The sequence below is a fragment of the Nicotiana tabacum genome, chromosome 20 (assembly GCF_000715075.1).
Source record: "Nicotiana tabacum cultivar K326 chromosome 20, ASM71507v2, whole genome shotgun sequence".
Lineage (NCBI taxonomy): Eukaryota > Viridiplantae > Streptophyta > Magnoliopsida > Solanales > Solanaceae > Nicotiana > Nicotiana tabacum.
This window is the reverse complement of record NC_134099.1, coordinates 127,680,987-127,753,075: the sequence shown is the minus strand read 5'-3', so window position 1 is coordinate 127,753,075 and position 72,089 is coordinate 127,680,987. Positions and strand designations below refer to the sequence as shown.

General features: G+C 40.1%; 1 protein-coding gene across 1 annotated transcript; it reads left to right on the top strand.

Moving 5' to 3' along the window:
• The first annotated feature begins 39,514 nt into the window (after positions 1-39,514).
• Positions 39,515-47,826, top strand: LOC107817572 (uncharacterized). Its single transcript, XM_016643419.2, has 2 exons — positions 39,515-46,912; positions 47,349-47,826. The coding sequence occupies exon 1, from the start codon at positions 44,202-44,204 to the stop codon at positions 46,749-46,751; it is 2,550 nt and encodes an 849-aa protein (XP_016498905.1). The 5' UTR covers positions 39,515-44,201; the 3' UTR covers positions 46,752-46,912; positions 47,349-47,826.
• The last annotated feature ends 24,263 nt before the right edge of the window (positions 47,827-72,089 follow it).

Sequence of the window (72,089 nt, the reverse complement as noted above, 5' to 3'; positions counted from 1 at the left end):
ACAATTGGCCATGACACACTGCTGCCAATCTTTTTTCATCAATCAAACTCAATTGCTCTAGACGGGTTTTGACCCACTCATTGTCATCAATTTTGGCTTCAGCAATGATCCGAAGGGATGGGATTTCGACTTCTGCGGGTATCACTGCTTCAGTGCCATATACCAATAAATAAGGAGTTACACCTACTGAAGTGCGAACAGTCATGCGATAACCCAATAACGCAAAGGGCAACTTCTCATGCGATTGCCTAGAACCTTGCACCATTTTCTGAAGTATCTTCTTTATGTTCTTGTTGGCTGCCTCGACTGTTCCATTCGCCTTGGGGCGATATGGGGTGGAATTGTGATGTGTAATTTTAACCTGTTGACACACTTCCTTCATCAAATGACTATTAAGATTAGCACCATTATCTGTGATGATCACCTTTGGGATTCCAAACCGACAAATGATATTTGAATAAACAAAATCGACCACTGCCTTTTTGATCACCGACTTGAAAGTTTTAGCCTCAACCCACTTAGTGAAATAGTCAATGGCTACCAGAATGAACCTGTGCCCATTGGATGCTGCTGGCTCAATTGGTCCGATGACATCCATACCCCAAGCAACAAAGAGCCATGGTGTGGACATCGTGTGCAATTCAGACAGCGGGGAATGAATCAAATCTCCATGTACCTGACATTGAGACACTTGCGCATAACACTGATGCAATCTTGCTACATGGTGAACCAATAATAACCTGCTCGGAGAATCTTCTTTGCCAGAACATACCCACTCATATGCAGCCCGCAGACTCCGGAATGCACTTCGATCATGATAGTAGTGGCTTGCCTTGCATCGATGCACCTCAACAATCCAAGATCTGGAGTTCTTTTGTACAAAACTCCTCTACTGTAGAAAAATCTACTTGCCAGACGTCGAATCGTTCTCTTTTGATAACCTGTGGCTTGTACTGGATACACCCCCATCCTGATATACTCCTTGATGTCATGGAACCATGGTTCACCATCAAGTTCCTCCTCAATCATATTGCAATAAGCATGCTAATCAAGGACCTGAATATGTAAAGGGTCAACATAAGCCTTATCTGGATGATGTAACATTGACGCCAAGGTAGCCAAAGCATCGGCAACCTCATTGTGGATCCTTGGAATGTGCCTGAATTCTATTGATCGAAACCGTTGACAAAGATCTTGTAGACATTGTCGATACGGTATAAGCTTTAAATCCTGTGTCTCCCATTCTCCTTGAATCTGGTGCACCAAAGGTTTCGAGTCTCCCAAGACCAAGACTTCCTGGATTCCCATATCTATAGCTAGCCTTAAACCCAAAATGCATGCCTCGTACTCAGCCATGTTGTTGGTGCAATAGAAACGAAGCTGAGCCGTAACAGGGTAGTAATGCCCCATTTCAGAAATGAGTACAGCTCCTATCCCAATACCTTTCATGTTAGCAGCCCCATCAAAGAAGAGTTTCCAACCTGGTTTTTCAACCGGCTCCACCTCGTCTTTCAACCGGCTCCACCTCGTCAATATGCATCACCTCATCATCGGGAAATTAAGTTCTCAATGGTTCATATTCCTCGTCGACCGGGTTCTTGGCCAAATGGTCGGCCAATGTTTGGGCTTTCATCGTTGTCCGAGTCACATATACGAAGTCAAACTCTGTGAGTAAGATCTGCCACTTTGCGAGCCTCCCTATCGGCATGGGCTTCTAAAAGATATACTTCAAAGGATCCAGACGAGAGATGAGGTAAGTAGTGTAGGATGACAAATAATGCTTCAACTTCTGTGCTACCCAAGTCAGGGCACAACATGTCCTTTCAAGGGGAGTATACTTAATATCATAAGGTGTGAAGATAACAGATGGCTTGCTCTTTTCTGCCGATGATGTCATGCTGACCCAACACACAACCAAATGAGTTATCCAAGACTGCCAAATAAAGAATCAAAGGTCTTCCAGGTTCCGGCGGGACCAACACGGGTGGGTTTGACAATTACCCATTTATCTTATCAAATGCTTCCTGGAACTCATTAATCCACTTGATCGCAGCATCCTTCTTCAGCAACTTAAAGATATGCTCACAAGTTGTCGTGAGTTGAGTAATAAACCTGCTGATGTAGTTCAGCCTCCCTAACAGATTCATCACCTCGGTCTTGTTACTTGGCGGTGGTAATTCCTAGATAGCCTTGATCTTTGATAGATCCAATTCAATACCCCGCCGGCTGACTATGAATCCCAATAGCTTCCCCGATGGAACACCAAATGCACACTTTGCAGGATTGAGCTTAAGATTGTACCTGTGGAGCCTCTGGAAAAACTTTCTCAAATCTTTGACGTGGTCAGACTGCTTCCTGGACTTTATGATCACATCATCCACGTAAACCTCGATATCATTGTGTATCATGTCGTGGAATATGGTTATCATCGCCCTCATGTAAGTTGCCCCAGTATTTTTCAAACCAAAAGGCATGACCCGGTAACAATATGTTCCCCATGGCGTGATGAATGTTGTCTTTTCCGCATCTTCCTCGTCCATTAAGATCTGATGATAGCCCGCATAACAATCCACAAAAGACCCAATCTCATGCTTGGCACAATTATCAATCATAATGTGGAAATTTGGCAGTGGGAAGTTGTCCTTTGGACTTTCCTTGTTGAGATCACGGTAATCAACACACACTCTGGTCTTACCATCCTTCTTTGGCACAGGCACAACATTGTCTAACCAAGTGGCATACCATGTGACTCGAATGACCTTTGCATCAAGCTGCTTTGTGACCTCTTCTTTAATCTTCACACTCATGTCGGTTTTGAACTTTCTCAACTTCTGCTTAACGGGAGGAAATGCTGGATCGATTGGCAATTTGTGGACCACCAAATCGGTACTCAAGCCTGGCACGTCAGCATATGACTATGCAAAAATATCTTTATACTCAAACAATGCTTTAATTATTTCTTCCTTGATTTGTGGTTCAAGATGGACACTTATCTTAGTTTCTCTGACATTATTTGGGTCTCCTAAATTGATTGCTTCTGTATCGTTCAGGTTAGGCTTGGGTTTTTCTTCAAAATGACTTAGTTCCTTACTAATCTCTTCAAAGGCCTCACCCTCATCATATTCTGATTCATCATAACACTCTATTACTTGGATTATTATTTCAGAATTAGATTGACTTTTAAGACTGGGCCGAAGATTTCTCATGCATGTCATGTCATTGAAACTAGCATAAAAAGAACTGTACAGAGAAGAAAAAGAAAACAAAACAAAACAATCAGGAATTATGGAAAAGGGAAATTGCATTTCATTGAAAATAAAGGATAACAGGGTTTGTACATCAACAAGCGAAAAATAAAAATCTAGGTCACAACCCTGGAATGACCCAGATAGAAAGGAAAACAAAACATACTACCAAGACTCCTTCCTGGTAGGGAGAAGAGTATCCTTCCGCTTTGCTAGAACCTTCTCCAACTTCCACTATGTTCACATCATCAAACAACCTCTGGAACCTTTCAATTAACTCCTCATCAATGTCAACCACAGAACTTGGAACTGTCATCACTGGGTGTTTCCTGGCACCGGGCTTGACAAAAGACCTGGAGAGACGCGAAATAGGCTTTGGAAGTACCCATGCCTTCTATTTCAACCTTTTAGCCCTTTTCACATCTGTCGTTGTAGGTTTGAATCCAAGACCGAACGTTCCTAAATTCTTAGGGAGGGATATCGGTTGTATGATACCCTGCAGAGATGCACCCAGACCTTTGCCGGGCACAAAGCCATTTTTCTGCATTTTAAAGGCCACCATGACTGATGTGGAGGTTATCTTCGGGGTTGGAACACATTTCCCTTTGGGAACCTTCTCTACCGACACTGTTTCAAAAACTTGATAAACACAAGGCCCTTTGTCATCTTCAACCTCAATGAACAGGACAGAGGCATCACTGTGAGCACACAAATTATCTTTGCCATGCACGACGATCTCCTACTTATCCCATTCGAACTTGACCATCTGGTGCAGAGTGGACGGGACTGCTTTAGTGGCATGAATCCAAGGGCGACCTAACAGCAAATTGTAGGAGACGGCCACGTCCAGCACCTGGAACTCCATGGTGAAATCCACCGGTCCTATTGTCAACTCAAGCACTATATCACCGACCGAGTCTTTTCCTCCACCATCAAAACCTCGGACGCATATGTTGTTTTTGTGAATCCTCTCATCATCAACTTTCAACTTGTTCAGAGCAAAGAGTGGGCATATGTTTGCACTAGACCATTGTCAACTAATACCCTGGTAACCACAGAATCTTCACAATTTACCGTAAGATAGAGAGCTCTATTGTGTTCAGTACCTTCCACAGGCAACTCATCATCAGAGAAGGTGACCATGTTCACCTCAAATATTTTGTTGGCAATCTTTTCCAGATGGTTCACTGAAATTTTGTCGGGAACGTGTGCCTCGTTCAGAATTTTCATCAGGTCCCGACGATGCTCATCTGAGTGAATTAACAATGACAACAATGAAATCGAGCAGGCGTCTTTCTCAACTGCTCCATGATTGAATAATCTTGTACCTTCATTTTTCTCAAAAACTCCTCCGCCTCTTCTTCAGTCACTTCTTTCTTCACTATAACTGGGTTATCTCTGGATGTTTTAGCTTTCCTTAACTCCTCCGGGGCAAAGCATCTCCCCGAACGAGTTAGTCCTTGGGCCTCATTGACTTCTTCTTTCACTTCCTTTCCCTTATAGTTCACTATCACTCGTTCATAGTTACATGGGATGACCTTGGTGCTGATTACCGGCAACTAGGTTATAGGCTTGATGATGATAGAATCTGTACGGTCACCCTCTACAATTATGATCGGATTGTTTGCTACTCCTGGCACAACCACTTTGTACTTTTCTTGCTTTGCCGCAATATCACTTGGGGATCCTTTCTTGACAACCACAGATGGCTCACCGTTTGTCATGCTTAACTTGTTCACTAATCCTTCAACTATTGGAGCTTTAACTATCTTGACCTCACTGGATCGGATCATCATGATGGTCTGTAAAGGCTTATTGGGCTCCCCTCCCTTTTGTACTATCTCAATCATGTTAGTTTCTTGATGGGTTGGTAATGGGTTCTGGTTGATGTTGGGTGCCTCTAGAGTTTGGCTTCAATCTGGTTTGTGTCAATGAGCTCCTAGATGGCATTTTTTAGGTGCCAGCACTTCTTCGTATCATGACCCGGAGTACCAGAACAATATTCATAGCTCACGGAGTAATCAAGATTCTTTGGAGGAGGGTTTGGCAATTTCGACTCAATTGACCTCAGCATATCCAACTGCCTCAATCTATGGAATAAACTGGTATATAATTCTCCCAATGGGATGAAGGTTTTCTTTTGTTGCAACCTCTCGTTTTTGAATGCTGGATTGGGTCGAAAACCAAGACCAGCAGGATTTTGGTAGGCTCGTGGGGGTGGGTAAGAATTTTGTGGAGCTTGGTAGGTGTTTTGTGGGGCTGGGGCACGCCATTGTGCGTAGGTAGGAGATTGAGTATATGTATGGGCGTGGTGGACAGAAATATGAGGGTCTGGTGACGGGAAGTATGAGATTTGAGTGTAGGTTTGATGGTTGGGTTGAAGTTGGGTATATTGGTGTGACGGGCCCCTGGGTACGAACCATGGTCCTGAATCAATTGTTGCCACATCTTCCTTCTTCTTCTTCTTTCCAATCACTCCCCCAGTATCGTTCTGAATGGCTTAGGTAGTTTCCTTGATAACCGAGTAACTCATGATTTTACTTGATTTAAGCCCTTCTTCCACCATGCCACCCATCTTCACTACCTTGTTGAACTATTTGCCTATGGCCGATATCAGATGGACAAAGTAAGTGGGCTCTAGAGCCTGTAGAAAGTACTCCACCATTTCGTTCTCCTCCATCGGGGGTTAACTCTTGCCGCTCGTTCTCTCTAGCGAAAACCATATTCTCTAAAACTTTCACTAGGCTTCTTCTCAATATTAGTCAAAGACAAACAATCGGAACATTCTCGATGTTGTACTGGAAATGATGAGCGAATGCTTGGGCCAAATCATCCCAGGTATACCATCTGTTGTGATCCTGACGAGTGTAACACTCCAATGCCGAACCACTCAAACTCTGGATAAAGTATGCCATCAATATCTCATCTTTTCCATTGGTTCCTCTTATTTTATTGCAAAATCCCCTCAAATGGGCCACCAGGCCTCCGTGCCCGTCATATAAAGCAAACTTCGGCATCTTGAATCCCACAGGCAATTGAACATCGGGAAATAGACACAAATCCTTGTAGGCTATGCTCCCCTGGCCTCCCAATCCCTACATGTTTCTGAATGACTGCTTCAGACTTCTAACCTTCCTGAACATCTCCCCCTGCTCTGGGTTCTTAGGTGGTTTCTTAGTCTCGACAGGGAGGTCAAAACGAGGAGTATAGGAGTAAGGCTCTAGGGCCTAGAAAGTAGGCTCCGGGGGGTAGTATTGGTTATCCTGGGTCTGGAATAAGGGCTCACTGGAGGATCGATGGAGTGTAGTAGGTGGGGTACCACGAAAACAGGGGTGGCTGGTGGAGGAGGGTATGGGACTGGTTTGGGTGGGGGTGCTTGTGGTGTTTGGGAAGTGGTACCCTGGTAGTGGTGGTAAATAGGGAAGCCTGGAGATGAATCAATAGTGGGTGGTTCTTGGGATTAAGCCAGCGGCGGGACGAAGTAGGGTTGGTGGAGTGGGATGGTGGTGGATGCCCTTTTACCCATGTCTGGTACATTTCTGCCATCTGGTGTTTTAGCTTATACAACTCCTCTTTCAGATTAACATCAGACTCTTCCCCCTCTCTTGATGGACCAATAACACTTGCATCCAATTCTTGGTTAGCCATGATCAACTTGTCTTTGGACCTGGTGTTGTATGGATGAGTTGCCAGAATGCCCAACAAACTAAACACCTGCCTGAACTTGATGACAACAACAAACTTGTTAGTGATTAGGGCTTAACAGATAGGCAACCGCACATTGGGGATGCAATTCACCTAAGCAGTTATCCATATCTATTATGCATTTGATCAGTTGCTTGTGTCTTCCCGGCTTTCCCTAATTTTCATTTTACAACTTCTCTCTCTTTTTTCATTCCTGCTTTTCTTTGCTTGATTCTTGTTTTTCTTTTATTCCCTCATTTTCTGTCTTGTTTTGCTATTATTTCCCTCCCACAATTCTCTTGTTTTTTCTCTTTTTCTTTTCTTTCTTTTTTTTCATTTCACAGTTATGATCGAATCCTATGGGGATTGCTTGCATATCATGACGCCGCATGAATCAGACCAAGCGTAAACTTGGGGGATAAGCGTAAAATAAAATAAAAAAGAACATTTTGGGGTTTTCAAATTTTTCATAAAATAACAACATCTTGATTACAACGACTCATCCTACAGAATTTAATCATAAAAACTAACAAACTTGAAAAAGGGGGACTAACAGGCTCCACCAGAAAGATGAAAGTACAGACTCAAAAATAGACTAACAGACTCTAACAAAGAAAATGAAAATACAGACTCCAATGAAAATCATGAATACATCAATGCCTCAACTGCTCTAGGGGCCCGCGAGACATCAGTCGGTCTCGCCACGGGCCTATGCGCAAGATCCCCTTGAAGGCACTCTAGGTCACTCATTATTTGGTGAACAAAGGTCATTACCGCAGCAAAGAAGGTGGTTTTAGTCATGTCTTCACATTTATGGCACTTCATGACGATGTTGTCAGCAATGGATCTAACCCTCTCCATGATGATACCCTTTTCTTGGAGCAAACGCCCAATTTACTGAGTCCTAGCTTCTAGCACTTGGGCATCACGATGGTTTTGACCTTGCAACTATTGCATATCTTCCTCCAACTAGGACATTAATGCATAGCAATGTTCCCTTTCTGCTTTAAAGATCTTAGCTTGCTTGGCCATCTCATTTTCGAGGGTAGTTAGTTGTTTCTTCAACTGGGTGGCCTCTCCCTCATATTTCTTTTTTAGTTTCCGCACAAACTCTGCTCGTCCCTCTGCGTTCTTCATTAACTGCGCCCGAGCCCTTTCCAAATTACCCTCGGATTTTTCCAAATCATCCTTATACTCATCTAATTTCCTCTTGAGACCACTTATGAGTCTTTCATCCTTTCAACTCATTTCCTGATTCTCAATAGCTATTTTCATTTTTTGGATCTGTGCTCTAAGGGCCTTATTTTCTTGAGCCAATTTCTTCTTCTCCCTTTCATCGGTCGCGGCCTGTACACTTTTGTCAAATTTAAGATCCCAAATCTATCCCTCCAATTTGCTTATGGTGGCTCTGTAGTTTGCCTCTTTTGCCAACCAATACCATTGCTCCTATGCTCCATCAGTGAATTGTTGGACATGGGGCCATTTTGCGGGCCGTTCGGGCTCTTGATGGAGTTGGGACCTTTTACCGTACCAAGCTGTGTAACTAGGCTCCAACTCGCCTCTGGATAAATCTCGTATCTGAGTCATTGGCTCTAAGAACCTGCATTGATGCTAAATTCGACGCACCTTTTCTTCTGGGAAAGCAGCTTTTGGTTCCAATTCGATGACCTGCCGACTCAAATCCTCATAATGTGGGATGGTCTGGTACCTGCCTAACTAGCATAGAACTCTGTGCGGGGCATAAGGCTGAATGCTCTGGAGACCCATCAATAGAAGAAAACACACCTCAGCCGACATATAAATGACTTCACTGACCAAGAGCCACTCGAATGTCCATTCAATCTTATTTGCAATCAGGGAGCTCAAGTTTGCAAACCATGCTTCCGTACCATTCGGAAACTCATAGCCCTCCACCTATCGTTCATGTTTTTCAATGCATTGAAGACCGGTCATACCACAGTTCATGTATCCCAGACGGTGGCAAAGGTGTTCCACCATCCAAAGTTGTAGAAGCATATTGCATCCTTCAAAAAACTTTCCTCCTTCTCGGCAAACAGTTAGAGCTCGATAGATCTCCGCCAAGATCAAAGATACAATGGTGCCAATTGCCTTTTTAGTCATGAAGTCGGCTATCGCCACAAGCCCCAATTCTATGTTTCCATCTTTTCTTGGACAAATCAAAACACCCAGGAATGACACTATGAAAGTCAATCACCATCGAGCTTCCCACTTATCTTTATTCCCCGAATGAGTAAGATCAGTATCTGGCATCTCAAAACTGCGGGGGTTCCCGTAGCATCGGTACAAGAAGTAGAATGTGCAGAATTCCTTGGCCAAATTTGCATCTTGAACTTCCTGACTGATGCTTAGAAGGTCCAGAAATTTATGAGGAGTCACTATTCTGGGTGCCACTGGGTATTGATTTTTGAGATTCCCACTAAAACCAGCGTAGCCCGCTATTTCCTCAAGCGTAGGGGTTAGCTCAAAATCAGCAAAATTGAACACATTATGTGTTGGGTCCCAGAAGGGTATCAAAGCCTCAATTATATCCTTCCTCGGCTTAATCTTCAGAAGCCCAACAAGACCTCCCAAAACTTTTATCACAGTTTTTCTGTTGACTTATCCCAAATCATTCCACCATATATGTAGTTCTAATGGGATTTCCTCGCGGACTGTGAAAGGTTCATTTTCAATTGTGCCAATCCTGGACATTTATTTAAGGTGATTGATTAAATGACTGTGGTTTACTTTGACTCAAGAGAAAAACACTCATTTTCACAAAATTTAGAACAAAATATTCTTGCGAATACAGCCCTTCAGCACCTCAAGAGAGAGAAAAAACTTTTTAGGGCTATTTTTGTTAACCAACCAAAATTTTGAAAAAGGACCCTAAGTGGATATTCTTGCAAAAATAGCCTTCTGGCGCCCTTTGTGGCCTTTTTGGGCTATTTTGGACAAGAATGGCGCCACCTAATTTATTTATGACAAAACAGCGACACTTCAATTTTTGGGGTTATTTTTGCAAAAGGAGTTGGACCTGATGAGGGTTGCCTACGTATCCCACCTCCGATGGGAATCAAACTTGCATAGTTCGGTCAATTTTGGCGCAACAGAAAACACAAACTTTTGAAGAAGGTTTTTTCTTTTCTTTTTTCGAAAATTTCGGTAGAGTTTCGGGGTATTTTGGACACCAGATTTTTCACAGGCGGGTAATTTCCTCTCTCTCACCTCAATTGGTTTTTCTCCATTTCTCCCTTATTATAGAAGCCGGTCAACATGCAATCCGAGTCAAATAAATGCGCAAGTAGTAAGGAAAAATGCATCAGGATGGTCTTTTGATTTCAGGTGTGCCTGTCCTAGACGGACCCAACCCCTGTGTTGAGTCCCCAAGGTCAAAATGCATATGATGCAAACAAGCGTTCCTACTAGGGATCCACATGAGGTTATGTCATACTAGATTTAAAAACCTGAGTTTATTTGTTCTAGACATGGCTTACCCGAGCGGATAAGTCAAGCTGAGGGGGCAGTGTACCGGGAATAAAGAACCTTCGCCAGCTTTGCAACATGTCCGAACCTCGTTCTAAAATTGGGATATGACTCTAACAGAAAAGAAGTCACACGAAGTGCACACTTCCCAGATGATTTAGAAGACTTAGAGAGCGGAGGGATTCGTAACAATTAATATACAGTTCAACAATATCAAAGCGGTAAAAAGCAACATTTAGCACATTAGGCCCAAACATGTGAATAAAACCAAATAATAAATAAAGCCAAATATAACAATTATTCTAAGCTCGAATTCTTGAATCCTGAACTAGAGATTCTGGGTTCTTGTCCTCAGTAGAGTCGCCAGAGCTGTCACACCTCCTTTTTACCACCTCGGAAGGTGGTATAGGGAGTTTTTTCCAATTTAAGTGACAATCAAAACGGGATTATTTATTTAAAATTCAGAGTCGCCACTTGGGATAATTTATGGTGTCTCAAGTCACCGGTTTTAAATCCGTATTCAAGGAAAGATTGACTCTGTTTTACAATCCGCGAACACAGAAATCCGAGTAAAAAATTTTGTTAACCCGGGAGAAGGTGTTAGGCATTCCTGAGTTTCGTAGTTTTAGCACGGTCTCTCAATTATTTTTATTGGCCTATTTATCTGATTTTAAAACACTTTTAAACCTATGTGCGTTTTAACTCTTGAAACCAGTTTTACTTATTTAAAGAATTAATTCAAGGTTATTTAAAACATATCGCAAGCCACGCCACATAAAATGCACTCATGGTTTACGACACGTTCTATTTAACCTTGTTGGAAATTAGAACCGGACCACATGAAATGTACCCCCGGGTTTTAGTACTCAAAAGAAAATCAAGTTAAAGAACGCGCCTAAAGCAACTACGAAAGTTCAAATTAATAACAAAGTTTGCGAGGGCCATGGAAAATTCAATTGATGGCAGACCTCGATTTTCAAGGAGCTAAAAATTAATTAAACGAGGGCCATGGGCTTTGGGATTTTATTCGGCATGGCACGCCTCAAATTATTCTTAAGGTTTCTTGATCTAATCTTTGAGGTCCATAAATCAATGGTTTTGGTATCATGGCGCACCTCAATCTAATTAAAGGAATCTAATTAATTAAGGAAGACTAAGGGAAATTGAATTTATTCTAAACTAATGTTCAAACTAACTTAACAAATATTGGGCTTGCGTTAAAAGAAAACAAGTTTGATTACTTGAAGACGGCTTGGGCCATCAGTGGCAATTAAATAAGGAGTTGGGCTGGAAAAGCAGGCCCAAGTACGATAAGGCTTATAATTCCCATTTTTCAAGTGGCCTCAAGGTCTAGGCCCAAAGGAAACCCAAACCTTATGAAAAGCAAAGGCAGAAGAATGGGGAACTCGAGATCGAGTCCACACAAAAACGTGAGCAGTGTTTGAAACTCAATGATACTAATCGAGCCCACATGGGGCCATAAACCATCAGCACTTACACGAGACAGTATACCAATCAACCATGACACAACAAACCTTGAATCATTATTAATATTAGCACTACAACATGAAACAATCCATTAAACCTTTTATCAATCCTAATAATGCACACGCGACTTAAACCCCAAAGGCACATACATGTTGAACATTGAATTCTTGAACATACTAAATCCTAAATTGATATACTCTACAAAAGCAAACCTTAAACATGACAATAGAACTGTTAATTTTTACACTACATTAGCAATAGACTTGTTTGAGCTAAATGATTGCTGACTTGACCAACTAGTGGTCAATTCCACAACCACAACAAACATTCAAAGGTGATCGCCTTCAGGACTCTCTAAGCAGATGTCAACTTAAGCAAAAGTTATTGGTTCTTCACGAACATATATCGCACAAGCACATCAGAGCTGATTCAAACATTGGTTTCAACACATGATGTTAATGAATCAAGCAGTAGTATGACATCAGACCCCCTAATAATGAACTAGAAATTCACTCGAATATATTTGAAACTATTGAAACTAAACTGAGAGTCCAAATTTATGATTACAACAAACTACATAACATCCACTAAAATTATACCAAGTTCAGCTAACATGTAAACGAACTAATTGACAAATATTAAGCTATAACAGGAATACTAAGATCAAGCTTTGAATGAGGTTGAGATTTAGACATTGGAACACCATTTTTTCATTTAATAATCAACATTTCCACTCCAAAGGTCCGAAAATGTACCTAGATACAACCACAATAGCCTCATAATTTTAAAAGAAGAATGTGAGATCAGCAGTAATTCAACAGGGAAATAGCAATCAACAGCAGATCTTAAAATAGCAACCAACAGCAGCTCAATAGTCAGTTTTTCATGTGTTGGAACCCAGAAATAAGGAGCAATTCTAAGAACTAAAGAAAAATGAGAATGCCAACTTCAATAGAACAGTAATGGTGATTTTTTTTGTGTTTTTCCTTCTGATTTTTCAAACTCTCTCAAGGTTGGTATTTCTTCAGCCGTTTCTAAGTTTTAGTCTGTAATTCTCTAAATATCTCCTTGACATTGAAGGAAAACAAGCTTCTTATATGGAGCCTTTAGGGCAGCAGAAATGATTTCAAGTTTTACCAATTACCCCTTCCCCAACTTTTATTTTTCCAATTTAGACCCTGATTTTTAGTTCTGTTTGCTAAAACTAAACCCAACCCCACCTTCCTAGCAGCTTCCTAGGCAGTTATAAGAGATTCCCTCTATCCTTTTCCCTAAACTACCCTTTAAAACTCTGTTATCTACCCTCCGAAAATACCATTAACTAGGCATAGACCCTAGCATACCTGAGCCCCTCCCTATTTTGGTCCAATTGCCCTGGCCAAAAGGCCCAAGTCGTGGTCGGATGGCCTCAATCAGGCCCAAACTTAATACTCAGCTCAGGCCTAGGTTGAACAATACATTTGCCCACCCAAACAAACAGAATTCAGCCATTCAAGTGAAAAAAAGAAAAGAAAAAGAAAAAATGGTACAAAGTCGGAATTGAACTCTTAATCAACTAATCATCTTATTCTAATTATCCTAAAACAATTAACCAAGAATGTTCTAATTTAAACCTAAACAATTATATTTCCCTTTAAAATATGTTAACTATGATTTAAAACAAAATGCCTAATAAAACGAGTGAAAATGTCACGACCCAATTCTCCGAACCCGGTCGTGATGGCGCCTCTCGTGAAGACAAGGCCAGCCAGACCAAAATAGACCACCTCTTTTAAATAGTTAAATACCATAAGTAGTTCTAAAACGTGATATAATAACCATAATTTGTGGAATTAACGATCACAACAGTAGAAACCATCCCGAAACAGCCCAGACCGGGGTGTCACAAGTCATGAGCAACTAAGAAATCCAGATACAAGTCTACTGAACACTAAATCCAATACAATAGTTCTAAAAACATGAAAATGATAAGATAAGGAAGGCACGGGGCTGGAACGACAACAATTACCTCGTAGTCTCCGAAAACGCTGCTTGGACTAGGAGGATCAACATTCAGGAGCGGACTCTGCGACGCCTGAATCTGCACACACGGTGTAGGGAGTAATGTGAGTACTCCGACTCATTGAGTAATAATCATAAATAATGGTTGAAAGCAAGAAAACACGTAAAGGTACAAAGCAATTCTATATCAAGCAGTAAAATCACTTAAGGCAGTAAATCCATGAAGAAATCAAATGAAGTTCCTTTAAACCAAGTAAAACAGGTAATTTAGCAGGTGAATAACAAGTAAAAATTCGCCCCTCGGGCATAGTAACAATCACTCAGAACAGTATCAGCCCCTCGGGCTCACTCTCGGTATAATATTAGCCCCTCGGGCTCACTCTCAAATCATGATGAGTACCCGCGCTCACTGTGGGGGTGCAGACTCCGGAGGGGCCCCTTACGGCCCAAGCGCAATATCAAGCCATCTCGTGGCAATAAAAAGTATCTCAAGCCCTCGGTCTCATATCACTCAGCATATCCTCACATATGGCCCTCGGCCTCACTCAGTCCCAAAATCATGACAAGCCCCCCGGGCATTAGTAAAACAGTAGTTCTCAGCCCAAAACATCATTTAGAAATATCATTTATGTTCAAATACGAATAAAAGTGGCTGAGTTTGTAAAATAGTAAATATCAACAGGACTGAGTTCAAGCAATAAGTCAAATAGTGAGGAATTAGTGATAAAAATCCCCGAAGGGTTCAAATAGTTGGCACGAAGCCCAAATATGGCAATCAGCCCAAATCATGATGATAACAAATAAGTTTTAGTCAAATACGCGGTAAAATATCAATCGGGAAGGACCAAGTCATAATCCCCAGTAGTAAAAGACCTCACGCTCATCACCCAGCGCGTGTCTCACCTCAATACAGCACAACGATGTGCAATCCAGGGTTTCAAACTCTCAGGACATCATTTACAACCATTACTCACCTCGAACCGGCTAATTCTCTAGCTCGCGACGCCTTTGCCCCTCGAATTGGCCTCCACGCGCGTCGAATCTATCCAAAATCAGAACGAATATGTCACAATATGCTAAGGGAACAAAGCCCAAGCGAAAACAATCGAATTATCACAAAATTCTAGAAATTGGTCAAACCCAACCCCCGGGCCCACATCTCGGAATTTGACAAAATTCACAAAACTAGAATCCTTATACTCTCACGATTCTATCCATATGAAAAATATCCAATTCCAATATCATTTGGTCCTTCAAATCATCATTTTATATTTTTGAAAGATTTCACAATTTTCTTCCCAAATTCCATCCCAAATCATGAATTAAATGATGAATTCAATGATAGATTCATGTACTCTAGCCAAATCTGAGTTAGAATCACTTACCCCGATGAATTTCTTGAAAAACCTTCAAAAAATCACCAAACTCCGAGCTCTCTAGGTAAAAATATCAAATAAAACCCAAAACCTCTTATTTATAGAGTACCCCATAGATTTTCACCTCCGCGGGCTGCACAAAATCGATCGCGGCCGCACAAGCTTTTCTCTGCAGTGACAAGCTTTAGTGTTTTGGCCATAACTTTCTCTACAGATGTTCAAATTGCTATATCTTTACCTTTCTGAAAACTAGACATTAAAGCCTACAACTTTTGTTTTTGAATCATCTCAAAATTCCTTGTAGATCAAATGATATGAGCTTCCGAAGTAGGACCAGTGGAATGTTCTTCACCGCCGCCGCACACCATTTTGTGCGGTCTGCACAACACCTACCGTGGCCGCACTTCACTTTGTGCGGTCCGCACAGTACATATCACGGCCGTACTTCTTTTTGTACGGACCGTGCGGATGAGCTCCGAGGCCTGCAACCCTTCTGGACCTGCTACAGCTATGATTTTCAGCCTAAAACATCCTGGAACCTACCCGGAACTTCAAACCAATTGTACCAACACATCCCATGACATCGTTCAAACTTGTTGAAAACTTTGGAACGCTCACAACAACATCAATCACCAATTTAACATAGGATTCAAGCCTAAGAACTCCAAGAACTCTTAAATTATGCTTTCAATCAAAAAGTCTATCAAATCTCGTCCGAATGACCTAAATTTTGCACACACATCCCAAATGACACAACGAAGCTATTGTCACTCTCGAAGTTCCATTCCGACCCCTATATTAAAATCTCGCCTATTAACCGGAACCGCCAAAATATCAACTTCGCCACTTTAAGCCTAAATCCTCTCTACAACTCCAAAACCCATTCCAATCGCGCGTTTAAGTCATAAATCACCTCTCGAAGCTAACCGATCCATCGGAACTCACTTTCGAGCCTTCTAACACATAAGTCAACATCCGGTTGACTTTTCCAACTTAAGACTTCTTAAAAGAGACTAAGTGTCTCATTTCTTGCCAAATCCTCTCTGAACTCGAACTAATCAACCCGATCACATAAAACACGGATAACGAAGCGTAAAGAAGCTAAAATAGGGGAAAATGGAGCGGTAACTCATGAGACGTCTGGCCGGGTCGTCACATCCTCCCCAACTTAAACAAACGTTCGTCCTCGAACGAGTCAAGAAACATACCTGAAGCCTCAAACAGGTGAGGATATCTTCTCCGCATCTCCCGCTCGGTCTCCCATGTAGCCTCCTCCACGGACCGACCTATCCACTGCGCTTTTACTGAAGCTATATCCTTTGACCTCAACTTTCAAACCTGACGACCCAAAATTGCTATTGGATCCACATCATAGGTAAAATCATCATCCAACTGAACCATGCTGAAGTCCAAAACATGAGACGGATCCCCAATATACTTCCGGAGCATAGAAACATGAAATACCGGATGCACACTCGAGAAGATGGGTGGCAAAGCAAGCTCATAAGCCACCTCCCCAATCCGCCGAAGTACCTCAAAAGGCCCAATGAATCGCGGACTCAACTTTCCTTTCTTCCCAAATCTCATAACACCCTTCATGGGCGAAACCTTCAGCAAGACCTTCTCACCAACCATGTAGGACACATTTCGAACCTTCCGGTCCGCATAACTCTTCTGTCGCGACTGCGTTGTACGAAGCCTCTCCTGAATCACCTTCACCTTCTCTAAGGCATCCGGAACCAAATCTATCCCCAATAACCTAGCCTCACCGGGCTCGAACCAACAAACTGGAGATCTTCTACATCACCTCCCATACAAAGCCTCATATGGAGCCATCTAAATACTCGACTGGTAACTATTGTTGTAAGCAAACTCTGCAAGTGGTAGAAACTTATCCCATGAACCTCCGAAATCAATAACACAAGCACGCAACATGTCCTCCAATATCTGAATAGTATGCTCGAACTGCCCGTCCGTCTGAGGGTGAAAAGTTGTGCTCAACTCCACATGAGTACCCAACTCTCGTTGAACAGACTTCCAAAACTGGGAAGTAAACTGAGTACCCCGATCTGAAATGATAGAAACTGGAACACCATGCAGCCAAACAATCTCTCGGATATATAACTCTGCTAACCGCTCTGAAGAATAGGTAGTACAGATAGGAATGAAGTGCACGGACTTGGTCAGCCGATCCACAATCACTCAAATAGCATCGAAATTCTTCAAAGTCCGTGGAAGTCCAACAACAAAGTCCAAAGTGATCCTCTCCCACTTCCACTCAGGAATAACCATTTACTGAAGTAACCCACCGGTCTCTGATGTTCATATTTCATCTGCTGACAATTGAGATACCTAGCTACAAATCCTACAATATCTTTCTTCATTCTTCGACACCAATAGTGCTGCCTCAAATCTTAGTACATCTTCGCGGCACCCGGATGAATAGAATACTGCGAGCTATGGGCCTCCTCCAGAATCAACTCTCTCAGCCCATCTACATTGGGCACACAAATCCGACCCTGCATCCTCAACGCCCCATCATCACCGATGGTCACATCTCTGGCATCATCATGTTGAACTCTATCCTTAAGGACAAGCAAATGCGGGTCATCATATTGGAGCTCTTTGATGCGATCAAATAAGGAAGACCAAGAAACTACGCAAGCCAACACCCGACTGGGCTCCGAAATATCCAACCTTACGAACCGATTGGCCAAGGCCTAAACATCAATTGCAAGGGGTCTCTCCCCAACTGGAATATATTCCAAACTCCTCATACTCACTGCCTTTCGGCTCAAAGCATCGGCCACCACATTAGCCTTTCCCGAATGGTACAATATAGTGATATCATAATCCTTAAGCAACTCCAACCATCTCTGTTGCCTCAAATTAAGATCCTTTTGTTTGAATAAATGCTGAAGACTACGATGATCAGTGAACACCTCATAAGATACGCCATACAAGTAATGCCTCCAAATTTTCAATGCATGAACTATGGTAGCCAACTCCAAATCATGAACGGATTAGTTCTTCTCATGGGGTTCAACTGACGAGAAGCATACGCAATAACTCTACCCTCCTACATCAATACACAACCAATCCTAACTCTCGAAGCATCACAATACACGGTATATGAATCTAAAGCTAATGGCAAGACCAATACTGGAGCTGTGGTCAAAGCCGTCTTGAGCTTCTGAAAGCTCTCCTCACACTCGTCCGACCACACGAATGAAACACCCTTCTGAGTCAATTTGGTCAAGGGCGATGCGATAGATGAGAACCCCTGAACAAACCGGCGACAATAGCCTGCTAACCTAAGAAAGCTACGAATCTCTGTGGCTGAGGACGGTCTAGGCCAACTCTGAACTGCCTCAATCTTCTTTGGATCAACCGGAATACCCTCGCTGGACACCATGTGCCCCAAGAAAGCCACTGAACAGATCCAAAACTCACACTTGGAGAATTTTGCATAAATCTTCTCCTCCCTTAATCTCTGCAATACAACTCACAAATGCTCTGCATGCTCCTCCTGACTACGCGAGTACACCAAGATATCATCAATGAATACTATAACGAACGAATCAAGATAAGTCCAGAACACGCTGCTCATCAAATGCATGAACATTGCTGGGGCATTAGTTCGCCCAAAAGACATCACAAGGAACTCATAATGACCATATCTGGTCCTGAAAGCAGTCTTAAGAATATCTGACTCCCTGATCTTCAACTGGTGATAGCCCGAACGGAGATCAATCTTGGAGAACACTCTCGCTCCCTAAAGCTGGTCAAATAAATCATCAATACGAGGCAAGGGATACTTGTTCTTAATTGTTACCTTGTTCAATTGCCTATAATTGATGCACATTCTTATTGTGCTATCCTTCTTCTTCACAAACAAAACCGGCGCACACTAGGCCGAATGAACCCTTTATCTAGGAGTTCCTGAAGTTGTTCCTTCAATTCTTTCAACTCCGCTGGTGCCATACGATACGGCGGAATAGAAATGGGCTGAGTGCCCAGCACCAGGTCAATACCAAAATCAATATCCCTGTCCGGTGGCATGCCCAGCAGGTCTGCAGGAAAAGCATTGGGAAAATCCCTCACAATTGGGACAGAATCAATACTAGGAGTCTCAGCTCCAACATCCCTCACAAACGCTAGATATGAAAGGCAACCTTTCCCAACAATACGCTGGGCCTTCAAGAAAGAGATCACTCTACTAGGAACATAATCAGTCACACCACACCACTCGATCTATGGTACACCCGGCATAGCCAAAGTGACGGTCTTAGCATGACATTCTAGAATAGCACGACATGGAGATAACCAATCCATGCCCAAAATGACATCGAAATCCACCATGCTCAATAGTAATAGATCCACTCGGTCTCCAGACCCCCAATAGTCACCATACATGACCGGTACACATGGTCTACAACAACAGTATCGCCCATCGGGGTAGATACATGAACAGGTAAAGAAAGAAACTCACGGGGCGTACCCAAATAACGAGCAAAATATGATGACACATAAGAAAAGGTGGAACCAAGATCAAATAATACAGAGGCATCTTTGTGGAAGACTGAAACAATACCTGTAATGACAGCGTCTGAAGCAATGGCGCCTGGCCTGCCTGGAAGTGCATAGAAATGGGCCTGACCGCCCCCTGATCGACCTCCCCCTCTGGGGCGACCCCTGGCTGCCTGACCTCCACCCCTAGCTAGCTGGGCGGGTGGTGAAGTAACTGGAGCAGAAGTCGAGAGCTGACCCCTCTGTTGGGATGAACTAGCAACACGACGAGGATACTACCTCCACACATGCCCAAACTCTCCACACTCAAAACAACTCCCAGGTGCTGGAGAAGGGGTCTGAAGGGAACACCTCGCACTGGAGTGACTAGCTGACGCACTCGGCATAGAAGAACCCTGAGCTGACGGGGCACGAGATGAACTCTGAGCTGGGATGGCATTAAGTGATGAATGGCCCTGCTGAGTACCGTGATAATCATGACTCGAAGATGCCCCACGATAACCTGGGCGGGCTGACTGAGTAGGACTGAAAGAATAACCTCTACCATGTTGGAACTGGCCCCTCGAAGGAGCACCACTGTAACTGCCAGATCCTCGAGGCCTCTTGGCCTCCCGATCCTGACGGCGAACCGTCTCAATCTCGCGAGTGATATCAACCACCTCCTCGAACATAGCACCCAACACTCTCTCTCTAGTTATCAGAATACGGAGATGGTAGTTAAGTCCATCAACAAATCTCCTGATCCTCTCACGATCTGTCGAAACCATCCAGATGGCATGACGAGCCAACTCAGAAAACCTCAACTCATACTGTGACACAGTCATATCCCCTTGTCTCAACCACTCAAACTGTCTACGCAACTCCTCTCTACGAGACTGCAGCACATACTTCTCCAGGAAGAGAACGGAGAACTCATGCCAAGTAAGGGGCGGTGCTCCAACCGGCCTATGCCTCTCATACGCCTCCCACCAAGTGAAGGCAGCCCCAGAAAACTGAAAGGTAGTAAATGCCACACCTCTAGACTCAAGAATCCCTGCTTTACGGAGCATCCACTGGCACTTATCCAAGAAACCCTAGGCATCCTCACCCTCTTCCCGCTAAATGTCGGAGGATGGAGTCTACCAAACCTCTCAAGATGACGCTGCTCATCATCTGGCATAACTGGCACAACAAACTCTTGAGCTGGTGCAACCGGCTGGGCTGGAGGTGTCCCCAGCGTCTGAAGTCCCTGCACTACCTGCTCAGGTGTGCGAGCAGCGGGGATTTGATTGCCTCCCCCAGCCTGTGAAGTAGTTGCTACAGTAGTGGCTGAAACTGCCTAAGCCAGGCTAGTGCAAACTGATAAGATCTGTGCCAAGGCCTCCTGAAGACCCGGAATCGCGATGGGCACAACTGGTGCCTGAACTGGTGCTACTGAAGCATCCATGGCTGGAGCTTGAATCCGGAGCTAGGGCAGCTGGTGGATCTACAGGTGTTGCCCTTGCTGCTTTGCCTTTGCCGCGACCACGACCACATCCATGGCCTCTGGTGGTCTCAGCTGGTGGCACTGGTGGTCGTCCACCTCATCTGGTAGCTCGCGTCCTCACCATCTGTGAGAGAATGGAATAACAGAAGTTTAGTACTTAGACCAACAAGTTCGCACGACAAGAATTTCAAGAATATGAAGTTTTTCCTAAAGGTTCTGTAGCCATTCGAGGATAAATACAGACGTCTCTGTATCGATCTGCGAGACTATACTAAACCTGCTCATGACTCGTGAGACCTAAGTAACCTAAGCTCTGATACCAACTTGTCACGACCCAATTCCCCGAACCCGTTCATGATGGCGCCTCTCGTGAAGACAACGCCAGCTAGACCAAAACAGACCACCTCTTTTAAACAGTTAAATACCATAAGTAGTTCTAAAATGTGATATAATAACCATAATTTGTGGAAATAACGATAACAACAGTAGAAACCATCCCAACACAGCCCAAACCGGGGTATCACAAGTCATGAGCAACTAATAGTTCCAGATACTAGTCTACTAGATACGAAATCCGTTACAGAAGTTCAAGAACATGAAAATAGTAAGATAAGGGAGGCACAGGGGCTACGGACGCCAATAGCTACCTCGTAGTCTCCGAAAATGCTGCCTAGACTGGGAGGATCAGCACTCAGGAGCGGACTCTGCGATGCATGAATCTGCACACACGGGGCAGGAAGTAATGTGAGTACTCCAACTCAGTGAGTAATAATCATAAATAATGGCTGAAAGTAAGAAAACACGTAAAGGCACAAAGCAATTTTATATCAAACAGTAAAATCACTTAAGGCAGTAAATCCATGAAAAAATCAAATGAAGTTCCTTTAAACTAAGTAAAACAGGTAATTTAGAAGGTGAATAACAAGTAGAAATCCGCCCCTCGGGCACAGTAACAATCACTCATAACAGTATCAGCCCCTCGGGCTCACTCTCGGTACAATATCAGCTCCTCGGGCTCACTCTCAGTACAGTATCAGCCCTCGGGCTCACTCTCAAATCATGATGGGTACCAGCGCTCACTGTGGGGGTGCAGACTTCGGAGGGGCCCCTTACGGCCCAAGCGCAATATCAAGCCATCTCGTGGCAATAAAAAGTATCTCAGGCCTTCGGCCTTATATCACTCAGCATATCATCACATATGGCCCCCGGCCTCACTCAGTCCGAAAATCATGACAAGCCCCTCGGGCATTAGTAAAACAATAGTTCTCAGCCCAAAACATCATTTAGAAATATCATTTAAGTTCAAATACGAATAAAAGTGGCTGAGTTTGTAAAACAGTAAATATCAACAGGACTGAGTTCAAGCAATAAGTCAAACAGTGAGGAATTAGTGATAAAAATCCCCGGAGAGTTCAAATAGTTGGCAAGAAGCCCAAATATGGCAATCAGCCCAAATCATGATGATAACAAATAAGTATCAGTCAAATACGCGGTAAAATCATCAATCGGGACGGACCAAGTCACAATCCACAGTAGTAAAAGACCCACGATCATCACCCAGCGTGTGTCTCACCTCAATACAGCACTAAGATGTGCAATCCGGGGTTTCAAACCCTCAGGATATCATTTACAACCATTACTCACCTCGAACCGGCTAATTCTCTAGCTTGTGACGCCTTTGCTCCTCGAATTGGCCTCCACGCGCGTCGAATCTATCCAAAATCAGAACGAATACGTCACAATATGCTAAGGGAAAAAAGCCCAAGCAAAAACATTCGAATTATCACAAAATTCCAGAAATTGGTCAAACCCGACCCCTAGATCCACATCGCAGAATTTGAAAAAAATTCACAAAACTAGAATCCTTATACTCTCACGATTCTATCCATACGAAAATTATCCAATTCTGATACCATTTGGTCCTTCAAATCATCATTTTATATTTTTGAAAGATTTCACAATTTTCTTCCCAAATTCCATCCCAAATCACGAATTAAATGATGAATTCAATTATAGATTCATGTACTCTAGCCAAATCAGAGTTAGAATCACTTACCCTGGTGAATTTCTTGAAAAACTTCGAAAAATCGCCAAAATCCGAGCTCTCTAGGTCAAAATATCAATTAAAATCCAAAACCTCGTATCTATAGAGTACCCCACAAATTTTCACCTCCGCGGGCCGCACAAAACCGACCGCATTCCGCACAAAACCAGTGTCGTCAGCACAAAAACGACCGTTGTCGCACAAGCTTTCCTCGGCAGTGACAGCCTTTTGTATTTTGACCATAACTTTCGATACACATGTCCAAATTGCTATATCTTTACCTTTCTGGAAACTAGACATTAAAGCCTATAACTTTGATTTTTGAATCATCTCAAATTTCTTTGTAGATCAAAAGATATGAGCTTCCGAAGTAGGACCAGCGGAATATTCTTCACCGCGGCCGCACACCATTTTGTGCGGTCCACACAACACCTACCGCGGCCGCACTTCATTTTTTGCGGTCCGCACAGCACATACCGCGGCAACACCTACTTTTTGTGCAGACCGCGCGGGTGAGTTCTGAGGCCTGCAACCCTTCTGGACCTGCTACAGCTATGATTTTTAGCCTAAAACATCCTGGAACCTACCCGGAACTCCCGAAACTTCAAACCAATTGTACCAACACGTCCCATGACATCGTTCAAACTTGTTAAAAACTTTGGAATGCTCACAACAACATCAATCATTAATTTAACATAGGATTCAAGCCTAAGAATTCCAAAAACTCTTAAATTATGCTTTCGATCAAAAAGTCTATCAAATCTCGTCCGAATGACCTAAACTTTTACGCACACATCCCAAATGACACAACGAAGCTATTATCACTCTCGGAGTTCCATTCCGATCCCTATATCAAAATCTCGCCTATCAACCGAAACTGCTAAAATATCAACTTCGCCAATTTAAGCCTAAATCGTCTCTACAACTCCAAACCCCATTCAGATCGCGCTTCTAAGTCACAAATCACCTCCCAAAGCTAACCGAACCATCAGAACTCACTTCCGAGCCTTCTAATACATAAGTCAACATCTGGTTGACTTTTCCAACTTAAGCCTTCTTTAAAAGAGACTAAGTGTCTCATGTCTTACCAAATCCTCTCCGAACTCAAACTAATCAAGCCGATCACATAAAACACGGATAACAAAGCGTAAAGAAGCTAAAATAGGGGAAAATGGAGTGGTAACTCATGAGATGACTGGCCGGGTCGTCACAAAAAACCTGCTCGATAAGCATTCTACACTATCATACAAGTAAAATCGACTGAGAAAAAGAGAAAGAAAGGCAGAAGAAGAAAGAAAGGAAATAACAGAAACAACACAAAAGAAACAATGATTGAGGAGCCAAACTTACTGGCCGCATCTAAACAAACGAACAAGAAACTGAGGCGAAAGAAACTGGCTGGTCTTCAAAATACTTTGAAACAGGCCAAAGATGATACCAATTGATCATTCTTACCAAGAACAATCAAATGGCATAAATTTTGACATGAATCGAGCCTTAGAACTCTTGAAATCAGAAGGAGGCAAAGGAATTTTTTTTCCTTTTTGTTTTCTTTTGGAGTTTCGGATCTAAAATTAAGGCAAATGGGTGGGGATTTTTGGGGAATTGATAGTGGGATAAGGATGAGGAAAGGTTGAAAGTTGTATGGTACGAATTTGGGATAATTTGGGAAAACTAGGGTTTTGGCCGGATTGCTTCAATTGAAGATTCGAGACACTCTAAAGGGATTCGAGGGAAACTGGTCAGAGATTGGGAAAGGGGAGGTCATGAGGGTTTTGTGGTGTAAATTTGGTGGGGATTGGAGCTTCACCGCTGCCAATGGCGAATTCCGGTGGGCGGCGGGTGGTGGTGAGAGACGGGTTTAATAGAGACGAAGAAACAGGGGTCTTAGTTAATCAGGTCTTTCGAACAGTTTTAATTGAAACAAAAGGCAGTTTCAAAGCGTTGGATGATGGAAAATGAGAGGCTAAGATCAATTTAACATAATTGAACTTAAAACAACGTAGTATCGCCCCCATACTATGTCGTTTCAAAGGTTTTATTGACTAACAACTTGGACCGGGTGTGGGACTGAGTTCATGGGCCTAGAATTCGTTTGGGCCTACTGAATTTAACACTAAAAGGTTAAAAATGCAAAAGTGATCCATTTTTTGTGATTTTCATTTTTATAAAACAACTAATTTACCAATTAATCTGAAAAATGTAAAAATAAACCCTGAATGCCATGCAGAGTATTTTTGTATTTTTTCATGATTTAAATAAAATAAACATGCACAGACAAATGCAAACAATTAACAAAAAGTCCTATGAAAAAAAATCTACAAAATTGCAAATAATGGGAAAAATTTATTTTTCTCGAATTTATGGGAGTAATTCATATAGAGCAAAAATCACGTGCTCACACAGCTCAGTCTAGGTAAAAGAGTTATGCCGACCATAAGGTTTGTGATGTGGCATTCATGGTCGGCAAGTAGGAGTTGCTTCGGGTGTCGCCTATGAAAGGCGTGATGAGATTTGGAAAAAGGAGCAAGCTAAGCCATAGATTTATTGGCCCTATGGGATTCTCGATCGAGTGGGAGAGGTGGCTTACAGACTTGCGTTGCTGCCGAGTTTATCAACCATGCATCCAGTGTTTCATGTGTCCATACTTCAAAAGTATCACGGCAATCCATCCCACGTGTTAGATTTCAGCACTGTCCAGTTGGACAAGGACTTGTCCTATGAGGAGGAGCCGGTAGCTATTCTAGACCGGAAGGTTCGTCAGTTGAGATCGAAGAGTTTCCCTTTTGTTCGTGTTCAGTGGAGAGGTCAGTCTGGAGAGGCAGCGACCTGGGAGTCCGAGTCCTATATGTGGAGCCGATATCCCTATCTTTTCTCTAACTCAGGTACTTTTTTTATGTCCGTTCGAGGACGAACGGTTGTTTTAGAGGTGGAGGATGTGATGCGCCCAAAAGGTCATCACTCAGTTTGCAAGTAAATTCTGTGTTCTGAGGCCTTAAAACCCTCTTTTTATCTCACCTCAATTTGCGTGCGCAGTTCGGGCGTATTTTCGAAAAGCTTTTATGTGAAAACTAAGTAAAATAAGGCAATTGGCTTTTAAATTAATTAAAATTAACTTTGGTCAACATTCTTGGTAGACAGACTCGGACACGTGATCCGACGGTCTCATAGGGTCCGTAATAAAATATGGGACTTGGGTGTACGTCCGGAATCGAATTCCGAGGTCCCAAGTTCGAGAAATAAATTTTTGAAAGAAATTGTTGAACTGAAATTACAAGAGTTTTGGAAATGAAAAGAAGTTTGAAATTGATGGTATCGGGCCCGTATTTTGGTTTCGGATCTCGGTACAGGTCTTATATAACTAAGTTGAATCTGTGAAGTTTGGTAAGAATCGGAGTTCGTTTAGTATAAATTGGACCTTTATTTGAGAAATTGGAAATTTTGATGTTGTTGAGTGATTTCATGATTTTGCAGCTTAATTCATAGTTGTTGATGTTATTTTGATGATTTGATCGCACGAGTAAGTCTGTATGATATTTTTGGACTTGCGTGCATGTTTGGTTTGGAGCCCCGAGGGCTTGGGTGAGTTTTGGATAGGCCGCGGAGTGAAATTGGACTTAGGAAAACTGCTGGTGTATTGCAGGCCTGCATGTTTCACAATTGTGAAGCCTAGTTCGCAAATTCGAGCTCACATTTGCGTCTAACCATCGCATTTGCGATGATTGGGCAGGGGGGCGACCTTCGCATTTGCGAAGCTCCAGTCACAAAAGCGACTCCATCAGTGTTTGCAATTGCGAACAGTCATTCGTATTTGCGAAGTTAACAGGGCAGGCCATCCTTCGCAATTGCGAAGTCTTGGCCGCAATTGCGAGTTCGCATTTGCGAACATGACATCACAAATGCGATATCTACGCCTGTGTAAAATCATAACTTAACCGAAATTTCTTCATTTTTCAAACCCTTTCAAATAAGCTCTCTTGGGCGATTTTCCAAAGAAATGCTTTTCTCCAAATCAATTGTAAGTCATTTCTAACTCACTTTCTTCAATGTATAACATCTTTTTGCATGATTTCAATTCAAAATCATGGGTTTTTCATGGAAAATTTGGTGATTTTGGGTTGAACTTAGGATTTTTAAATTTTGGGGATTTTGACCTTGATTTGAGATCTGATTTCAAAACAAATTATATATTTGAGTTCGTGGGTGAATGGGTAATCGGGTTTTGGTTCGAACCTCAGGCTTTGACCAAGTGGGTCTGGGGTCGATTTTTTACTTTTTGTGGAAATCTTTAGAAAACCTATTTTTCATGCATTAGAATTGATTCATTTAGCATGTATTGATGTCGTTAAGTAAATTGTGGCTAGATACAAGCAATTTAGTGGTGGAAACAAGAGGTAAAGCGATAGTTGAGGCTTGAATTATGTTCGTGGCATTGAGGTAAGTGTTTGGTCTAACCTTAGCTTGAGGGATTAGGAGTTGTGTCTTATTTGCTATGTGTTAATTGTTGAGTATGACGTATAGGTGTGGTGACGAGTATCTATACATCGGTGTCAAACATGTCTGTGAGTCTTATACTATAATTGATGTGACTCCGTTTCATATTGTTCATACTTTATATGATGATTTCTATTGTTGAACAAGGCTTGTGGAAGTATTATTGGTAATTGAACATTGTAGAGCGTTGGCTCTTGTTGAGAATTGAGTTGTGAAGTAATTGCGGAAAAGAGAAGAGGTTTATGATATTATCTCCTTTGCCGGGATATTATTGATATGCTATTGTTCCCTTGTCGGGATTCTATTATGATATTAATGATTCCCTTGCCCAAATTGCTTTGTGATTGTTGCTTGAGTGAGGAAGAGTGTAAAGCACGAAGGGTGATGTCGTGCATGATTTTCAGAGTGTTAATGCATGAAAGGTGATGTTGTGCCGATATTGTAAGATAAAAGCACGAAGGGTGATGTCGTGTCGCACGATGTACAATGTCGTGCCATGATATGAGTGATAATGCACGAAGGATAATTTTGTGACATGATTATGCGAGAGTAAAAGCATGAAGGGTGATGCAGTGCCGATTATATTGATTCTTATGGTGAGGACGAGAGTAAAAGCACGAAGGGTGATGCAGTGCACTTGTCTTTAATTTCCTTATTCTTGTGTACAATTGAATTTTCGTGTTCCTTTTACTTCTTTACTGAGATTTTGTTTGTACATGACATTCCCCGCAGCATGTTTCCCCTTCACATCTTTAACTGCTAGTTTCTGTCATTATTACTTGTTGTATATGATATAACTGCACAGGTTTATTTGGTAGTCTTGTCCTAGCCTCGTCACTACTTCGCCGAGGTTAGGCTAGGCACTTACCAGCACATGGGGTCGGTTGTGCTGATACTATACTCTGCACTGTGTGCAAATGCTGATCCCAGAGCAACATCTTTTGGATCGTAGCTTGGGTCTAGTGGCGGAGACTCGAGGTAGTCCTGCAGGCGTCCGCAGGCCTTGGCGTCTCCTTCTATCTTTCCATTCTGTTCTTTTATGTATTTCAGAGACAGCTTTGTATTTATCTTTCAGACCACTGTTTGTAGCATTCGTAGATAGTCCGTGACATTGTGACACCATATTATGGGTAGAGTTGTATGTTGGATTCTGCACTAGTATATGGATAAATTATTAGTTTTCGTCTTCCGCATTTCTGTCTATTATAATTATTCTGCTATTGATCACCTATTATATTGAACTGTTAAAAAGGCTAAGTAAAAAGGTTAATGAATCTATAACACTCGGCTTGCCTAGATTTCATGAGTAGGCGCCATCACGACTCCCGAGGGTGGGAAATCCGGGTCATGACAAGGATTCCCCTATTATATAAAGGGGGGCCCATTCATTTGAAACACATATTTTATTAACAAAGGAATATAGATTCATCACTTTCTTGCTTATTGTTCATCAGAGATGCCTTATAATTTTATTGTTCTTACTGACCTACCTCGAGGCCACTCTAACTCGAGGTCAAGACTTGGCTTGCATACTGGTTTGACTTGCTTTATTTCTTCAATTTATATATTTAATCTCTTGTTTATCAATTGGTATTGGACTAAATCACGTATCTTTAAAATCACAATATTAGTTTAATTATTACTCAGATTTTAGGGTAAACAGTATGGCACCCACCTGGGGCTAAGGATAATAGTGATTGTTTTAGTACTGATTCTAATAACACACATTATTTTCATATTTGTTCTTGTCAAGAATTTTTGTTCTCGGGTTAAAATATGTCAAACGCACTTGTACATGGATGGTATTGGATTTCACAGGGAAAACGATAATGAAATTTCTCCCGGAGCTGGTGTACTACCAATTAACCTTGGAGAAGTGCCGGTTGTCGATCCAATCGATGTCAGTTCGCACATTTCTTTGAACGCGGACTTAGGCGCAAACCCCGGGGAAAGTGTGCGCAGGGAAGGCCGATCTGGTGACCAAGGAACACAGGGTGTAGGAGACGGGGGAGTTAGTCTCAAGGTAATATTCGAGATACTACAGGCTCAACAGGCTGCTATTGCCTAGCTTCAGAGTCAACATAGTACTCTGAGTGTGGTCGAGCCGGAAATCACTCGTCGTACCGAGCCAGTGCAGGAAAGGACGAATGGTAGCGGATCAGAGATTGATCCTACAATTATGAAAATACTCGAGGAGCTCACCAAAATAATTGAGTCGGGAAAAAAGAAAATCAAAGATAATGACAAAAAAGTGGAAACATACAACTCCCGAGTTGATCAGATACCGGGGGCACCTCCGATCTTAAAGGGTTTGGATTCAAAAAAGTTCGTGCAGAAGCCTTTTCCTCAGAGTGCGGCTCCGAAGCCCATTCTAAAGAAGTTTCGTATGACATATATAGCAAAATACAATGGGACCACCGATCCTAATAAACATATTACTATGTACACATGCGGGATAAAGGGAAATGACTTAGAAGATGATGAGATCGAGTCCCTTTTGTTGAAAATATTTGGGGAAACTCTATCAAAGGGAGCACTGATTGGTATCACAACTTGCCTCCAAACTCCATCGATTCATTTTCCATGTTAGAAAATTCTTTTGTGAAGGCGAATGCCGAGTCCATATAGGTCGCAACAAGAAAATCGGACGTTTTCAAGATAAGACAAAGGGATAATGAAATGCTGAGGGAGTTGGTGCCCCGATTTCAAATGGAACTTATGGATTTACCTCTGGTCACAGATGATTGGGCCGTTCAAGCTTTCACCCAGGGGTTGAACGAGCAAAGTTCAATAGCATCATGACAGTTGAAGCAAAATTTGGTCGAGTATCTAGTCGTAACTTGGGCAGATTTGCACAATCGATATCAATCAAAGATCAGGGTCGAGGATGACCAACTAGGATCCCCTTCGAGTTAAGTTCATCTAAATAGGTTAGCAATTAAAGCCCCGAGGGACGTCGATAGGTAGACAAGGTCGAACAGAGAACGTTATCAGCCATATATCGCAGATCGAAGAAACAGTGGCTCGGGGCGCAATCCTACTTGGAATGATTGAAGGAACGATCGAGGACAAAATTCTCGGGGACATATGAGCAAGAGTGGTTTTGATAAGCATGTCGATCCGGTAGAGGCGCCTCGGTTATTGGAGTATAACTTAGTGTCGATGCATCAGGTATTGTCTTGGCAATCGGAAGGTTCAAACATACTAGGTGTCCCAGACCCATACAAACCGATCCTTCCCAAAGAAACCCAAATTTGATGTGCAAGTGTCATGGCACGCATGGCCATAAAACCGAGGATTGCAGACAATTAAGGGAGGAGGTAGCCCGTGTATTCAACGAGGGCTGCCTTCGAGAGTTCCTTGGTGATCGATCCAACAACCATTTCAGGGACAGGGACGCCAACAGGAAGAACCACATCATGTCGTTTATATGATCGTCGGTGGGGTTGATATTCCGCAATGGGCCTGTGAGCACCTAATTTTTGCCCAACATGAAAATAACTCCTAAAAAATAGACCAAAAATAATTTTAATTGATTTTTAGAAGTTTTTTATTTATTTAGTTGCATTTCATGCATTTTTAAATCATAGAAAAATCATAAAAATTGTCATGTTTTAATTTCATGCTATCTTAGGTTTAATTTGCATTTAGGAATTTAATTTTATAATTTAATTGCATTCATTAAACAAAAATCATAAAAAATTTCTACAATAGTCATGTCCACATTTTAGCTTTTAGTTTTAAATTAATTAGTGTTAAATTAATAAAAATAAGTAAAATTAACTTTACAAAATAATTTAAGGTAGAGCCTAATTTAAGATTTTATTTAGCTTGTTTAATTAATTTAACTAGATGTTTTAAATCAAAAAAAGAAAGAAGAACAAAAGAGAAAAAGAAAGTTGTCTTATTTTTGAATTGGGCCAAGGCGCAAGAGGCCTAAAACAAGTTAAATTCGCCCCAAACCCACTTGCCCGACCCGCCTGCCCGACCCTTTTTCCCCTCACAAAAAATACCTAGACCTATAACCTAACACACATTATCAGATAGAGGTCCCCATTTTTTTAGACCTAGGAAAAATGGCGGATCTACAACCAGCTCCCATATTCCTTCTTCACCATCATCTTCAACCCAAAAAATCAAAAAACATCATCAGATTTTTAGACCGAGGAAAAACGAAGACCAGCAACTCCTCCATTGGAGAGCCATAATAACCGTTTTTAATTAGACCCTTCATTTTCCTAAGAAAAATCGGCCCTCCTCTGATTTTCTCGACGTGAACACTAAATCTTCTTTTCCCCATTTTGGAATTCCAAGGCGAAATGCCAAAACAGAAGAGATTTTGATTATTGTTCTATTTTTCTTCTTCAATATACAAGAAATAATAAAAAGGGTTTTCCAATTTTGCTTTAGTTTGTTATTCGAATCCAAAGAAAAAGCACAAAAAATATTATTTTTTTTTTGCATTTGACTTCGAAAAGAAGCTGAGAATCATTGAAATGGAGTTTGTTTGAAGTTGTCTATTGGAAATGAGGTCGTTTCGAGTTGTTTGTTGGCTCCCGCTCGAGGTGTGATTCACGTTTGGTTGTTGTTTCTCTTTCAGATTTTTGGAGCTAATCTTGTAATTGTTGATTTTTTCATTCATTATTAAAGAAATTCTTGCTCGAACAGGTAATCCTCTTTACTCTAGTATTTATTCTAACTCCTATCCATTTTTATAATCTCATTTTTGTGATTTGCTTTGAAGATCATTCTATCTTCGATTGATTTTTGAGCTTAGAAGACGTGTGGAGTTTATGACCACTCCAAAGTCTCTTTATAAAAGGAAAATCTATGATTGTGCCTTGAAGTTTTATTTAGCATTCACGATCTATGAGTTAGCAATTAAACTCCTTTGAAGAATTATTTTACTTATTGTTCAATTTGATCTCACTGTTACTTTAGAGCCATTAGATTATGAAAGGTCCCTCATATAACTTTTAGTTTAGAAGAACTCTGTTGGTATTTAATTCATATTGGTTGATACAAATGAATCCTTCATAAAAATGTGTTTCTGTAAATCTCTTAAGCATGTCAAATATGAATATATAAATCTGCCTTTTGACTTTCATTTGCATTGTGGGTAAATAATTTTAATTGCCTTTAAAACATGGCATTGGATTCTTTAAGATCAAGGGGTTATGGTCATGTATGACGGTTAGTCAATTATGAAAATCGTATCTTGCTTTAGGCGCATAATTAACTATCGTGACTATGGATATGGTTCCCGTGGCATAGTCATGGTACATAGTCCCAAATTCGGGTGTGCATTTCATGTGACCCGATCATAACAACTTTGAATATTAATAAAAATAAATATATCGTGAATTGTGGGTGCATTTCATGTAGCGTGGTTTGCGGTATGCTCCAAAACGGCAAGTGTACGACAATCGTAACTTGTTCAAGAAAAATAATTCTATAAATCCTAAAAAATAGTTAAATAATTAATTAAAAGCGGTAAAAGGAATAAAATGCACAATAGGTTTCAAAATATATAATTTATCAGATAATAGGCCAATTGATAATAGTTAAAGCGACCGTGCTAGAACCACGGAACCCGAGAATGTCTAACACCTTCTCCCAGGTTAACAGAATTCCTTACTTAGAATTTCTGGTTCGCAGACTTTTAAAATAAAGTCGAAATTTCCTTGATTTGGAATTTTAAAATAAACCGGTGACTTGGGACACCAAATAAATTATCCCAAGTGGTGACTCTGATTTAAATAAAATAATCCCATTTCAATTTATGTCACTTTAATTGAAAAAATTCTCTTATACCCCCTCTCGGGTGGTAAAAAAGGAGGTGTGACACCCTGCATCCTCAAAACTCCATCATCTCCCAATGCAACCTGCTTGGTACCTACGTGTTGCACCGTGTCTCTAAGGACACACAAATGAGGATCATCATACTGCCGATCTCGGATACGCTCAAATAATAAAGAACGAGCAACTATGCAAGCTAACACACGGCTGGGCTCAGAAACATCCAACCTTACGAATTGGTTGGCCAAAGCCTGAACATCCAAAGCAAGAGGTCTCTCACCGACCGGAATATACGCAAGACTGCCCATACTGGCTGACTTTATACCCAAAGCATCGGCCACCATATTGGCCTTCCCCGGATGATATAAGATGGTGATATCATAGTCTTTCAATAGCTCCAACCACCTTCTCTACCTCAAATTTAGCTCCTTCTGCTAGAACAAATACTGTAGACTCTTGTGATCCGTGAACGCCACACATGACATGCCATACAAATAGTGCCTCCATATCTTCAACGCGTGAACAATGGCTGATAACTCCAGATCATGAACTGAATAATTCTTCTCATGAATCTTCAACTGTCGTGAAGCATAAGCAATGAACTTACCATCCTACATCAACACTGCACCAAGTCCAATACGAGATACATCACAATAAACTGTATATGGCCCTGAACTTGTGGGCAAAACCAACACCGGCGCCGTAGTCAAAGCTGTCTTGAGCTTCTAAAAGCTCGCCTCACACTCGTCCGACCACCTGAACTGGGCACCCTTATGGGTCAACCTGGTTATCGGGGCTGCAATGGATGAAAACCCCTCCACAAACCGACGGTAATAGCCTGCCAAACACAAGAAACTTCAGATCTCTGTAGCTGTCGCGGGTCTAGGCTAGTCCTTGACTGCCTCTATCTTCTTCGGATCCACCTGAATACCCTCTGCTGATGCAACGTGACCCAAGAAAGCAACTAATCCCAATCAAAACTCACACTTCGAAAACTTAGCATACAACTGACTATCTCTCAAAGTCTGAAGAACAACCCTCAGATGTTGCTCATGCTCCTCCCAATTGCGGGAATAGATCAAAATATCATCAATGAAGACTATCATGAATGAATCCAAGCAAGGCTTGAACACTCGGTTCATCAAATTCATGAAAGCTGCTGGGGCATTTGTCAATCCGAATGACATCATCAAGAACTCATATTGCTTGTACCGAGTGCGGAAAGCTATCTTAGGGACATCGGATGCCCTAATCCTCAACTGATGGTAACCAGATCTCAAGTCAATCTTCGAAAATACCTTGGAACCCTAAAGCTGATCAAACAAATCATCAATCCTCGGCAATGGATACTTGTTCTTGATCGTAACCTTTTTCAACTACCGATAATCTATACATATCCTCATCGATCTGTCCTTCTTCTTGACAAACAACACCGGCGCACCCCAAGGCAAGATACTAGGTCTAATAAAGCCTTTATCAAGCAAGTCTTGCAACTGCTCCTTCAATTCTTTTAACTCAGGCCGGGCCACACGATATGGTGGGATAGAAATGGGCTGAGAGCCTGGAGCCAAATCAATGCAGAAGTCAATATCCCTGTCGGGTGGCATACCCGACAGGTTCGAAGGAAATACCTTAGGAAACTCACGAACAATAGGCACAGAATCCATAGAAGGAACCTCAGTACTAGAATTACGAACATACGCCAAATAGGCTAAACATCCCTTATCCACCATACGTCGAGCCTTCATATATGAGATAACCCTACGGGTAGAATGATCAGGAGCCCCTCTCCACTCTAAACGAGGTAAAACCGTCAAGGCTAAGGTCACAGTCTTGGCATGACAGCCCAAGATAGCGTGGTAAGGTGATAACCAGTCCATCCCCAATATGACATCAAAATCAACCATATCCAATAGTAACATATCTACTCAGGTCTTAAGACCCCCAATCACAACTATACATGAACGATGGACACGATCTACCACAATAGAATCACCCACCGGTATAGACACATATACAGGAGCACTCAAGGAATTACTAGGCATGACCAAATACGGTGAAAAATAAGATGACACATAGGAGTATGCAGATCCTGGATCAAATAGAATTGAAGCATCTCTACTACAAACTAGAACAGTACATGTGATAACTGCATCGGAAGCCTCAGCCTCAGTCTCAGGCCGAAAGAGCATAACATCGGGGCTGGGCCCCACCACTCTAAACTACATCTCTAGGACGGCCTCCTGCTGGCTGGACTCCACCTCTAGCGGCCTGACCTCCACCTCTAATACCTCTACCTCCACCTCTAGCACCTCTACCCCTACCTCTAGCTAGTTGAGCGGGCGGTGGAATACTCGGTGCCTGAACTATGGCGCGGGAGCCCTAATGCTGAGAGCTGCTCGGTGCTCGAGGTCAAAATCTTGCAATATGCCTTGTATCGCCACAAGTATAACAAGCCCTCGGCTGCTGAGACTGCTGACCCGGACGGCTTCAATAACCACTCTAAAAACTCTGGAGCAGCGGTGAATTGATAGAAGCTAGTGATGCATTTTTAGGACTGCTGATCAGAATACTGCATATGAGAACCATGGCACCTGGAGCACTGTGAGAAGCCTGAAGTGCTGAATGAAATGGCCTGGAAGAATGGCCCCTACCAAAGAATATCTACCTCCAGATGAGGCACCACTGAATCTGCCTAAATGACGAGGCCTCTTGTCAGACCCCTGACCACCCCCGTGTGATACAACCATCTCAACTCTCCTGGCCACATTGGCTACATCCTGAAAAAAAATCTCGCTCCCCGTCTCCTTAGCCATTTACAATCTAATAGGTTGAACGAGTCCCTCAATGAACCTCCCCACTCTCTCTCTCTCTCTCTCTCTCTCTCTCTCTCTCTCTCTCTCTCTCTCTCTCTCTCTCTCAGTGGGAAGTATAAGAAGAGCATGATGGCCCAAGTTAATAAATCTGGTCTCATACTAAGTAACAGTCATAGAACCCTACTGGAGATGCTCAAACTGCCTCTGATAGTTCTCCCTCTGAGTGATAGGAAGAAACTTCTCCAGAAATAGCTGAGAGAACTGATCCCAAGTCAAAGCCGGTGACCAAGTTGGTCTAGCCAAACAATAATCTCTCCAATAAGTCTTGGCGGATCCAGATAAACGAAAAGCAGCAAAGTCGACCCCATTGGTCTCCACTATCCCCATGTTCCGTAAAACCTCATGACAGCTGTCCAAATAGTCTTGGGGATCCTCTGACGATGTACTACCATAGGTAGTAATGAAAAGCTTGGTGAACCTGTCCAACCTCCACAAAACATCAGAAGACATAGTTGCTCTCCTCACCGGTCTGTGCCACAATACCAGGCTGATCTACCCCAACTATTTGAGCTGCTGGATTTTGAAACTAGGGAGCCATCTGCTTCGGAGTGCGAGCAGCAGTAGTCTGGGCTCCTCCTCCAGCCGAAGAGATGGCTGGTGCTACAGGAAGCAAGCCTACCTGGGTAATACTCTCCATAAGGCCCACTAGACGGACCAGAGTATCCTGAAGTACCAGGGTGGCGATGAACCCCTCTAGGACCTGAGCGGGTCCTGATGGAACTGTCTAGGCTGGAACCTCATCGATAAACTCAACCTGAGGCTCCGTCGTTGGTGTTGTTGCTCGAGCTCTAGGCTGAGCCCTTCCTCTGCCTCGGGCCCTAGCACGGCCTCGACCTCTGCCCCTCGCAAGAGCTGCTACTGGGGCCTCGGGCTGTTGGTCAGCTGATGAAGAGGTATGTATTCTCACCATCTCAAAAGAACAGAGTGAAAGTTCAATTAGCATTGAGAAATCAAGTCGCACGACAGGAAAGAATAGATGTGAAGTTTTTCCTAACTCTATAGCCTCTGGGGGATAAATACAGACGTCTTTGTACCGATCCCTCAGACTCTACTAAGCTTGTCCGTGAATTGTGAGACCTAAGCAACCTAGGGCTCTGATACCAACTTGTCACGATCCGAATTTTCCACCCTCGGGAGTCGTGATGGTGCCTACTCATGAAATCTAGGCAAGCCGAGTGTTATAGATTCATTAACCTTTTTACTTAGCCTTTTTAACAGTTCAATATAATAGTGATCAACAGCGGAATAATTATAATAGACAGAAATGTGGAAGACAAAAATAATAGTTTATCCATATACTAGTGTAGAATCCAACATACAACTCTACCCAAAATTTGGTATCACAATGTCACGGACTATCTACGAATACTATAAATAGTGGTTTGAAAGATAAATACAAAGTTGTCTCTGAAATACATAAAATAACATAATGGAAAGATAGAAGGAGACACCAAGGCCTGTGGACGTCTGCAGGACTACCTCGGCCCTCGGGTCTCCACCACTGGACTGAAGGGAGCAACCTCACTGTGGTCCAAAACCTGCAGCACTGGGATCTACACACAGTGCAGATTGTAGTATCAGCACAACCGACCCCATGTGTTGGTAAGTACCTAGCCTAACCTCGACGAAGTAGTGACGAGGCTAGGACAAGACTACCAAATAAACTTGTGTAGTTATATCATATACAACAAGTAATACTGACAGAACTAGCAGTTAAAGACGGGGAGGGGAAACATGCTCGGGGAATATCATGTACCAACAGGAGTTCAGTAAAGAAGCATACGGAACACAAATTCAACTTTAAGCAAGAATAAGGAAATCAATCATAAGTGCACGGCATCACCCTTCGTGCTTTTACTCTCGTCCTCACCATAAGAATCAATATAATCGGCACGGCATCACTCTTCGTGCTTTTACTCTCACATAATCATGGCACGGAATTATCCTTCGTGCATTATCACTCATATCATGGCATGGCATTGTACATCGTGTGGCTCGACATCACCCTTCGTGCTTTACACTCTTCCTCACCCAAGCAACAATCACAAAGCAATTTGGGCAAGGGAATCAATAATATCATAATAGAATCCCGGCAAGGGAACAATACCATATCAATAATATCCCGGCAAGGGAACAATATCATGAGCAATAATATCCCGGTAAGGGAGATAATATCATAAACCTCTTCTCTTTTCCACAATTACTTCACAACTTAATTCTCAACTTGAGCCAACGCTCTACAATGTTCAATTACCAATAATACTTTCACAAGCCTTGTTCAACAATAGAAATCATCATATAAAGCATGAACAATACGAAGCAGAGTCACATCAATCATAGTATAAGACTCACGGGCATGCTTGACACCGACGTATAGATACTCGTCATCACACCTATACGTCGTACTCAACAATTAACACATAGAAAATAAGATACAACTCCTAATCCCTCAAGCTAAGGTTAGACCAAACACTTACCTCAATGCCACGAATACAATTCTAGCCTCAACTAGCGCTTTACCTCTTGTTTCCACCACCAAATTGCTTGGATCTAGCCACAATTTACTTAAAGACATCAATAAATGCTAAATGAATCAATTCTAATGCATGAAAAATAGGTTTTCTAAAGATTTCCACAAAAAGTCAAAAATCGACCCCAGGCCCACATAGTCAAAACCCGAGGTTCGAACCAAAACCCGATTACCCATTCACCTACGAACTCTAATATATAATTTGTTTTGAAATCAGACCTCAAATCGAGATCCAAATCCCCAAAATTTGAAAATCCTAAGTTCTACCCAAAATCACCCAATTTCCCATGAAAAACCCTTGATTTTGAATTGAAATCATGTAAAAAGATGTTATAGATTGAAGAAAGTGAGTTAGAAATATCTTACAATTGATTTGGAGAAAAGCTTTTCTTTGGAAATCACCCAAGAGAGCTTAGGGTTTGAGAGAGTTTGAAAAATGAAGAAATTTCAGCTAAGTTATGATTTTACACAAGTGCAGCTATCGCATTTGCGATGTCATGTTCGCAAATGCGAACTCGCAATTGCAGCCAAGGCTTCGCAATTGTGAATGAAGGCCTGCCATATTAACTTCGCAAATGCGAACGACTGTTCGCAATTCCGAACACTGATGGAGTCGCTTTTGCGACTGGAGCTTCGCAAATGCGAAGGTCGCCCCGCCCCCTGCCCAGTCATCGCAAATGCGATGGTTAGTCGCAAATGCGAGCCAGGCTTCGCAATTGCGAAGCCTGCAGACCTGCAATACACCAGCAGTTTTTCTAAGTCCAATTTCACTCCACGGCCTATCCAAAACTCACCCGAGCCCTGCTCCAAATCAAACATGCACACAAGTCCAAAAATATCATACGGACTTGCTCGTGTGATCAAATCGTCAAAATAACATCAACAACTATGAATTAAGCCTCAAATTCATGAAATCACTCAAAAACATCAAAATTTTCAATTTCTCAAATAAAGGTTTGATTTATACTAAACGAACTCCGATTCTTACCAAACTTCACAAATTCAAGTTAGTTATTATATAAAACATGTACCTGGCTCCGGAACCAAAATACGGGTCTGATACCATCAATTTCAAACGGCTTTTCATTTCCAAAAACTCTTGTAATTTTAGTTCAACAATTTCTTTATAAAAATCATTTCTTGGGCTTAGGACCTCGGAATTCGATTCCAGGCGTACGCCCAAGTCCCATATTCTACTACGGACCCTACGAAACCGTCGGATCGCGGGTCCGGGTCCGTTTACCAAGAATATTGACCAAAGTTAACTTTAATTAATTTAAAAGCCAATTGCCATATTTTACTTAGTTCTCACATAAAAGCTTTCCAGAAACGCGCCCGGACTGTGCACACAAATCGAGGTGAGACAAAATAAGGTTTTAAAGGCCTCGAAACACATAATTTACTTTCCTAAATATGGTACACTTCTAATTATAGTAGGGAATCTTATTGGAAAGCTGTCTAACCGCCAAGGACAAATCTGCTCTAGAATTTACGCCGTGATCTTATGGTCGTTGCGGGAATCTTGCTCTTTCTGTTATCAAACCATAACGGTATTATCTCAAGGTTGGTCGTACTCGGCCTCGGTGTTCATCGTGCACTTCGATCTTCAAGTTTTGTACTCCGCCATCGGGCTCCAAATCTGTTTTGAACCTATTCTCGAAGCGACTCCTCGAGCCTACGAAATCGGGCATACACGATTTCGACCGTATACATCATTAATTACAGTTCTTAGTTTATGAATTTTCAATTTATATATAATCAATTGATATTGTTACATAATGTCCTAGTCAATTTATACGCCCTTTGATAAAGCAAATTTTTAATCCCTTTATCCTTTGTATGTTAGGATCCCTATAAATGTATATCACAATAATAATATGTATATCACAATTTTTTTCCTTCTTTGTGTATATTAAAATTTTATTTTCTTTCTTTATATGTCTAAATATGGAGCCGAGGGTCTTTCGAAAATAACTTCTTTATTACCGTCATAAGGTAGGGGTAAGGTTTGCATATATTTTACCTTCCTAGACCTCACTTGTGGGATTTTACTGAATTTGTTGTTGTTGTTTGTTGTTGTAATTGTTGTTGTTTGCATATCTAAACTTGTGATAGTATTTTGGGATACATATTATTGATGTGTTATACATTGCAATATGCAAACAATATATTTTTATTGTGATATACATTGATATAGAGACAACAATAAATTTTAAATAATTATTTATGTAATGGCATAGTTTAGACATACAAAGAAGGAAAATAAAATTTTAAAAACTTGGTCAACTACTAATTATTGTTCAAAAATATTTTGTAAATTAATTAGTCAAACACAAATTATTTTTCACCAAAATAATTTTAAAAATTTTGCCAAAGAGGCGAGATAAAAATGAAGGGAACACCACGTGCCGTTGATATGATTCGTCCAAAACGAAGAACACCAATAAGGGAACAATACTTTCTCCAAATCGATCACCAGCCCTAATAGTTGGCAAATCAGTGAACAACGCATTTCGGAAAAGAATTGGGAGCTTCTTGCATTGGGTTCGTCGGACCTAAGTGAACGTTGCATTTAGGAATCGCTATACCCAGGTGTGAAGTTTCACTTACTTTCCATCTACTTACCAGAGAGAATTATGAGTGTATATACCTGCATGTGTTTATACAGAAACTCAAGTTGAACTTTAATCAAGCTATTCACCCCCTTTAATCAATTCAGAATTTTGTTTGTGCCTAAACTGGGTTCTGGGGTTTTTTGCTATAGATCCAAATCAAGCTTTCATTTTTATTTTTTTGGAATGAGGGGTTTCTGCTGATTGTTATGGTTTGTGTTTACTCCGAAATTACGAGTAACAATTAAATTTGATTTGTGGTTTTAAAGATATGTGATCTAGTTCAATACCAATTAATAATCAAGCAATATGAAGTATAGAGGAAGAAAATAAGTAAGATCAAACCAGTAGATAGGTCAGTCTCGACCTCGAGCCTAGTGACCTCGAGATGGTCTAGAACAAGAAAGCAAGAATGATACAGTTAAAGTACAACTCTGATGAACAATGAGCGAGAAAGTAAGATAATATATTATTTGCCGATGATTAGATTATTCTTACAAATGATTGGGGTCCCTTTTATATAGGAGGGGAGCCCTAAATAAGGTACATTTCCATTTACAGTAAAAAAATCTTATTGGGACAGCTGTATAACCGCCTAATACGGATTTGTACTAATTCGTACAAATTAATTCCGAAATTTACGCCATGATCTTGGGGACGTGGCGAGAATCTTGTCCTTATGTAACAAACTCATAACGGCACTATTTCAGAGTTGGTTATACTTGGCTCCGATATTTCTCGAACACTTCGATCCTCTGGCACAGCATTCTGTCTTCGAGTTCGAGTTTGGTCCATCGAGCTCGAACTCGATCTTACCTGAACTTGGGCTTGAAGCGACTTCTCGAGCCCGGAAAATCAGGCATACCTGATTTTGACCGTATACAGTTTGCTTTTGGAAAAAGTCGATCTGGGTTTTTTTCATAAATTTACTATAGGTGATGGATTGGTAAGTGGCTTTTCTTTGTTTATTTTGAAATCGTTAGTACTTTTCTGGATCAAATTATTGGACATCGACCTTTGAATTTTTCACTCGTTTATTGCCCTAGTGATGATTCTGCTTTTCAAGATTGGTACTAAACAAGTTCATGTAAGATACGTATTAAACGCGTGAACCTGGTTGATTATGTAGTTAGCTAACTTGTTAGAAAGTATAATAATCTATGCTATAATATTAATAGCTTCCAGAAGGTGGAGAATACATGGGGCAAAATACATTGTAACACAACACAGTTGTGAACACAAAAAGTCCATTTCTGAGTGCTTAAATACCAACAATCTTTCCTAAACAATAAAGTTACCAGCAACAACCATATTGGAACAGATAGCAGCTATATCATATTACCAATTACACTATATGTCACTACCTTTTAGTACCATTAACAACTACTAAACCATGAGACATTAAAATAATGAAAACGGACAATTAGTGGAACATTAAAATAAGGGCATGGTGTTACACTTTGAGGCAATACACTGTTCTACTTTCTTAATAATATATCAGAAGTGGCTTAAAGCAGGCATCTCTTGGTTGACATCTCTGCTATTGGATCCGTTTTAGATGTTTTGGTTGATGTTTTCGTTTGCCTTTGTTTAGTTCATTATTTTCTTACTAGCCATCGTACATTTTGGAAAATTAAGGAAAAAATTTAGGCGCTTTTAAATAACTGTCGAACTCCTTTTCGAAAGTCATGGTGATTGATGGTGGTTTCTGTGCTTGAATGGCTAGTCCATAGGCATTTCAAGAGTTACAATACATTGTTTAGACAGAAAATTTGCCTAAATTGGACAGTTTTGAAGATATTTTTCATGTAAAAATCTTGATATGTTGTTTCTTCCACTGTTTGTCTTTGCCATCTTAATTTTTCTTTATATATAGTTATATACTTGTTGTCCACATAAGTTATAATATAACTGTTTTATGTTTTAGTTTGCTTTGCTCTATTGATTCCAGTAGATCAAAAGAAATTCTGACTGGATACTCCACAGCAACAATTTCTACAAATATACTTGCACTATATCAATATTAAATATCTAGTTTCTTTTTCACTCTTAATCAATACTTTAGTACTTTTTATCAAAAAAGATGTTTGTTTTGGGAAGAAAGACTACCAACATATATACCATTATCTTATCAAAAAAAAAAAACATATATATTTTTCCCATGGAAATGCTTTTGCTTTTCTTTTGAGGCGTCCCTTTTTTACTTGATCACTATCATTGTTTCCTCTTCTCTATCTTAACCTTTTCTCTCTTTGTTTTTGTCATCAAGTTAGAGGCCAATACATTATTTTTTGAGAAGGAGTCAATACATTATCTATAACGACTAACTTTTCAGAAAAAAATCAGAAATGAAGAATCAAAAGGTGAAAAGAATTATTTATAGTCTGAAGGATCTTTTGACTTGTAAAAAAACTAAGTCTTATCTTGTAAGAAGAAGTCTGAAACTAGAAAAAGAAATATTACCAAAGCTGAGTTTATTTTCTTATAAATACAGTAATTACTCATGTGATCCAGCAAACTGCTATACTGAAAAGCTTGTACTGGTTGAATACATTTTCTTGTTTAATACAAATGAGCGTCCCAGTAGATAAGCCAATATGGAATCCTATTCCTTCCCTATATATGCTAGTTATCTTGATCATCACTGCGTTTCCATTTGTTTCTGCCAAATACATTTTTAATACTTCTGAAACCTCTTCCACTGCAAATGTACTTGCCCTCTTAACATGGAAGGCCAGCCTTGAAAGTGAAAGCCAATTACTTCTTTCTTCTTGGATGAATACAAGCACAAGTCCTTGCCATTGGGACTGCATTCGTTGCGACAACCTTGGAAGAGTTACTGAGATGAATATGTCAAATTATAGCATAAAGGGTACCCTTCACTCTCTTGATTTTTCATCCTTCTCCTATCTCATCAGATCAAGCCTACCCAATAACTCACTCTATGGTACTCTTTCCACCAACATATTCAATCTTTCAAGGTTGAGTTACCTTGACTTAGGCTACAATGATTTTTCAGGAATGGTTCCACCTGAAATAAGGTTGTTGAGAAGTTTGAGTTTTTTATACCTTGATTACAACAAATTCTCTGGGCATATTCCACGAGAAATAGGGATGTTGAATTCCTTAAAAGATCTCTTTCTGTCAAAAAACATATTTGCTGGCTCTATTCCCACTTCTTTTGGTAACTTGACCAACTTGAAGTCCTTGTATCTTCATAGCAACACACTTTCAGGACCCGTCCCTCAGGAGATTTGGTCTTTGACACATTTGATGGATGTTGATTTGGGATGGAACAATCTTACGGGTCAAATATCAAGTTCTATTGGAAATTTGAGTAAGTTGTACTCTTTGACTTTGTCCAAAAACAGTCTCACAGGTGAAAGACCAACATCAATTGGAGACTTAGGCAACCTGCTCTTTTTATCCTTTTGTGAAAACAGGCTTTCAGGGCCGATTCCTTCATCCATTGGAAACTTGACTAAGCTAAAGACATTGTATTTATGTCAAAATGGATTGTATGGTCCCATTCCTCCAAGCTTTGGGAACTTAAAATCTCTTGTTGATATGAGATTGTTCAGTAATAAACTCAATGGACCCCTTCCACTAGAGTTGGAAAACATTACCAACTGGGAGATGTTTCACATAGCCGATAACTATCTCTCTGGTCATTTGCCTCATAATGTTTGTCTTGGTGGATTCCTGACAGAAATATCAGTGCAAAATAATCGTTTAATCGGTAGCATCCCAAGAAGCTTGAGAAATTGTTCCAAGTTATCCAGGGACAGACTCGAAAACAATAAACTATCAGGAAAAATATCAGAAGCTTTCGGTGTATATCCGAATCTAGACTACATTGATTTAAGTCACAATGAGTTGCATGGAGAGCTATCATCACAATGGGGACTTTGTGGTAAAGTAACCTGTTTGAAGATGTCAAACAACAATTTATCTGGATCTATTCCATTTGAGATTGGAAATGCATCTTATTTACAGGTGCTTGATCTCTCCTCTAACAATTTCACTGGCAAGGTCCCTAGAAGCTTGGATAGCCTAAAGCTACTTTTTGAGCTTGATTTGTCTGGTAACGAACTTTCTGATGGTATTCCATCAGAACTTGGGAAGCTTTCTTTGCTTGCAAAACTTAGCTTGGCGGCAAATCATCTCAGTGGCATAATTCCACAAGAAATTGGAAACAATGTGCAGCTATTGAGCTTGAATTTAAGCAAAAACATGTTGGAAGCAAGTATTCCTTCACACTTGGGGAACTTGCGCTTCTTACAAAATATGGATCTTAGTCATAACATGCTTAATGGTGAGATGCCATGGCAACTGGAACGATTACAAAGCTTGGAGCTAATGAATCTTTCGCATAATAAGTTGTTTGGTTCGATCCCATCAAGTTTGGATCAGTGTCTTAGTTTGAGGTTTGTTGATATATCTAATAATCAATTGGTCGGCCCTGTTCCTAATATCTTAGCTTTTCAGAATGCGTCGCTTGAAGAACTAAGAGACAACAAAGGCTTGTGTGGCCACCTCATTGGATTGAAACCTTGCTCTTCATCTGTAATCACCAACAAAAGAATAAAAATCTCGACGATGCTTTTTAGTTTGGGTGGTGTTCTTCTTTTGATGGTGATCATTTATCTTCTTTTTACCACATCCTGGAAAAGGAAAAATCAAGTTGAGCAAAGAGAACAAACAAAGGATCTCTTTTCCATTTGGAGCTTCGATGGGAAGATGACATATGAGAACATCATTGCAGCAACAGAGGGCTTTAACAGCAAATATTGCATAGGAAAAGGAGGACATGGAAGTGTCTTCAGGGTCGAGTTACCAAGCGAGCAAGTGGTCGCGGTGAAAAAATTTCATCCTTTAGATGATGGTGAATTGGACAGCTTGAAAGGCTTTAAAAATGAAACAAAAACATTGTTGTTAATCCGCCATCGTAATATTGTAAAGCTTTATGGATTTTGTTCACATGCAAAACATTCTTTCTTGGTTTACGAGTTCTTGGAAGGAGGAAGCTTGTCAGAGAGACTAAGAAATGATGTCAAAGCGACAGAGTTAGATTGGATTAAGAGGATGGACATTGTCAAAGGAATAGCAAATGCATCATGAGTGTTCACCTCCTATTCTTCACAGGGATATATCCAGTAAGAATGTTTTGTTAGATTGCGAAGACAGGCCCCATCTTTCTGATTTTGGTACAGCAAAACTCTTAAGGCCTAACTCCTCTAATTGGACTTCATTTGCTGGGACTTTTGGATATGTTGCTCCAGGTATGCTCTATATATTTAAGTTTAGACTAACCCCTATGTATATATTATATTCATGAATTTCAAGAATCACAATTACTAGAAAATTAAGCAGTATGTTCCATTTGTAGTGCAAGTCAAAATGTATATGACAAAAAACATTCTCCTTGAGATAATGTTCTTAATGTTTTTCATTCAATCCACTAGTAATATTGTCCACTTTGGGCTTAGGCCCGCACGGGTTTAAAATGCGTCACTAGAGTCTAAGGCCTATTTACTTATATACTTAGCATCTCTCCCGTGTTTTGTCGATGTGGGATTTACCTAGGGTGTCACAGTAAACCATTTGCTTTTGAGTTTTATGTCATTTTCATTATGTCGTGTTCTGCTCGGCTTCTCTTCGTTATGGAAATTGTGCCTCTGAATATTCCTTTTCTTCTTGATTCGCATGTATATACAGAGCTTGCTTACACTATGGAGGTAGATGAAAGTTGTGATACCTACAGTTTTGGAGTGCTATCATTGGAAGTGATTTTAGGTAGGCATCCAGCCGATATTGCTCAGGCTATATCATCAAAAACCGGCCTTGACATATTGTTAAAGGATTTCATTGATCAACGGCCATCACCTCCGTTTAGAGTGGTTGAAGAATTGATCAACATCACAAAGATAGCATTGACATGTCTTCATCCCAGTCCACAACTTAGGCCAACCATGCAACAAGTTTCTACATCTTTAGCCAAAGAAAAGCCACTTATGAATAACTGTTTTCCTTTTATTACTTTAGGCCAAGTGATTGATCTTGAATTAGGAAGTACCTAAACTTTGTGTGTTTTCACCCTTTACATTAGCTGTTGTGGCGTTTCTCCTCTTGTACTGCAAATTACCATATTTATGCAATAGACTAATAATAGAGTACATATATTGCAAAAAGAAAACGTTGATCGTGAGCTAGAAGTTAAAGTATGTAATTCTTACTGTTTACTCTTCCACTTGTTTTTTCTTACTTTTGGGAAGAGTTCATGATTGAAAGAAAAGATTAACTTTTACTGAGTTAATCCTTTATAAAAATGTCAGAGATAGAGAAAGTTGGTTTTGCAACTTCCCCTGAAGGGACAGATAATTAAGATAGTCAGATAGAGCATACCTGGAGCTGTTTCTCAAGCTTCTTGAGAACCAATTAAACAGTTATTCTGCACTGATATTTCTGTCTGGAACCCACCAATTTTGTGAAACTGCAGTTTTGCAAGATTAGATGACCTAATCCCTCTATCCAAATTTATGTTGCACTTTTTTCTTTGAATCTATTCCAAAATGAATATTACCTTTCTATATTTAAAAATAATGTAACTTTAAATTTCTCATTATACCTTTAATGAGATCATTTATAGTTTCAAAATATCTAAAATGTTATAAAACAATAAAAGAAGAAGAAGAGTATTGCAGAGAAAAGTAGGGAGAGAGAATTCTTATTAATTTTGGAATGAATTACAATGGAATAGAACCCTCTATTTATAGGGAGAGGCTGACTTAGCCACCAAGTATGAACCCTAGAATCTCTCTAAATACAGACATTCACCATAAATAAAATTCTATTTATAACACTCCCCCTTGAATGTCTATTCAGCAAATAATGTGCCTCGTTAAAACCTTAACTAAATAAAACCCAGCGGGAAAAAAATTCTAGAGAAGGAAAAAGAGTACACATATCTAATAATACGCCTTTTGGTTGCCTCGTTAAAAACCTTGCAAGGAAAACCCAGTGGGACAAAACCTTGTAAAGAAAAAAGCGTACAACGCGCATTAACTCCCTCTGATGAGAGCATCAATTCACATCCTTGAGCCTTCGCATCCCAATCCTGTGCACCATCTTCAAAATATCGTTGGTAGAGATTTGATAAACAAATCAGCCATATTAACTTCAACGAATTTGTTTCACCTTGAAATCATCATCCCTGATAGATGTATTGTCTTCATCTAATCTTGTTGGAATCGTCATTTCAATATCTTCACATAGGGGTAAAGACTCTTGCTATGATACTATCATGCTTATAGTTATAGCAAGATACTTTTGTGCACAAATTGCACTTAGGATATGGTACTTCAGGACCAAGAATTGTATATGCTTTAAGCGATTAAAATCCTTCAAGGATTGTCATATAAGCCATATAAATAGAATTTAGATGCATATCAAGTTTTCATGTCATGCTAGACATATAAGATTGATAAACGTAATTGCATACATCATTGACTTTATAGTTTATACTTTCAAGTGTTTGAACTACATGTCCAAAACTATGTGTCTTTCATATGGAATCAATTCTACTTGAATTGTGTCTCTTCCATTTGGCCAATACTTTTGTGTCTATATTCGATAGACTTAAGATCCTCATCTATATTTAGCGCTATGATAGATGTCGTCGACAAACATTTTATATAGGTTCCAATATTTTTTCATAAAGACTTAACATAGAGATCTCTTCATTCATATATTCAGGTACCTAAATCTCTCATGAGATTTTATGAAGTGTTATGTCATGTGATCTTCTAGATCACTTGCCTCCTTTATTATGATCATTTTGATTATTTGCTCATCTTCTTTATCAAGAAGTTTATTTGAAACCGATTTGTCTATATGGTTTAAGCGTACCATAGACTTTGTCCTTCTAGGACTTAATAGGAGCATTTGCAATGAGAATATAGTTACTTTCTTTGGGTCAGCAAATGCGTCTAGCATACTTTGCAATATATTGCAGATGAATTATCTTTTTATGAACTTCAAGTTCATATTATCATATTTGAGGATCTAGATATACAAATGATAATTCATTCCACATAACTTTTTCTCAACTGTTTATCGTCTCTCCCCCTCATGTTGAAAAAACTAACTTGTTTTCCTCAACTTTGAAAATCAATCTTTGTGCGTTATGGTGCTAATCAAAATACACACTGCACATTAATAATAATACGATGGAATTATTTGGTTTCTGACCCTGAAGCACTTGTGATGGGAGAATGTAATATACTTTCGTATATAACCTATATCAAACTAATATAGATAACTTTGTTCTCATAAGCAATAGTTAAGCTATTAAGTGGAGGCACTCTATAAATTATTTTGTTAAACCAACTATGATGTAAACCAACTTATCAAGATGAACTTCTTGAATAGAAAATCTGGAAATTATGCTCGAAATTAAATTATTGAGCAAGTTACCTCGCAAAACACCATGTTGCGAGTTAATAATAATTATACATGTAACCATCTCATAGATGCATCTTGCGTGGTAGACATGGCAGGTGAATGGGCCCATATTCACCTTTGATATTTCCAGCATTCATGGGATTCAATCCCAATTTTAGTTGGTCAATTTAATTAATGAGAACATGCAATATAAGAGAATTCGTAAAGAACTTTCTAGTTCTTTAATATTTGCCCATGTGAATTCTCTATTATTTTTGCACATCATGGCTAAATCAATTATGCCAACTGAATAAATTATCAAAATTGATAAACTTCAGGTTTATACCATGACGCGTGCAATTATCAATAAACTTCAAGTTTATTATGATATGGGTTTTTATATCAATAAACTTCTACTTTATTGTTGCATTCTTTTATTTATGTAGTACAAATTGGAGAATAAAGCGGGAAGCTCCTCACATATATATTACCCCGCTATAAGTTGTTGTAATAGAAGATATTAAATCTTTCCTTTATTTATAGTCTCAATATAATCGATCGCTTTCGCGTATACTTTGGAAACTGAATAAGTTTCTTTGAGACTTACAACAACACAATAAGTTGACATGACAATCAATTGTATTCCTTCAAAATAATAATAATTGGCTCTTCCAAAGCTCTCAATTAATTTGGTGCTACCACATATTCATCAACATTCATATGGTGAATATCTCTTTTAAAGAGAAAGTTATACCATTATGGTTATGGTCAAAATTATATGCAAGATCTGTTTCTTGCATTACCGTTGTCTTTAAATAATCACATTGCCAAAATATTTTGGCGTACAGTAGGTACGTGACCAATGACCATTCATGTCATAATAATCTTATTTCCTCTCAAACCTCCATCTAGAGTTGAGTGTGGTATATACCACTAGCACACTCATATTCTTCCAAGAATGAATATATATTCATAAATCACATATTGTCACATTCACATCATGAATGGACCATAATCATCTATATGTGCTTTACAAAATCTCATGTCAAATCAATGACAAATATTACTTTCACATAGTGAAGGATTCTTTTGAGAATCCTTATTGTTCTCATTGTCACAATAATGACGATTATAATTTCGTCTATTGCCACGTCTACATTCATTGATACATTTATAGTAATAATTTTGTCTTCTTTCAGACTTATTACATACTGCTATCACATTCTCTTAAGGGAATGAGAATGGAGCAAATTCAATGGGACAGGTATTTAATTCTTTGCCCACAATCATACATGAATTTGATCATGGCATGGCATAGAAATTTTACCACTTTGGGTGGTTATAATTTCTTTCAAACTCCATTAGAGTTACGATCACAATTTATTGTCTTTTCTTGTATTTAAAATCAAATTATAGAATGTCAAGAATTTGAAAGAGAAAAGTAAAATACTTACCTTAAATCCTGAATTTAATCATGAAGGAAGTTCATGGAACAATTGACAATCATTATGCTCAATCCCAAAGCTTCTACTCAATAGGTTAGAGTCTCGTACTGATAACGTGTTATAAAACAATAAAAGAAGAAGAAGAGTATTGCATAGAAAAGTAGGGAGATAATTCTTATTAATTTTGGGATGAATTACATTGGAATAGAACCCTCTATTTATAGGGAGAGACTGACTTAGCCACCAAGTATAAACCCTAGAATCTCTCTGAATATAGACATTCACCATAAATAAAATTCTATTTATAACATAAAACTTATTTTAGACTTCAAGTTTCAAAAGTCTTTTTCTCTTTCTTAAATTCTATGTCAAGACAAATTGTGCAACATAAATTGAGACGAAGGAGTATTATAGCCTGTTTGGCCACGCTTCTTTTGGCCAACGGTATTTTTTTTATGGTCAAAAGTACTTTTTCCAGAATTAAGTGGTTTGGCCAAGCTTTTAGAAGGAAAAAAGAAGTACTTTTGAGTAGAATCGGAAAAAAGTAATTTCTTTCAAAAGTACTTTTTTGAAAAGCAGTTTTGAAAAAAAATACACTTAGAATCACTTTTTTAAAAACTTGATCAAACACTAATTGTTGCTCAATAGTATTTTTCAAAAAGATTAGGCAAATACAAACGGCTTCTTACCAAAAATACTTTTTTGAAAAACACTTTTGAAAAAATAATTTTCAAAAATAAACTAATTTTAGAAGCGCGACTAGACATGCTATTAATATTTGCAAGTGAAAGAATGAACTTTATTTAGGTTTGGTATTTATTTTTCTAATTTCAAGTTCTTCTTCTTTATAACAAAGAAAAAGAGAAAAAGTAAAAGCCAAACTGCTTTGTTTAAAATTTAAAAATAAAATATTTTTGGCTTTTATAAGCTTGACTAAACAAGTTTGTATAGTAAAAGATTTACGAGTCAAAATAATCTTTTAGATGATAAGTCATTGCCGCACTTCCTTTTTACCGAGGGAATAGGGAGTTTTTTCAATTAAAATGACATTATTCGAAATGGGATTAGTTATTTATATTCAGAGTCGTCACTTAGAATAGTTTATGGTGTTCCAAGTCACCGGTTTATTTTAAATCTCAAATCGAGAAAATTGACTCTTATTTATGGTATGCGAACACAGAAGACCGTGTAAGGAATTCTGTTAACCCGGAAGAAGGTGTGAGGCACTCCCGAGTTCCATGTTGCTCAACTATTAATCTTTGGCATCATTATCTGATTTATTATATTTTTTAAACCTACTGTGCATTTTTAACTTCTAACCGCTTTCAATTATTCAATCAACCGCTTTTAGTTTTTATGGAATTTGTTTGAACAAGTCACGATGTCGCACACTCGTTTATTTTTGTACATATTGCGAATCGCACCACGTAAAACGCACCCGCGATTTACAACATGTTTATTTTAATTATTATTTGAAGTTATGGTCAGGCCACGTGAAATGCACACTCGAATTGGGAATTACATATCATGATTATGCCATGGGATACGTACCTATAAACACGATGATTATTATTAATCATGCCTAAAGCAACTACGATATTTTCATAAGCTAATTTTTTTTCTAAGTTCAAGACGATTGCATAGGAGTCCACTGTCGACGCCCCTTTTTCTCTAACCGTGGGGTCAGAAATCGGGTATACGACATTGGGAGGACAACTCTATTCCCTTTCGAGAATTGGGTTTAGAAGTTGAAGAGTCGTCACATAATGATTATAGGGCATTAGGACACTTTATGAAGGGTTTGAGATGAAGAAACCAGAGATTAGGGTAAGGGCTAGAAATTATCCCGAGGGGAAGGTGTTAGGCACCTCTCAAGATCCACTAGTGTGGTTCTGGCCATGTTACAATTGTGACTTTACAAGTAAACAATCAAGGCTCAAATAAGGATTTGCATATAACATTGCAATCAGGTTGAAAAACTTTCGAAGGTAGGTAGAGAGGGCAGAAATTTATAAATAAAAAAAATTGAATAGTTTTACAAGAAGAGATGAAAACAAATAAAGGGAGGGGGTCCTAAGTTTATAATTAATATGGATCACTTCAATGCAATACCCAACAATCACTCCTCAGAAGAGGGGTCGCACGTGATATTAGCGCATTGGTCATCATATTCATATATACCCTTCCCACCCCGTTAAGGTGTTAAAGCGCGAAATGGTATCGTTACTTATTGCATGCTATTACTCGTCCCAATCCTATCAGTCCCGGAGGCATATGGGACTCCTAATCCTAAAGGGGAGGGAGTTGGGGCTTTTGCAGAGTTTTCAAAAGGATAAAAATCTAGGCGACAAGCAATAACAGATAGCAGTTAAAAGGGAAACAAATAGCAGTTAAGGCTCAAGTCAACCTCCTCATTCAAAGCAGCAGATTATCTAGCATGACTTACAAATACTGGTTTCGTCTGTGTTAAACTTAGCGTAGGAAGGGTGGCTACTTTATCACATATTTTCAGATAAGAAGTCCGAATTAGGCCTGCCTACTGGTTGTAATTATCAAAACTGATGCAATTATAAAAATTTACCCTAAGGCTTGCCTAGGCGTTAAACAGAACTTATAGGCATGATATCTATTAGTTTCAGAAATAAAGAAGTAAACTGATTGCAGAAAAAGAATTGTCAATTACATGGACATAAGATCTGCAGGCGTTAAACATTATTGCTACTGATTTTAGGCTTATAAGCGAGTTGATGATTCAGGTTTAGTTAATAGCTCCTATAGACATGTTTTCTAGGTGTTACTAATTTGAGCACTGTTATTGCTTATGCAGAAATCCTATAGGCAGATTGTCTACATGCAATTGATTAGGTATTTAAATCCTATAATAGGTTTGCCTAATGACGGATGCAGAATGCAGAAAGTTCTATAGGCATGGTGTCTATATGAAGATGCAGAATTTTAGAATCGGCTTACAGGCATGGCATCTGTTATGAAATTGCAAAAAACCTTATAGACATAGTATTTATATGAGAATGGAGAAAATCCTATAAACATGGTATCTATATGAGAATGCCTCGTTTCAGTGATTTATAAAATGCAGAACTTTAGAAAAATGGTAATCCCTATGAACATGGTATCTACATGAGTGCAGAATTTCAGAAGTATAGTAATTCCCTATGAACAGGTATCTACCCCTTGCATGCATAGTCCCCTGCCCTTTTCCACTAGCCGACCCCAAATGTTTATTACAAGATTATTACAGACCAGAATAAATAAGGAAAATATATCAGAAATTAAAGATTCCAACCAAGGAGAGCCTAATTCAGACCCCAGGTCTGAAATATGAAATAAACCAACTTCCCAAGATCAGATTCCAAAGCCTTCTCTCATCCGGGGTGTTTCAGAGATCCAAGGAGTTTCAGGAACTCCAGGCAGTGCTTACACCCCAAATATATTGCAGAATTAGATTATAGTACAGTGGGGAAATGCCAGCTCTCAGATGTCCAAGTTTGGAGGGAACTCAAGGTCCCAAAGCAGGGCCCAAAAGAGAGGGGCAGAACTTAAGATTCTAGGAATAGGTGTAAGTGCACAAGGGGAAAGGGAATCAGAGAGAGACAGGGCAAGCTAGTGGTCATGCCCAGTAATTGGGATGCTGGCACACCCCTGACCAGCCTGCTAGCATTGAGAGTTAGGATCCATTGTGGATCAAGCCAAGGCTTGGACAGTAATTAGAATACTGTCAGGCCAAGAGCTTAACTTAGCACATAGAAGGGAATAGGGGTAGAGGATTCATAACAGAAACAGAAGCAAAGAAAGGAGATATGAAGCACAAATTACAGCATATAAGCAATAAAGTAAACAAGAAGCTTGAAGCTGTGAAGTAAACACATAGGGGGTGAGGAAAAATATTTAAACAAAGGACATACCGGTTTCAAAGAAAATAAGTAAGCAAAAGTAGCCTTGAGGGAGCCAAGTTGCAAACAAAGTAGTTCCAAAAAATCTCAAACATAGCCAAGTATTGAATTCAAACAGTATTGCAAGTAAGTAATCAGAAGTTTTTTTTTTGTTTGTAAAAGTATTGAATTGTAAGTTAAGGATGATCCAAGTGCAGAAGGGTCCTGCCCCTTTTATAGTGCAGAAAACAAGTGAGAAAAGGTAAGGAAATAACATTGAAATCAATCTCCCTTTAGTTAAGGGATTCTGATTTCAACGGGTAAAAGCCAATTAAGGAAAGAAGTTTTGATTAAAACCTTTTTCAAAGTAGCACAAAAGGGAAAGGGAAAAAATTCGAATAGTACATGGCTTGGAAAAAATAAGGAAAGGGAATCAATCAAACAGCCAGGGAAATCAAAATTACAAGTTCAATTCGAATGAACCAAGTCAGCAAAAGGTAAAGGAGGTTCAATCAAAGAAAATCAGTAACAATCAATCAACCCCCCCCCCCCATTAGAGGATTTCAGAATCAATCAATTAGTTGGTAAAAAAACCTTTGAAGGTAGAGTCCTTATATATAAAGCACACAAATATGTGAATACCAGAGGGGATTGTCAAATTATTTAGAAGAGAGTTTAACAAAGAAAGGTTCAGAATCATAAGCAAGAAGAGGTATAAGTCTATTTTGCAGACTCACAATGAGTCTGAGAGTCCAGGGTCCCGAAGTGGAACCTAACTCGCACACAAAAGATCAAAATGCCAAGAAATCCCCGAACCTTAGGGTTTCGAGTTGAGTCGGACAATAGAGATGAGAAGGCAAACCATTCAATAGAGGCTCAGGAGTCTTTTCCAAAGACTTATGAGAAACAAACAGACATGATACACAGTCAAAAGCATGGAGAACACGTTCAGAACTTAAACAAGTTCAGAAGAAAAAGTAATACAAACTTAAGAAGCAGTAGATGAAACACATTGAGCAAGAACACGAACAGAGTCCAGTAAAGCAAACAAAAATCGAAGAACTTAACAGTAAATACATATAGTAGAAGAGTAATGAAAACATAACAAGGATAATCATGTGAGCACAGGAGTAACATGTATAAAAGAAAAGTAGAAGGACAATACATGCATGGTAGAAAAGAAAACATACGAACATAGTATAGACAAATACATGCAAAGAAAAGAAAAAGAAAAGCCAGAGAAACATTTTAGGCATTTTCAGAAAACCCTAAATCGAAAAGAAGCGATTTTGAAAGTAATTTTTGAAAGAAAAGTTGGGGAAATTGTTTGAACACTCAAGTAGAGCATGGATACATAACAGATCTAAAAAAAATTGGAGAAAACCTAGAATAGTCAGGGTTTCGGAAGAACCCTAGAATGAGAAAGGCTTTGAAAAAGGTCCGATCGGAGCAGGAGATGTCAAAACCAAGCTTGAACAGCCATAGCTGGCCGGAGCAAGGTCGGAGACAAGCCAAAGAACTCGAATCAAACAAGGTCTGGGCCAAGCCTCTTCAAGGTCTGGTCTGGAAACCATGATAATCGAGCACGTAGGAGTCTCAGGAGGTTGGTACAGGGCTTTAATGACTTTGGAAGCCATGGATTCAGGCAATTTTAGGTGGTAATCAGAGGGAGGCGACTAGGGTTTCGGAGGAGGTTGGGAGAGAAGTGGATTTCAGAGGCAGCGGACTAAACGAAATGGCTAGGGTTTGGGGGTAGGTCGGGATTAATTTAGGAAAGGGTAAAAGGTGGTCGTTGATCACTTTGATCAACGGCCTAGATTGAATGGGTAGGTAAGGGATCCGGGCGGGTTGTTCTTTAAAGGGTCGTGGGTAAGGGTAATTGGTCTCTGAGATCGGGTCTAATTGGGGGTTAATTTGGGCTAAAATTGAAAGCCAATTTGGCTATATATTAAATAGCCGTTTTTTCCTATTTATTTTATAAAAAATAATAAAAATAATTTTAAAAGTAAATTTAAAGTACTGAACAAATTAATAATATATAAATATTAATTTAAAAAATATTGGAACCAATTTGACAATTATAAAATGCTATTAATCTTAAAGTAGGCTATAATTGCAATTATATGCAATTTAGCTTTTAAAATACCCAATAAATTTGTAAAAATATACAAAAATTATCTTAACTATATTTTGGTATAAATATGGGAATAAAATAAATTATTCACCAAAATTGATGATTTTGGGAATAATTATTGGATTTTGTACTGATAAAATAGACAATAAATTGGTTTTGAAAATCTTTAAAAATTTTGGAAAAATACCAAAATACTTGGGCATGCTTATATATGCATACACATGCTATTTTGAAAGTATTTTGAGTATAAAAAATATATAGGAAAAAATTGGGTATCAACAGCTGCCCCTCTTTGCCCGGGAAGGATGAAAGAGTTGTCGGATAAAGATAAGATGGCCAATTTTGACCGGAAGTGGCGATTTGAAAGGAATTCTGACCGAGCTCCGGCTCTTGAGCTGCCTACATATCTCTGGTCTTACAGGAATCAGGCCATATGTAGTTCCGGAACCATTGACGGAATATGCCGATGGAGATTTGAACGGACGAACGCGATGTTTAGATTGAGAGAGGTTTTCTGAAAAATCGATAGGCTGCGGGAACCGGAGCGGGATCGCTCCTACTGAGACGGTCGTTTCCAACCGGTGTACCTGCAAATGAGCAATACAAACATATGTTGTGCATAAATTTAAACGTGATGCAAGTTCCTACTAGACCATGAATGTTGTCTTCGGACGGTTAGGATGACGTCCTTGGACCATGATGCCCTGGGCCATGAAGCGTATGATAAAGGATTCGTAGGCTATGAAATGATGTTCTCGGGTCATGAGAATGATGCCTCCCAACTATGATGCCTTTGAATAATGATATGCAAAAGATAAAATGGGGTCCTCAAGCCATGGCATGGCGTTCTCGGGCTATGCAAATGGTGCCTCCGAACAATGACGCCTTTGGATAATTTGGCGATCTTTCAGCCCATGAAATGCAGAAGGTGGCGATCTTTCAGCCAATGCAAGACATAAATAAAAGGTGGCGGTATTTCAGCCGTGCAAGAAAAATAAAGTGGCGTTATTTCAGCCAATGCAAGACGTAAAATAAAAGTGGCGATATTTCAGCCATGCAAGAAAATAAAGTGGCGATATTTCAGCCGTGCAGGATGGAGGTAGAGCTTAACCTTGGAAGGCAGAAAGGTAGCCTTATGCAATGCAAAGATATGCAGATGGAGGTAGAGCTTAACCTCAGAAGGCAGAAAAGTAGCCTTATGCAATACAAAAAATGCAGATGGAGACAGAGTTTAGTCTCGAAAGGCGGACAAGTAGCCTTATGCAGGTGATGATGAAGGTAGAGCTTAACCTCGGAAGGCAGAAAGGTAGACTTATGCAATGCAAAATGCAGATGGAGACAGAGCTTAGTCTCGAAAGGCATAAAAGTAGCCCCATGCAGATGATGATGGAGGTAGAGCTTAACCTCGGAAGGCAGAAAGGTAGCCTTATGCAATGCAAAAACGCAGATGGAGACAGAGCTTAGTCTCAGAAGGCAGAAAGGTAGCCTTATGCAATGCAGAGAAATGCAGATGGAGGTAGAGCTTAACCTCGGAAGGCAGAAAGGTAACCTTATGCAATATAGAGAAATGCAGATGGAGGTAGAGCTTAACCTCGGAAGGCAGAAAGGTAGCCTTATGCAATGCAGAGAAATGCATATGGAGGTAGAGCTTAACCTCGGAAGGCAGAAAGGTAGCCTTATGCAATGCAGAGAAATGCAGATGGAGGTAGAGCTTAACCTCGGAAGGCAGAAAGGTAGCCTTATGCAGTGTAAGAATGTAAAAGGACGATTAGTAGTAAGATCTCTTAGCAGATTACGACAATATGACTGCTGGGGAGATTGTATACGATAGCAATTGCGGACAAGTGATGATTCTAAGAAGTTGTATTCTTAAGAGTGCATAAATATACCTAATGATATTGCGAATTGAGTGTCTGCATCCAAAGAAAAATCGTGAGTTCTGTAAGGGGAAAGGTTAGTTCGTCTTCCCCGGGCTCTTGAGGTTGTGTGTTATTGGGGTAGCGTCACTAAACAACAGCAATTCGGATAATAGTTATGCATGCTTTAGTAAATATATGATCGAAAATAGCTTTCTTTAGATGAACCAACGACTGCGACGTGGTTCAAGACATTGCAACCTCTTTCGCTCCAGAATTTTGAGGATCCTCCCCAAAATTCTACCCCAGTTTGCTAAGCAGACATTTCTGACGGCTGTGCTGAATGACTAAAAAACATCTTTGGAATTTTGTGGGTCCTCCTCAAAATTCTGCCCCAGTTTACTGAGCTGGCACTTCTGGCGATGCATGAACTAAAATTAACTTCGAATTTTGAGGGTCCTCCTCAAAATTCTGCCCCAGTTCCAATAGCGGGGAAACATGGAATTTTTATTAAATTATGACCGAACCCATAGGGCTGCCTATGTATCCCCTCTTAAACGGGAATCAGGTCAGGCGTAGTTCGAATAACCATGTCGGATACTCTACTACCCTGAGAACCTTGGCTTTGACTTGCTTGGTAACCTCTTCTTTGATTTTCAAACTCATATCGGGTTTGAATTTCCTGAGCTTCTGCTTTACTGGCGGGCATGTTGGATCTGTTGGCAGTTTGTGAGCTACAATGGAGGTGCTGAGACCAGTCATATCATCATATGACCAGGCGAATATACCTTCATTTTCCTTCAGGAACTCCGTGTACTCTTTCTTTTCTGAGGGTGACAGATGAATATTGATGCTTGTTTCTTTGACATTCCCTGTATCTCCCAGATTAACGACCTCAGTTTCGTCCAAGTTAGACTTAAGCCTATTTTCAAAATTCTCAACTCCTCTAACGGCCTCTTCTGGTATATCATCCTCTTCTGAGTCCATATCCGTTTGTTGCATCGTCTCGTTGCAAGTCACAATCGTTGGTTCATCATCAAGGCAAGTAATAGTAATGTTGTGTAAAATAAAGTGAATGATAGAAAAATAATAAAAGCGAGATATATAATAAACTGAAATGCCTCGATTAAATTCGTAATTGTTTTGAGTATTAGAGCTCTTTTCAGAATTAAAGACAATGCGGAAATAAAATCATCTAGTAAAAAATAAAGTGTGATGCATGGTGCTTTTGTTTAGCCTTGCTACCCCGAAGCTTTTCGGGCCCTGGTGGTTCTGATTGACCAATTGCTAAGGCGCTCTCCTCGATTCACAACTTGTATAGAAGGGTCTTCTTCCCCTTCCTCCTCGAAAATAACACTGTAATCTATATTATCATCCTCCAGGAACAGATTCTTCACGGCTGCCAATGCTTCATCTTCCTCCGACCCATATATAATATCTGTCGGCTGGAAAGTCTGCTCTAGGTGAGGTATCGGATGCTCCAGTGGGTAGTAGGGACCGCGCCATGGTGGCGACCAGTGATTGAACTCCTCCCAAGTGTACTCATACCCCAAACCAAATGTAGTGCCATGTTTCTTCAGCTTGATGGGTTTGGAGATTCCCTGGAGATTTTTGCCGAGTACCTTTCCAGGTTCGTATCCACACCAATTCAGGATACTTTCAATCTTGTTATCCCACCATTTATCTTTGTCTACAGCGTTGACTCTTTCAATGTAGTGGTATGTTTCTCCGCCTATTCTCCTTCTGCCTCCAATCATCGGGATGGTCTGGCGACTATATATGGGATTGCTACCATCGCCATGAATGATCACCTCTTGGTAATTCCATTCGAACTTCACTGTCTGATGCAGGGTTGATGCTACAGCTCCAGCGGCATGGATCCATGGTCGTCCCAACAGCAAATTGTAGGATGTTGGGACATCTATCACTTGAAAGTCAACGTCGAACCAGGTTGGCCCCATTTGCAAGCATAGGCTGATCTCTCCGATAGTAGACCTTTGGGACCCATCGAAGGCTTTGACATTGATGGCCCTATCTTTGATCTCGTGCAGGTTCTTTCCCAATGTTCTGAGAGTTACCAACGAACAGATATTGAGGCTGGAGCCTCCATCGGTCAAGACTCTAGTGACTAAGTAATCCTCGCATTGCACGGTGATGTGTAGGGCCATGTTGTGACTCAGTCCTTTCGGTGGCAGTTCATCTTCGTGGAAGGTGATTTTGTGGCTTTCCAGTATTTGTCCTACCATATTTGTCATTTTGCCCCCAGTTATGTTGTTGGGCACATAAGCTTCGCTCAATATCTTCATCAAGGCATTTTTGTGTGCGTTAGAGCTCTATAGAAGAGCTAGGATGGAGATATGTGCTGGTGTTTTGTTCAACTGTTCAACGACCGAATACTCCTTAGCTTGTATTTTTCTCCAAAGATTATCGGGACCAGTTTCAGTAGCCCGTCCCGAGGCTTGCTTACTGGACTCAGCTAGGTGCTCTAGAGTGTAAACCCTGCCTGTTCTGGTCATACCTTGCGCAGCAATTGCTTCTCCCGTCTTGGTCTTTCCTTTCCTCCTTGCTTCAGCTGTGTAATCCCATGGTATGGCATTTGAGTAGGATGGTGTTATGTCTGACATTGCTACAGGAATGGGTACCCTCGGTGTTAACATAGCAACTTCAAAGAGTACAGGTGCCTTTGGAGCCTCAAATTCAACCTCAATTGGCCCGGCCACCTTCGCAGAAGAAGGTGCTTCAAATTCGAGAGGTATAGAAATGTTGAATCCATCGCCCCTGGAGGGTTGGTTCTGTACAACAATCGGGTTAAGTGTGACTGCCGGTTTCTTTGGCTCATCATCCTCAGCAATCAATCCTATCGATCCCTTGGGGTCCCAGTCATCTTCGATCTCGATCATGTGAATGTCCCCACCTCTGTGATCAGGCAAAGGGTTGTTGCGGACATTGGGAGTAGGCTCCTTTGCTACGATAACCTTATTGTCTATCAGAGTTTGAATCTTGTCCTTCAACGAGCGGCACTCATCAATGGTATGTCTCTTCATGCCGGAGTGGTACGCACAGGTCTTATTAGGGTTGACCCACTGGGAAGGATTTTCTGGAGTTATGGCGGGGATAGGGGAGACGTAACTAGCAGCTTTAAGTTTCTCATACAACTGGTCAATTAGTTCAGCGATGGCTGTATATTATCTGGGAGGCCTGCGGTCAAAATTTGGTCTGGGTCTAAGGAAATTTTGGCGAATGGGAAGTGATTGGTGGTGAGAGGGTTGGGCATTATAAGCTTGGTAAACAGGTGCAGGTTGAGAGTATCTAGGTGAAGTGGGTTGATATGCGGAAGGTGGAGATGATTGGTAAACGGGTGGTAGATTTTGGTAAGAGGGTGCGGGTGCTTGGTAATTCGGGATAGGCTGATATGTAAGTGGAGGTGACGGGTAAGTGTGGTATTTTAGTGGTGATTTGGCTCCCTATGGGACCATCACGGCATTGACATCCTTCTTCTTGGACGTGCCACCAAACTGTAAAGCCTTGTTAGTGGCCTGCAATGCTTCAAGATTAGTAACCATACCATTCTTAATGCCTTCCTCAATTCTTTCTCCCAGCTTGATGATATCGGAGAATTTCTGTCCCTCGATCAGCATCAACCTCTCATAATATTGTGGGTCCTGAGCCCGGATGAAGAATCTATTCATTTGTTCCTCTTCTAAGGTCGGCCTAACCTTAGCAGCCTCTGATCTCCAACGAGTAGCATACTCGCAGAATGTCTCGGTAGGCTTCTTCTTCAGATTCTGGATGTAGAATACATCCGGTGCATTCTTTATATTGAATCGGAACCTATCCATGAAATCCGATGCCATACCTACCCAGCTTGTCCATTTCTTGGGGTCCTGACTGATGTACCAGGATAAAGCATCCCCCTTCAGGCTTCTCATGAAGAGTTTCATATGGACTTTCTCATTCCTTCCGACTCCGACCACCTTATCACAATATGTCCTCAAATGGACTCTGGGATCTCCCGTGCCATCGAACATTTCGAACTTGGGAGGTTTGTATCCCTCCGGAAGTTCAACGTCTGGTTGAATGTAGAGGTCCTCATAATTCAGCCCATCTATGCCTTTGTTTCCTTCCATGCCCTGGACTCGGCTGGTCAATTTCTTGAGTTCTGCTGCCAAGTTTCTGATAAGAGAGTCCTTGTCATCAGACTCAGGTGCACTTGAGATTGGTTGAGTGTAGTGGGGTATGGTATCTACGTAGATGGGAGTGTTGTGGGGGTGGTTGTTTGTGGTGTTCAGTGGTTCAGGAATGGGTAGTGGAGTGTGGCATGTGTTGCAATGTTGAGCATGAGTGGGTTCCATCTGTGGTTGTGGAGTGTTCTGTGGAGGTGCGGGATTTTGAGCATTTGAAAAGTTGACATCAAGAGCGGTGAGAGTGAATGATAAATTTGCCAAGTTCCGAACTTGATCCAGTTCTTCTTGGAACTTCAACAGTTTCTGCTCAAGTTGGGCAGTAGTTTCCTTAGCAACCGGGGTACCCTGAAGAATCTCAATTCTTTCAATTTCCTTTCTGGCGCTTGAGTATCCCATTCTACCTTTGTTCTTGTTCCGGATAGGACTCAGAGGAGGAGGGCCCTTGGATCTCGTACTGTATGATTATGGTGCCAGAATGCACGAACTAACCTTTGGAGAGGGGAATAAAAATAAAGAAAAACAAAAAAGGTAACCAGTTAGTGCGGGTTATGAGAAGAAAATGTTGCAATATTTAAACACATTGTGCAAAAATATAAATCGCGTCCTAATTTGGGTGCCTCATTGTGCCCGAGGTAGGCCTAGCGATAAATTAATTTGGAGAACTTATAATGCTAAATGCCTCATTTTATTGATAAAATTAAGACGAATTCACAACGATGCTAAATAACAGAAAATAAAATGTCACTAGTGGCCATTGGCCTTATTACATCATTAAAAGCAAAATAAAAGACTCCTAACTACTTGGTCCTAGAAGGACCTTCCCCAGATTTGGCATCTTTATCCCCCTCGAACAGCTTCACCAGCTCGCGCAGTCCTAGCAGTAGATACGCTTGGGCCAAATGTCCTTCTGCATTCCCTTCAGCGTTTTGACAATCTTCAATCCTCTTGAGGAACTTTCCTTCTAGCTCCACTAGACCCCGCTCCAAATACCCTAGTCGTTTGTTGGCGCTGATAGCCATATCCTTCCATTCCTCGATCAACTTTTGATGGGCTTCTTGTATTTCCCGATGCTCACTTTCACACTCTCGAATTCTCTTGCGCAGTTGATTATACTTAACCCATGCTTCAGCTTTTTCGTCGATGATTTTGTGTCCGTGAATGAACCTGGGTTGACCCATACCATTGTGATTATCTTCTAACCAACCCGAATAGTGCGGCACGCAACCAGCATGATACCTGTCTGGCTCAATAGATTCTTTCCCCAAAACGAGCTTGCAATGCCACATGTGTTGAGCTTGGCATTTGTGAGGGCTATCATCGTCCTAGAAATCAGCCCTAAAGTGACTCATTTTGTCGACCCTTGGTATGATTTTCTTTCGTCCCGCCTGCCTCATGGCTCGGAGGGGAACGTAGGGATAAGTTCCTCTTAGACCAATGAGTATGAGAAATGGTGCGTCTCGGGATCGAACAATGAATTCTTCCGTAGGGAACCATTCGACCATCCACTGTACCTGGTCTTCTTTTATATTCTCGAATAGCTCTACCCATCTTCTAGTGTCCTCTGGCTGAGCGAACATGTTAGGCATATAATTCATACGCCTTGGTTGGTGGAAGGCAATGTGATCATCCCAGTCTCTGCGTAAGATCTCTTGTCGGTATTCTCCTTTCTGGAGGTGCTCCATGAGCCAGAGTTGAAGTAATAAATTGCATCTCTCAAAATGACTGGCTTTTCGCTGACAGTTGTCCAGAACCCGGTATATCTCAGCAACAATCATGGGCACTATACTGAAAGGCTATCCGCCAATTCCTTCCATCAGAGTCTTGGTTACCATGGCCAGTCTAGTGTGGATCCTAGCCTTCTTCATAGGGAACACTATCATCCCCAGGAAACAAAACATGAATACGAAGACCCTTCTGTGAATATGCCCCAGTGAGGTGAGGGCAAATTCATCTGAGTAGGTGCGGTATGACTTGCTATGGTCATACCTCTCGTACAGATAGTTTAATGGGATGTAGGAGTCTTTCAAACAGGTCAAGTCTGGGTTCTTCTTTAGTCCCATCATCTTAAGGAAACCCCTACCCTTGCGATTCTCTGGCATAAGCAAACCCGGAGTCTCCCAAGGAATACCAGCTAAGCCTCCTATTTCTTCGACCAGAGGAGTCATTTCAAGGTCCCCGAAGCGGAACACGGACCTGTCACTATCCCAAAACAGAGTTACAGCCTCTATGATTTTGTTGTCAAGCTGGATTTCTAGAAGAGAAGGCAGATTCTCTAAGTATTTGCGGACGAGTGTCTGATCACTGGAGTGGAGATCTTCCCACCAATTCAGCAGGCTTGGATGAATGTTGGTTACCATGCCAAATCTGGGGACTTCATGCCTCATTTTCTGCAAAACAAAGTGTTAGACCCCTACCCCGCCAAACTCGACTATTTAAACCGATAATTAGCATAAAAAGCATTAGTTCTCCAAATAAATGCACAGAACGTGTAGGTGTCCATTTGGGTTTCAGGAAACCCGATGGACTTTGGACAAGGCTATCTTAATGAGTCATTATGTGGACAACATAACTAACTCGGCTAGGTTTGACCATGATGCATGCACAGTTAGACAGAGTAAGGTTTCTATCGGGGTATTAGACAGGTACCCTTGAGCGGACAACTCAAGAGGGAAAGGCACGGAACCATCGATTGCACCGCTGATCGACTGGTTTTATCGCAAATACGCCTTTGCCAAATTTAAAGGGTGATAATATTGGAAGAGCGCAACCACTCATTATAAGCGTTGCTATGGTATTTGTTTGGCACGAGTGGAATATGATGTTGAAGATGCAGTTTACAAGAATGAAACAAATTGACATGTATTTTCACGTTCATAAGATAAATGATTACAATAATTGCAGTAATTACAACAGTATTGAAATAAAGCAGTAAAGGAAAGCAGCTAAAGGAAAGAAAAGACATGAAGAGCCAAGTCAGTTTCGTAGCGAATAAAAGACAGTAAATAAAGCAATTAATGAGATAGTAAAGTCACAAGCAACATGCAATGGTAAAAGCCTAAAGAAAATCCCCAGCAGAGTCGCCATGATGTCGATGCCCCTTTTTTCTCTAACCGTGGGGTCAGAAATCGGGTATACGACATTGGGAGGACAACTCTATTCCCTTTCGAGAATTGGGTTTAGAAGTTGAAGAGTCGCCACCTAATGATTATAGTGCATTAGGACACTTTAAGAAGGGTTTGAGATGAAGAGACCAGAGATTAGGGTAAGGGCTAGAAATTATCCCGAGGGGAAGGTGTTAGGCACCCCTCAAGATCCACTAGTGTGGTTCCCGGCCATGTTACAATTGTGACTTTACAAGTAAACAATCAAGGCTCAAATAAAGATTCGCATATAACATTTGCAATCAGGTTGAAAAACTTTCGAAGGTAGGTAGAGAGGGCAGAAATTTATAAAAAAAAAAATTTGAATAGTTTTACAAGAAGAGATGAAAGCAAATAAAGGGAGGTGGTCCTAAGTTTATAATTAATATGGATCACTTCAATGCAATACCCAGCAATCACTCCTCAGAAGAGGGGTCGCACGTGATATTAGCGCATTGGTCATCATATCCATATCTACCCTTCCCACCCCGTTAAGGTGTTAAAGCGCTGTGAGCACGTGATTTTTGCCTTACGAAAACTACTCCAAAATAAATCAAAAAAATAAAATAAATTTCTTTTACTGTGTAATTTTTGAATTTGCGTGGTGTTAAATACTTGTGTTATGTCCGTAAGTGTTTACTTTGTCATAATAAAATAAAAAATAAAATAAAATACATATTGCATGCATATAGGATTTAATTATGCATTTAAAAGATAATTTAAATAAAATCACAAAAAATATGCAATAGTTCTATTTTAAATATTCCACTGTGTGATTGATGTCTTGTTTATGTGTTAAATAATTGTTATAGAGTAATTAATATATTTTGTTAAGTTAAAATTGTTAAAATTAGAAATTTAAATTAGAAAAATGTAATAGTTGAAAAAGAAATATAAAAAAAATAATCGGACCTGGATTTAAATCCAGGCCCAAACCATTTTTAACCCCCCCACAGCCCAATCTAGGCAGCCCAGGTCCGGTCCAAACCAAACGAGCCAAAACGACAGCGTTTGGTCGTGGCTTCTCGGGGACCGTTGGATCAAATCCAACCAGCGGTCAAGATTTCATCCCCCTTACCCGTAACCCATTACCCGACCCAATGCCCCGATTCAGCCCGACCCCAGCAGTAAACCAAACGACACCGTTTGGCTAAATGAGCTAATCCTGACCGTGAATCTTACTTGATCGGACGGACAAGATCAATCCACCCCTCCCCTATATAAGTTCCAGACCCCTACCCCGGCCCCCCTAACTAAACCCCCCCTCTCTACTGTTCATCATCACCTTCCTCAGACCCCCTAACCCTAGCCGCCCTAGGATCCCACCGCCTGAAACCCGGCGGCATCAACACCGCCGGTCACCAAAATAACACCCTAGAATCCCCTGAACATCCTCTACACAGATCTAACATTGGTTTCCTTCGAATCAGGCCCCAACTCTTCGAATCTTAAATTGAAGGTTGGCCTGAAAACCTTATCTTCTCCGATGACCTCCAAAATAACACCACAGTTTCTCCTAAATTCCCTCACCAAGGATCTGTTAGTTGCATGGTTCGAATCATACTGGAACTACTCGAATCTTCATTTGAAGATTCGAGTACAACCTGACCTTATCCCAACCTACTTCAAACTCACACCAGTTACCCCCCCTGACCTCCCTCGTGCCTAGAACATCTTTGGTTTCCCTCGAATCTGACCAGAAATAGTTAAGTCCCAAATCGAACTTTCAAGAACCCTAAAAATACCAAACTTTTGGATTCTGTTCAGATTGAATAAAGATTGAGGTTTAATCGACCTTAGTCGAAGTATTTTCAGTGGAAAATACTTCGACTAAGGTCTGTTTGATTTCAAACAAAATCCGAAGCCGAGTTGAGTTCGAGTCTGATTAAAATTCAGAGGTACTTTTCTATTTCTGTTTGTATATTCTGTATGTATTTTTGTTTGTTTTAATAACTCGTTGATTTTTCATATTTTTGTTTTGATTAAATTCTGTCATCTTTGTCTCATGCCCGTCTATATGATCAAAATATGAAACTATTTCTGTTGGTTGTGATTATTCACAATGTAAGTAATCGACTCGATTAAGTTCGTCGATTAGTTATATTATGAATTCTCATTTATGATAATGCTAATTGAAACAGTCTTTTTTATTGTTTTAGACTAATTATGGACAAATGTTATAAGTAATCAACTGATTAATACTCGTCAATTAAATCATGTTTGTTTGCGAATCAGTGAATTCAAATGTGTGCTGTATATATCATTTTCTGAACAGGGCATTGTCAGTATACTAACAATGCCCCTGTGTTTGTTTAACTTTAGTCCAATGTTGAAATTCAGTTTGATTGCTATGTTGAATTCAGTATAATTGATTGTGATGTTAAGTTTGAATTCAAGTTTACAAGTGTTAGTTAAATACAATTGTACTAGGAATTTAATCCTAGGACTGGTTATAACTGTTAAAGCAGACTTTAAAATCTGTTTTGCAACATATTCTGATTTTAGTTTAAAGGCTGTAATTACAGAAGGATTTCAGGTTTATTTTGAAATGAAACAGTAGGGTAATGTGATAGTGTGCTTTCAATGGAATGTTGGTTGGCTATAATTTAAGATACTAATGGGAAACAAGGGATAATGGGGCTGTTGATAAGAGCACTTAGTTTTAAATTATTCAAAAGCAGTTTTAATGGAAACTTTCTGATTTAAAAAAAAAAGAAAGGGGTCCAAGAAGCACTTAAAAAGTATAGGACCAGCCCTGTATAAATACAGGAGCTGGACAGCTTAATGGGAAGGAGTTTTTCAGACAGAGAGAGATTTTAAGAGAAAAGAGAGAAAAGAAAAAGAAAGAAAAGAGAGGCTGATTTCTAAAGCACAGAAAATATACACAGAAATACATATATATTTGAGTGAAACAGAAATCTGAAAAGAGAAAAATCAGATTTGAAGAGAAAGAAGAAACAGAGAAAAAATCAGAAACAGGAAAAAATCAAAAACAGGAATTTGAAACATAAAAGAAACTGAAATCTGAAATATTGTCCCTTTGTTGAATTTGTTCGGATTTATTTGAATCCATAGTTCAGTTAAAATATTCGTGTTTTCTTTAAAAATGATGTTATTGTGCATCTGGGTTTCTCGGGTCTTATAATTGCTCAAATCTGTGGAAATACTGCTATTCTGCTGATTTTGTTACTGCTGCTACTGCTGATTTGCTCCTTATACCTTCATTTCCAGGTACATATCCTTTTAAATTCTATATTGGAAAGAGATTCAGCACGACAGATAAATGAAGCTTGAATTGTAATAATATCTGTTATTCATTTGAGCTCTTTAATTAAAAATTCAACTTTGTTTCATGTTGGTTTAATAGTAGTATATTTCGACGCAATGGCTGTAAGTTAAATGTCATTTTTTTTTTTGAAATTTGTATAAGTGTTGTAATAGGGTTAATTTCGAAATTTTCATTAAGGGAAGGTATAATTAAGATTGTCAAGGTAGGAAACATGGCATAAAGTGGGCCATTATTTAAATTTTATGGTGTTGATAGCTAAGTAAAGAGTAATATAGAAATATCAAGAAAACTACATTACTAACTCTTGTTGTTAAATAAGGTTAAGATGGTATTGATGGTATATTTTTATAAGATAATAGATGTGTGTATAAACGTTGGCGAAAGGTGATATGATATAGCTTGACACGATGTTAAAATGTTATGAATGTTTACGACATACAGTTAGGTTGCATGCAAAGTAATTTTATTGAATCGACTTGTATAATAATCCCTTTCCTATAAACTCGATGTCTATCTACCTTCATAAAAATAAATTAACCAAATAATTAGGCTTATTAGATTAAAAGCGAGTATATGAGAATGAAACGAGATGTACAAGCATAAATTGCAACACTTTATATCAATGGTAATTAGAAATAGAATTTGCACTAAGTAAATAATGAAAATTCTTGGAAAATATTTCCTCCCTTTATGAATCATTCATTTTCAGTTTCATATGCAATTTATTCTTTGGCATATATATATATATATGTCATATTTGTTAAAAAATAGTATTAATCATATTGTTATTCTGTTCTTTAAATTTGAATAGTTGGAACGAATATAATTTATACTCGGAAATTATAATCGACGGGCAACCTTTAATAGATTGTGAATTCTTTTCAAAGAATTTATAGGCCTCTAAAATGGGAGTTCTCATGATTTTCACATAAAAAAAATATATGAATATAATAAACAATTTGTGGAAAATCCCTAATACCATTACAAGTATTTTGCGCAATTAGGGATGCGTTCGCGTACCCTGATTATATTTTTAAAAGCAAATTCGGATTATGCGTACGCGCAATTTCGAGCAAATATTTAAGAAAAGGATTTTTCTAAAGGCGTTAAATAATTTCATAAAAACCCGAGATGTGCGGTTCACTATTTAAGAAAAACAAATATTCTTGATTCGACGCAGTTTCGAAAAAATGATTGCTTAATAAATATATTATCAAAATTTATTGTGTACACGTACGCGTGACATAATTCCGCATTTTTTTTTTAAATTTATAACACGAATATATGTACGCGTAATTCGATTCAAAGAAGAGTCCTTAATCACAATAAGTGAAAGCGGTAGAAAAATCACGTAACAAATGTATTTAATAAAATCAAGATAATTAATCCAATAATAAAAACAGTTAAGCGACCGTGCTAGAACCACGGAATTCGGAAATGCCTAACACCTTCTTTCGAATTAACAGAATTCCTTACTCAGGATTTCTGGTTCGCAGAATAATAAACAGAGTCATATTCTCCTCGATTCAGGGATTAAAATTGGTGACTTGGGACGCCTTAAAATTCCCAAGTGGCGACTCTGAAATAATTAAATAAATCCCGTTTCGACTGTCCTTCAATTGGAGAAAACTTCCCCACGCGCCCCGCGGGCGCGGTAAAAAGGAGGTGTGAAAGCGCGAAATGGTATCGTTACTTATTGCATGCTATTACCCATCCCAATCCTATCAGTCCCGGAGGCATATGAGACTACTAATCCTAAAAGGGAGGGAGTTGGGGCTTTTGCGGAGTTTTCAAAAGGATAAAAATCTAGGCGACAAGCAATAACAGATAGCAGTTAAAAGGGAAACAAATAGCAGTTAAGGCTCAAGTCAACCTCCTCATTCAAAGCAGCAGATTATCTAGCATGACTTACAAATACTGGTTTCGTCTGTGTTAAACTTAGCGTAGGAAGGGTGGCTACTTTATCACATATTTTCAGATAAGAAGTCCGAATTAGGCCTGCCTACTGGTTGTAATTATCAAAACTGATGCAATTATAAAAATTTACCCTAAGGCTTGCCTAGGCGTTAAACAGAACCT

Excerpts from the sequence above, each read along its gene's own strand:
- LOC107817572 (XM_016643419.2), top strand. The coding sequence starts at position 44,202 with ATGAGCGTCCCAGTAGATAAGCCAATATGGAATCCTATTCCTTCCCTA.